This window comes from Helianthus annuus, chromosome 8 (assembly GCF_002127325.2).
Source record: "Helianthus annuus cultivar XRQ/B chromosome 8, HanXRQr2.0-SUNRISE, whole genome shotgun sequence".
Lineage (NCBI taxonomy): Eukaryota > Viridiplantae > Streptophyta > Magnoliopsida > Asterales > Asteraceae > Helianthus > Helianthus annuus.
In genome coordinates, this window is record NC_035440.2 from 164,606,121 (window position 1) to 164,678,209 (window position 72,089).

At 41.2% G+C, this 72,089-nt stretch overlaps 2 protein-coding genes across 4 annotated transcripts; one reads left to right on the top strand and one right to left on the bottom strand.

Moving 5' to 3' along the window:
* Positions 1–14,423: 14,423 nt before the first annotated feature.
* On the top strand, positions 14,424–16,298 carry LOC110942387 (probable serine/threonine-protein kinase PBL11). Of its 3 annotated transcripts, none has more exons than XM_022184141.2 (6): positions 14,424–14,630; positions 14,737–15,047; positions 15,138–15,276; positions 15,350–15,483; positions 15,554–15,632; positions 15,723–16,298. In XM_022184141.2, exons 1-6 carry the CDS (start codon positions 14,447–14,449, stop codon positions 16,034–16,036), a joined length of 1,161 nt encoding a protein of 386 aa, XP_022039833.1. In that variant the 5' UTR covers positions 14,424–14,446; the 3' UTR covers positions 16,037–16,298. The 3 variants fall into 3 exon arrangements, with proteins under 3 accessions (XP_022039833.1, XP_035832120.1, XP_022039832.1); XM_035976227.1 differs by having other exon boundaries at positions 14,743–15,047; positions 15,347–15,483; XM_022184140.2 differs by having other exon boundaries at positions 14,425–14,630; positions 15,347–15,483.
* A 3,514-nt stretch (positions 16,299–19,812) lies between these two features.
* LOC110944226 (serine/threonine-protein kinase PBS1) lies at positions 19,813–30,024 on the bottom strand. The gene is made up of 6 exons (XM_022185939.1): positions 29,509–30,024; positions 29,007–29,091; positions 27,961–28,235; positions 20,681–20,796; positions 20,425–20,602; positions 19,813–20,286 (listed from the first exon to the last, which is right to left on the bottom strand). Exons 1-6 carry the CDS (start codon positions 30,022–30,024, stop codon positions 19,813–19,815), a joined length of 1,644 nt encoding a protein of 547 aa, XP_022041631.1.
* Between the last annotated feature and the right edge of the window lie 42,065 nt (positions 30,025–72,089).

Consider the following 72,089-nt stretch of genomic DNA (forward strand, 5'->3'; position numbering starts at 1 on the left):
CAACCACATGACAGGAGTGCGAAGTCACTTCAAGGAGTTAGATGAAACGGTGACAGGGCAAGTACGTTTCGGTGATGGGTCACACGTAGAAATTAAAGGCAAAGGTTCAATACTACTGGAATGTCTGAACCATGAACAGAAGATTGTTTCACAAGTATACTACATTCCAAGTCTGAAGACCAATATATTGAGCCTCGGACAACTTACAGAAATCGGTTGCAAAGTGGTTATGGACGGAGATTTACTTACTATCCGAGATCGAAATAGAAAGCTACTAATGCGAGTCAAGAGAATGAAGAACAGGCTGTACAAAGTCAAACTAAAAACGGGAAAACCAATCTGCTTACTATCAAAGACCGAAGACACAGCATGGTTATGGCACGCAAGGTTAGGCCATTTACACTTCGACGCTATTAAGGAAATGACTCGTAAGAACTTGGTACATGGAGTTCCACAAATAAGTCATGCTAGTCAAGTCTGTGACGCATGCTTATTAGGAAAGCATAGTAGGGCACCATTTCCAAATCAGGCAAAGTTCAGATCTTTAAAACCTCTGGACTTAGTCTATGGGGATTTGTGTGGTCCTATAACTCCACCAACACATGCTGGGAAGAAGTATATATTCTTACTTGTAGACGACTGTACTCGCTACATGTGGGCGTATTTACTAACTTCCAAGGATCAAGCGCTCGAAACATTTAAGGAGTTCAAAGAAAAGGTGGAAAAGGAAGCGCAGACCAAGTTAAAGATGTTAAGGACGGATAGGGGAGGTGAATTCACATCGGCTGAATTCAACAAGTATTGCAAAACCAACGGTATAGCAAGACAGCTTACAGCACCATATTCCCCACAGCAAAATGGAGTAGTGGAAAGAAGAAACAGGACGATGTTGTCAACTACTCGCAGTATGCTTAAGGCAATGAACATGCCACAGAACTTTTGGGGTGAAGCAATACGACACGCGATATACGTACTAAACAGGGTTCCGACAAAAGGCCTGGTGAACAAGACACCATATGAAGCATTAAAAGGAAGAAAGCCAAATCTCGAACACTTGAAGGTTTTTGGCTGCACTGCTTACGCTAAGGTACTACCACTTCAACAAAAGAAGTTAGATGACAGAAGTGAACCTATGGTTTACCTTGGAATAGAAGAAGGATCAAAGGCATACAAATTATATGATCCAGCAAAGAACAAGATATGTGTCAGTAGAGATGTAAAGTTCATGGAAGGTCAACCATGGAACTTGTGACAACTCGAAATTCCAAGATTTCTATTTCGCATTTAATGCACGTTCTTGTATTATTTAGTTGATTGATATCACGATTAGTTGTTATGGAATTTGTATATGTTTTGATTCAATGAAGTGTGTTGTGTGATTATGTGATTATGCATGACTATGTGTTAATTGTGATAAACTTGTCAAATGTGTAAACTTGGTGGTGAAACTGTGAAATTAATTGAGATAGTGCACTATTGTAAAATGTAATACTTGAGGATGTAGAGGACAATTAGTGGAATTCTAGTGATACTTAACCCTAATCTCTTTCACTAATCATTCTCTAATCATCACAAGAATCAAAGCACGTATACCCACATTCCCTAATCCTCTCTACAACCACTTCTCATCATTCTTGGATTCACAAGTTCTTTGCATCAAGTTTGTTTGCCAATCCATCTAGAATCGAATCAAGGTAATTGTTTAATCATTGTGTGATGTTAAATTGTTGATTGATTGATGGGTGTCAAAACCCTAGTTTCTCATATGATAATCTCTGCATGATTGATTGTTTCTGATTCATGAAAATGATTTGAGTTGTTGTGGAATCATTGCTTGATGATTTAGAAGCAAGATAGGTTGAATGATAGATTGATGATTGATCATTGCATTGTACAAACGTATGAATTTAGGGTTTTCATGTTCGTATGATAGCAAAACGTAACTGTTCTGATCATATTGATTCTGTGCAAATTGAAGTTCACGCATGTAACTATCTGAGTTTAATGTTATATCATATGTCTGAGTTTATTCGTGATTTGATAGTCGGAGTTTAAATGAATTACATATGGTTCGAACATAATTTACATATTGGTCCGAGTTTATTTAATCAAATGGTCCGAGTATGTGTTTGGGCCGAGTTTAATGAAATGTCTATTGTCCGAGTTTAATTGGGCCGAGTTTAATGAAATGTCTATTGTCCGAGTTTAATGGATTGGATGTTGTCCGAGTTTAATGAATATACTTGGTCCGAGTTTATTGATTAGTGGTGGACCGAGTTTATTGATTTGTGATGGACCGAGTTTATTAAGTCCCCTTTGGACCGAGTTTATTGAGTTCTATTGGACCGAGTTTAATGGGCTAACCATTGGACCGAGTTTAACATGATCATACATGTCCGAGTTTCAAACAGGGGAAACCCCCCCCCCCCCCACACACACTTGTCTGATATTGTGTAACTGTTTGATGCTGTGTAATTGTCAAATTGAAACAAGTAGCTACATGATATTATGTTAGTCCTGTTAAGCCTGTGTGACGTATGATTCTATGTGAATAATTGTGTGCAACAGCATGATTCTGCATGTGTGAACATTATATGTAATATCGTCGTGTACACAATAAACACACAAAGCACCGTTGTTTGAATATCGAGGATTTGTAAACCCTAATGGAACGAATCATGTGCAATATATCCTAGGTCGTGTGTAACGGACTTAGAGATTTATAAACCCTAGAAGCAATAACATACCGAGCAAACCAAGGTGAGTTCACACTCTTACCAAGGCATGGGATTCCCGGGGTGTTGGGAATGGGATTGAAAGGATAAGGATGAATAGATACACTACTGACACTATGACTGGCCTACTATATTACTATCCTCGGATGTGAAGGATACTTATACTGATCACTATCCTCGGTTGTGAAGGATACTTATACTGATCACTATCCTCGGATGTGAAGGATACCTATACTGATCACTATCCTCGGTTGTGAAGGATACTTATACTGATCACTATCCTCGGATGTGCCGGATACTTATACTGATCACTATCCTCGGTTGTGAAGGATACTTATAGATACGATTAGTCTAGTGATTACACAACGTGGGAAGCCCCACCAATAGAACGTACTAACGGCCCAGTAGAGCCACCTGTTACAAACGAACTTACTATTACACATTTACTTTCTGTGAACTCGCTCAACTAGTTGTTGACCCTCTGTTACATGCCTTGCAGGACGTTAGGTATATGGAGCTTGCACACGGAGGAGCTGGTCGTTGTGGGGCTTGGATCTTGATCATCTTGTTAAACACTTTTGATATTTGATACTTATTTGCTATGGGTTTTACAATAATACGCTTCCGCTAAACAATGACAACTTACTTATGTTTTGGAAACACCTTTCATATGGAATTGGTTTGGTTTATATTGCATTTACTTTTACTTTATACAATGTTCTGTATGATTGGTGGCTTGATCCTGGTCAGTCACGCTCCCAAGCGGTGATACCCCGCAGGTGGATTTTGGGGGTGTGACAGATTGGTATCAGAGCCATTGGTTATAGAGAACTTGGTTTTAATATGGGGAAAACGTTTTTATTAAAACCAGACTATAACCAGAACAGTGCTCTCAACGATCCACAACGACGCTTCGCTCCACGTGCAAGACTCGACATCCTAGGTAATAAGGTTTATGTTTATTACCTGCTTGCTAGAATTGCATAGAACTTTGCTCGTAGTATGTTTACATTACTTTGCTCACTACTTGTTATTGCTTAAGAACACTTACGTGCTTACACTCTTCTGTCATCGCACTATTCGCGAACTTTTCTCACTTATGATGCCTTTGATGTGAAGATCAATGGCCGGACGTATCAACATGACTCAAGCCCAGCTAGAGGCTCTTGTTCAGGCTCAAGTTGCTGCGGCAGTTGCAGCTGCTCAAGCAGGTAGTATACCCTGCAGTATAGACACTAGGATCTTTAGATCCTACATTAACTCTCGTATTTAACTTTGTCCTATTCGTACACAATAGGTCAACACGCGCAGCAGCCTGTGTGCACCTTCAAGAATTTCATGGATTGTCGTCCTAACACGTTCAGTGGCACGGAGGGAGCAGTTGGACTCCTTCACTGGTTTGAAAAGCTCGAGTCGGTTTTCGAGATGTGTGAATGCCCTGAGGCTCGCAGGGTGAAGTTCGCCACTGGCACACTTGAAGGGATTGCGCTCACTTGGTGGAACGCACAAGTGCAGATCTTAGGGTTGGCAGCTGCTAACGCCACACCCTGGAATGATTTCAAGGAACTGATTAAGAGGGAATACTGCACTAGAGAAGACATTCACAAGTTGGAAGACGAGCTGTATAACTTGAAAATGGTTGGGTCGGAAATCGAAGCTTACACCAAGAGATCAAATGAGTTGGCTGTGTTATGTCCAACTATGGTGGACCCTCCATACAAGCGTATTGAGTTGTATCTCAAGGGTTTGGCACCAGAAATCCAGAGCCATGTAACATCGGCAAATCTTGACGACCTTCAGGCCATCCAACGCCTCGCTCACCGCATCACAAATCAGGCAGTGGACCAGAACAGACTGCCAAAGCGTATCAGTGCTACTACTACCACTACTACTTCTACTACACTTGCTACTCCCAGTGAAAGTAAGCGAAAATGGGATGGGGATTCTAGCAAGGGGTCAGCTTCAGCGCAGTCGCAAGCCCAGCAACGAAAGACAGACAGTTACCAGAGTCCCAGTCAGCACTCCTCAGGCAGCCACAGACAGGGAGGGTATCGAGGAAACCTCCCAAAGTGTAACACCTGCAACAAACATCACAGTGGCCAGTGTAATAAGGTTCGTTGTCAAAGATGCCTCAAGATGGGTCATGAGGCCAAAGATTGTAGAAGCGCTCGACCTGCGAACCAGAATCAGCAGCAGCCACCAGCACAGCAGAATCAGCAGCAGGGTAACAAAGGGTGTTTTCAGTGCGGTGCAGAGGGTCACTTCAAAAGGCATTGCCCTCAGCTGAACAGAAATCAGAACAACAACAACCATAACAACAATCAGGGTAATGGTAACAACAACAACGGGGGAAACAACAACAACAATGGCAATGAAGCTCGTGGTCGTGCATTTGTGTTGGGTCGAGGAGATGCAGTGAATGATCCCAATGTGGTTATGGGTAAGTTCCTTCTCGACGATATTTATGTTACTGTCTTATTTGATTCGGGTGCTGATACAAGTTATATGTCCTTGAAAATGAGTAAATTATTAAAACGTACACCAACACCCCTAGACACCAAACACGTCGTAGAACTAGCCAATGGTAAAAGTGTAGAAGCCGCTCATGTAGTCAAGGGTTGTGGTATTGTTCTAGCGGGTCAGACTTTCTCGATTGATCTCATACCCATAGTATTGGGTAGCTTTGACGTCGTCATCGGTATGGATTGGTTATCCCAACATCACGCGGAGATCTTATGCAAGGAAAAAGTTATTCGTATTCCTCGCTCCAGTCAGGAACCTCTCGAAGTTCAAGGCGACAAGAGTGGTGTTGTGGTTGGCATCTAGGGCTGTAAACGAACCGAACGAACACGAACGAGGCCTTGTTCGTGTTCGTTCGTTAAGGAAATAAATGTGTTCACGAACGGTTCATGAACACTTACCGAACGAGATTTTATGTTCGTGTTCGTTCATTAAGGAAATGAGCGTGTTCACGAACGGTTCACGAACACAAGCGAACACAAATAAATTTGGCGAACGCGATGAAGGATAAAGGTGGATGGCCCAGAGAGTAGCACTAGAACTTGAATCCTTTATTGTGGAACGGAGGTAGATCATATTCGTCGATGTAACTAATGAGAAAAGAAAGGGAAATGGTGCATAAACAAGGTGAAAGAGGGTTTCCTAGTTTAATTGTTAGGGTAATGATATAAATAAAAGTTTAATAGTATAAAAAGTATAGATAAAATATATGAAAGTATAAAAATCTTTAATTAAAACACGAACATACGAACATAAACGAACGCAAATGAACGAATGTTCACGAACACCTTACCGAACGTTCACGAACACAATTGAACGAACGAGACCTTTGTTCATGTTCGTTCATTTAACTAATCGAACGAAATTTCTTGTTCGTGTTCGTTCATTTATTAAACGAACGAACATAAACGAACTTCCCGCCGAACGGTTCATGAACTGTTCGCTGAACGTTCGGTTCGTTTACAGCCCTATTGGCATCATCTCTTACTTGAAGGCGCAGAAATGTTTACGTAAAGGGCACACAGCCATTTTGGCTCTTGTTACTGATGCATCAGCAAAGGAAAAGAAGCTGGAGGATATTCCAGTTGTACGTGACTTCCCTCAGGTGTTTCCTGAAGATTTACCCGGTTTACCGCCTCATCGTCAAGTCGAGTTTCAGGTTGAGTTGGCTCCTGGAGCAGCACCTATAGCTCGTGCACCGTATCGTTTAGCTCCAACCGAACTGAAAGAACTGTCGAAGCAACTGCAAGAGCTCTTGGAAAAGGGATTTATTCGTCCAAGCTCTTCGCCTTGGGGAGCTCCAGTGTTATTTGTAAAGAAGAAAGACGGTACGTTCAGAATGTGCATCGACTACCGTGAACTCAACAAGGTGACGGTGAAGAACCATTATCCTCTTCCGCGCATAGATGACTTATTCGACCAGTTGCAAGGGTCGTGTTATTACTCCAAGATTGATTTAAGGTCAGGGTATCATCAGCTGAGAGTCCGGGATGAGGACGTCTCCAAAACCGCTTTCAGAACTCGTTACGGACATTACGAGTTTCTTGTCATGCCATTCGGGCTTACGAACGCGCCTGCAGTCTTCATGGATCTTATGAACAGGGTGTGTAAACCCTATCTAGACAAGTTCGTCATTGTTTTCATCGACGACATTCTAATCTACTCCAAGAGTCAGGAGGAGCACGAGCAGCACTTACGTCTTATCTTGGAACTTCTTCGAAAAGAGCAACTGTATGCAAAGTTTTCAAAATGCGACTTCTGGCTTCGTGAAGTCCACTTCCTAGGCCACGTGGTAAACAAGTATGGGATTCACGTCGATCCATCCAAGGTAGATTCGATCAGAAATTGGCCTGCACCGCGTACACCGACAGAAATACGCCAATTCTTGGGTTTGGCGGGTTACTACAGACGATTCATCAAAGACTTCTCCAAGATCGCGCAGCCGCTTACTATGCTAACACAGAAAGGTGTCGTTTACAGATGGGGTAATACGCAGGAGACCGCTTTTCAGTACTTAAAGGATAGGCTTTGCAGCGCACCTATTCTTTCGCTGCCCGAGGGCACGGATGACTTCGTAGTTTATTGTGACGCATCGATACAGGGGCTTGGTTGTGTATTGATGCAGCGGGATAAAGTTATTGCATACGCTTCGCGGCAACTCAAGATTCATGAACGAAACTACACGACGCACGATTTAGAGCTGGGAGCTGTTGTTTTCGCGCTTAAGATATGGCGACACTACCTGTACGGTACCAGGTGCACGATTTACACCGATCACAGGAGTCTCGAGCATATCCTTAAGCAGAAGGATTTGAACATGCGTCAACGACGATGGGTCGAGTTACTTAACGACTACGAATGCGCCATCAAGTACCATCCAGGCAAAGCCAATGTTGTGGCTGATGCCCTCAGTCGAAAAGACACTCTACCTAAGCGCGTGCGAGCGCTACAGCTTACCATTCAGTCTAGTCTTCCTGCACAGATACGAGCCGCTCAGATAGAAGCACTAAAACCAGAAAACGTCAAGGCTGAAGCCTTACGCGGTTCAAGGCAACGAATGGAACAAAAGGAAGACGGCGCCTACTATGTAACGGGGCGTATTTGGGTCCCACTTTATGGTGGTTTACGAGAGCTTGTGATGGACGAAGCGCACAAGTCTCGCTACTCGGTACACCCAGGGGCGGATAAAATGTACCACGATATCAAAACAACATACTGGTGGCCAAGTATGAAAGCCCACATCGCCACCTATGTTGGCAAGTGCTTGACCTGTGCGAGAGTCAAGGTCGAATATCAGAAACCCGCAGGTCTACTACAACAACCCAGGATACCACAGTGGAAATGGGAAGAAATTTCCATGGATTTCGTTACAGGCTTACCTAGATCCCAGCGTGGGAATGATACTATTTGGGTAATCGTTGATCGACTCACAAAGTCTGCTCACTTCTTGGCTATCAAAGAAACGGATAAGTTTTCTACCTTAGCAGACATCTACTTGAAAGAAGTCGTTTCGAGGCACGGAGTGCCAACCTCCATTATTTCGGATCGGGATGCACGATTCACGTCAGAGCTATGGCAAGCGATGCACAAATCCTTCGGCTCACGATTAGACGTGAGCACAGCTTATCACCCTCAGACAGATGGGCAGTCTGAGCGCACGATTCAAACTTTAGAAGACATGCTCCAAGCGTGTGTTATTGATTTCGGCAACGGCTGGGAAAAGCACCTCCCTTTAGTGGAGTTTTCATACAATAACAGTTATCATACCAGCATACAAGCCGCTCCGTTCGAGGCATTGTACGGACGTAAATGCCGGTCACCTCTCTGTTGGGCAGAGGTGGGGGATAGTCAAATTACGGGTCCAGAGATTGTAGTGGACGCCACAGAAAAGATAGCACAGATACGACAACGCATGGCGGCAGCACGCGACCGTCAGAAAGCCTACGCGGACAAGCGTAGAAAGCCTTTGGAATTTCAGGTCGGGGACCGGGTATTATTGAAAGTCTCACCCTGGAAGGGTGTGGTACGTTTTGGCAAAAGGGGCAAACTGAATCCGCGGTACGTCGGACCATTCGAAATCTTAGAAAAGATTGGCAAAGTAGCCTACAAGTTGAACTTACCAGCTGAACTCGGAGCAGTTCACAATGTCTTTCATGTGTCGAACTTAAAGAAGTGCTTATCAGATGAAACCCTCATCATTCCTTTTAAGGAACTCACTATCGACGAGCGGTTGCAGTTCGTCGAGGAACCAATTGAAATCACGGACCGGGATGTTAAGGTCCTCAAACACAAGAGAATCCCTCTTGTTCGAGTTCGTTGGAACTCCCAACGTGGCCCAGAGTACACCTGGGAACGCGAAGACCAAATGAAAGAAAAGTACCCCAGTTATTCGAAACCAATGCATCCACTACTGAGGCTGAAGCTACTACTACTGAATTTCGGGACGAAATTCCAAATCAACGGGGGGATGATGTGACACCCCAGGAAAACCAGTGAACACTACGACTTACCTAGCTTCCTCAGTGAGTGCGTACCAAATTTCGGGACGAAATTTCTTTTAAGTTGGGGATAATGTGACAACTCGAAATTCCAAGATTTCTATTTCGCATTTAATGCACGTTCTTGTATTATTTAGTTGATTGATATCACGATTAGTTGTTATGGAACTTGTATATGTTTTGATTCAATGAAGTGTGTTGTGTGATTATGTGATTATGCATGACTATGTGTTAATTGTGATAAACTTGTCAAATGTGTAAACTTGGTGGTGAAACTGTGAAATTAATTGAGATAGTGCACTATTGTAAAATGTAATACTTGAGGATGTAGAGGACAATTAGTGGAATTCTAGTGATACTTAACCCTAATCTCTTTCACTAATCATTCTCTAATCATCACAAGAATCAAAGCACGTATACCCACATTCCCTAATCCTCTCTACAACCACTTCTCATCATTCTTGGATTCACAAGTTCTTTGCATCAAGTTTGTTTGCCAATCCATCTAGAATCGAATCAAGGTAATTGTTTAATCATTGTGTGATGTTAAATTGTTGATTGATTGATGGGTGTCAAAACCCTAGTTTCTCATATGATAATCTCTGCATGATTGATTGTTTCTGATTCATGAAAATGATTTGAGTTGTTGTGGAATCATTGCTTGATGATTTAGAAGCAAGATAGGTTGAATGATAGATTGATGATTGATCATTGCATTGTACAAACGTATGAATTTAGGGTTTTCATGTTCGTATGATAGCAAAACGTAACTGTTCTGATCATATTGATTCTGTGCAAATTGAAGTTCACGCATGTAACTGTCTGAGTTTAATGTTATATCATATGTCTGAGTTTATTCGTGATTTGATAGTCGGAGTTTAAATGAATTACATATGGTCCGAACATAATTTACATATTGGTCCGAGTTTATTTAATCAAATGGTCCGAGTATGTGTTTGGGCCGAGTTTAATGAAATGTCTATTGTCCGAGTTTAATTGGGCCGAGTTTAATGAAATGTCTATTGTCCGAGTTTAATGGATTGGATGTTGTCCGAGTTTAATGAATATACTTGGTCCGAGTTTATTGATTAGTGGTGGACCGAGTTTATTGATTTGTGATGGACCGAGTTTATTAAGTCCCCTTTGGACCGAGTTTATTGAGTTCTATTGGACCGAGTTTAATGGGCTAACCATTGGACCGAGTTTAACATGATCATACATGTCCGAGTTTCAAACAGGGGAACCCCCCCCCCCCACACACACACACTTGTCTGATATTGTGTAACTGTTTGATGCTGTGTAATTGTCAAATTGAAACAAGTAGCTACATGATATTATGTTAGTCCTGTTAAGCCTGTGTGACGTATGATTCTATGTGAATAATTGTGTGCAACAGCATGATTCTGCATGTGTGAACATTATATGTAATATCGTCGTGTACACAATAAACACACAAAGCACCGTTGTTTGAATATCGAGGATTTATAAACCCTAATGGAACGAATCATGTGCAATATATCCTAGGTCGTGTGTAACGGACTTAGAGATTTATAAACCCTAGAAGCAATAACATACCGAGCAAACCAAGGTGAGTTCACACTCTTACCAAGGCATGGGATTCCCGGGGTGTTGGGAATGGGATTGAAAGGATAAGGATGAATAGATACACTACTGACACTATGACTAGATTACTATATTACTATCCTCGGATGTGAAGGATACTTATACTGATCACTATCCTCGGTTGTGAAGGATACTTATACTGATCACTATCCTCGGATGTGAAGGATACCTATACTGATCACTATCCTCGGTTGTGAAGGATACTTATACTGATCACTATCCTCGGATGTGCCGGATACTTATACTGATCACTATCCTCGGTTGTGAAGGATACTTATAGATACGATTAGTCTAGTGATTACACAACGTGGGAAGCCCCACCAATAGAACGTACTAACGGCCCAGTAGAGCCACCTGTTACAAACGAACTTACTATTACACATTTACTTTCTGTGAACTCGCTCAACTAGTTGTTGACCCTCTGTTACATGCCTTGCAGGACGTTAGGTATATGGAGCTTGCACACGGAGGAGCTGGTCGTTGTGGGGCTTGGATCTTGATCATCTTGTTAAACACTTTTGATATTTGATACTTATTTGCTATGGGTTTTACAATAATACGCTTCCGCTAAACAATGACAACTTACTTATGTTTTGGAAACACCTTTCATATGGAATTGGTTTGGTTTATATTGCATTTACTTTTACTTTATACAATGTTCTGTATGATTGGTGGCTTGATCCTGGTCAGTCACGCTCCCAAGCGGTGATACCCCGCAGGTGGATTTTGGGGGTGTGACAGAACTGGAATAGTTATATGGAAACGGTAGATTCAGGAAATCCCGAATGGACGAATTTTGTCATTCAAGAAGATGACATACCACCAGAATTAGAAGAAAATGAGCCAAGTAGTCCAGGCAGTAGCGGGCCACAACATGACGATTCAGGAGTAGATCAGACAGAAGAACCAGACTCCTATGTAACCCCGCCAGCATATTCATACAATCAGAACTCAGCAGGAAATGCAAGCAACTTATCAAGTGGAGGTCCATCCACTTCTGAAAGTACAACAGAGAGTATTAGTGACACTCCAGTAAGATTAAGAAGTCTCGAAGACCTGTATGAAGAAACTGAAGAAATTCAACTAGATCCAAATGAATTATTACTCGCTGAAGAAGAACCAAGGAATTACAAGGAAGCATCTAGTGACAGAAAGTGGATTGAAGCAATGAAGGCTGAATTAGACTCAATAAACAAGAATAACACTTGGAATTTGACGGAGTTGCCAAGAGATCACAAAGCAATAGGTTTAAAGTGGGTATTCAAGACTAAGAAAGATGCAAACGGAAATATTGTCAGACACAAAGCAAGGCTAGTTGCAAAAGGATATGTTCAGCAACACGGAATAGACTTTGACGAAGTCTTTGCACCAGTAGCACGTATGGAAACAGTACGACTAATGTTGGCTTTAGCAGCATATCAAGGTTGGGAGGTACATCATCTAGATGTGAAATCTGCATTCTTACACGGAGACCTCAAAGAGGAAGTATATGTATCACAACCAGAAGGTTTTATAAAGCCAGGAAATGAAGGAAAGGTTTACAGACTATCAAAAGCACTGTATGGATTGAGACAAGCACCAAGAGCTTGGAATACGAAGTTAGATCAAACCCTAAAGTCACTTAACTTCAAGAAGTGCACTTTAGAGAATGCAATCTATACAAGAACAAGGGAAGCCTCTACGCTAATAGTTGGAGTCTATGTTGATGACTTGATAGTCACTGGAACATCAAAGAAGGAGATAGACATCTTTAAATCTCAGATGAAGAACAAATTTGATATGAGCGATCTAGGATTGCTAGCATACTATCTGGGAATAGAAGTAATTCAAACAGGGGGTGAGATAGGCATCAAGCAGACAGGATATATAAACAAGATACTCAAAGACGCTGATATGTTATCCTGCAACGACACGAAGACACCCATGACTCCAGGAACTCAATTAACAAAGACTGAAGAAGGAGATCTAGTAGATGCAACACATTACAGAAGCCTGATAGGATCTCTCAGGTACTTATTGCATACAAGACCAGATCTATGTTACCCAGTCAGTCTACTTCGTAGATTCATGCAAGAACCAAAAGAACAACACCTGAAGGCAGTAAAGCAAATACTACGTTACATCAAAGGAACTAAAGAGCATGGAATCATCTACAGAAGACAAGGAGGATGTAAGATCACAGGTTATAGTGACAGTAGTTTTGGAGTTAATACAGACAAAGGAAAAGGAACAACTGGTCTGGTATTCTACTTTGGAGAATCACCTATAACCTGGTGTACACAGAAGCAACAAACAGTGGCACTATCATCATGCGAATCAGAATTCATGGCAGCCACTGCAGCAGCTTGTCAAGCACTATGGCTTAAAAGATTGTCAAGTGAAATCACAGGCTGGAAGGAAGAAAAGATAACACTCAGAGTAGATAATGTTTCAGCAATAGCACTCATGAAAAATCCAGTCTTTCATGGAAAAAGCAAGCACATCGACACATGCTATCACTTCATAAGAGAATGCGTGGAAAACGAAGATATCACTGTGGAACACATAAGTGGAGAACTACAACGGGCAGATATACTAACAAAGGCATTAGCAAGGATCAAGTTTGCTACAATGAGGGAACTGCTCGGAATTCAAGATTTGAAGCAACTCATGGATGTTCGAGATTAAGGGGGTGAATGAAACCGGTTAATCTCTTAACATCATGTACATAGTTTAGTTAGATAGTTATATAATTAGAAATAATATTAGATATGGCGGTTATGAACTACAAGGGTTGAAGTTGACAAAGTGGAAGTTTGAAACTACCCTCACTAACCGAATGGGTATGTCTCCTACACACACCATTCGGAATCGACACCAAAGAAAGGGAAAGGACGCGACTGTTGATCATGCGGACGAGAATCAACACACCTCTTCAAGATCCAATCTCAACCACACATCCAAGAGACATGACTTTTCACGAAGAGACGCAACCATTCACTCGTACCCGTAGGAAACTATAAATAGGGATAGTTAGATTCATTTGTACTTGTTCATTACATTCGAAATCAATTGTATATACTCTCAATTCGATATTGTATACATTCGGTTATTATCAAGTTATTCAAGTTGTTGTTATTCAAGTTATTCACGCTTATTAGAGATCAAGATCCAAGTTTGGGCCAACAAATCAATAACTCAAATTAAACCAATTTAGAAAACATGATGCCTCCTTAGAGGATGATACCGCTTTAAGCGATTTAAGCCTCAAACTTATGATGTTTAAAAAGGAATCAAAAAGGCTGAAAGTGAAGGACAGAAATATACAGGTTATAGGTGTTCTGAAGACCTTACAATTATTAATAATAAATTAAGGAACTATAACTTATCAATGATAATCGCTACCATTCTTTTATTAATATAAATGACTCGGTCAATAACTCTTCTGAAATTCTTTTTGTACGATACGCCACTTGAATTGACGTTGTTGTTAAATTATTATTGCTTCTTATGTTAGCCATCGAACATAATGTTTATAAACTGTTGCGTGTATATATGTTTGGACAATTATCGCAAAGTCAATTCGTGTAGATGCCAGGCAACTTCAAGGGGTTGACCTGGGTAGGTTTTTATTGGTTTATGTTTCTTATCAGAGAAGAAACATCTGATAGGCCTCTTATGGGAAACTACAGTTCAGCATCAAAAGAGGATAGTGTTGACCGCGATGAAGCGGCTCCTTATCGGAAACTACAGGATTATTTGAATCATGTTGCAGGTAGTTAGTGTATGTGGTTTGTTTTCCCTTTGGGTTTTTGGTTTTGAGGAACTTTTTTTCTTAATATGTTAATTTATTTTTTCTTTGTTATGCTTCTTTCATCAAGCTAAAGCCAAGTCTCATGACAAATACAGCATTAGTTTTGCCTCGTCGAAAGATAAGGGTAAAATACAAATATTGGCTCATGGTTTGAACAAGTTTTCTTTAAATGGTCTAAAAAGGGCCACAGGAAATTTCAAGTATAACGTGAGGTCGAGGCTAGGTGGAGGAGAATTTGGGGAGGTTTTTGAAGGAGAATTTGGGACAAAGCAGTACGCATCTTCCTGGTTTGCTTTTGATGGTATATCAAGGATTGCCATCAAGAGGTTTCGTCACTACAAGATTCAGCATCGCCTGAAAGAGAATGACGTTATAGAGGTGAAATGTGTTTTCTTTATCTATGCCTTTCTTATAACGAATATTGGTAACTAACTTATGGACCTAATGAACATATATTTATGGTTGCAGTTTGTTGATTTGACATTCTTAAGCAAATTTAATCATCCGAACCTTGTTAAGGTTCTAGGCTACTGCTTTGAAGACGAAACACTGTTCCTTATCTATGAATTCATGGAGAATGGAAGCTTAGATTCTCACCTGTTCACAAGTAAGTAGATCCTTAGAAACATATAAGAAACTAAACGATTTGATGTTCCTTATCTCTGCGTCTTTTTTAGCAGGCAAGATACCACTTCCATGGAAGACAAGAGTTAAAATAGCACTAGGAATAGCGGAAGGCCTTTTGTTCTTGCACACTACAGAAAATAAGGTTGATGATTTCTCCATTAAGATACACCAGATATTGCTGGACAAGGTAACTTTCATTATATGGTGCAACTCTATATGACCTCGAGTGATTTTATTCCTTATTTTATTTCGCGTAGAACTTCAACGCAAAGATTTCTGATTTTGAATCTGCAAAAATAGTATATGGAGGTTCATTCAAGGAGATTGAACACTGGAGTAAGTTCCTTCTATGTCTCTCCTAGCTTTCTATTATTGCTCCTACTTTCCGTACATGTTGAAATCTGACAAAATGATAAATGATTTCAGATAACTCTGAATACGAGGGCATCATCCATTCTTTTGGAGTATTATTGATTCAAATAATAACTGGTGAACGTATTAGTAACATTGATATTGCGAATCTACGACAAAATATGTGGAATCCGAATGGAGAAATTAGGAAAGGGAGTTTGAGGAGAGTACTGGATCCGCGCCTGCCCAACAAAGATGATACTACAATTATGGAGGCAATGAAGTTAGCACTCGACTGTGTTTCTATTCCTTATTTTCCTCTGAAGAAAGCAGCGGATGTGTTGACACAAATTTATACTCATATCATAAAAAGTGATGTGTATAAGTAGCCAAGTGAGCCATCCTCAGAATTTTGTGTTTAGCAGGGTAGGGTTTGCTATTCAGAAGGGGGTAGCGGCACAGCTTGTTGCTCGTCTACCTGTCATTAGTCAGAATTATTGGATCCAAAGAAATCTTAGTTTAGTTAAATGGTGATGAATGATTGTGTGTGAAGTACTGAAGTTCCCAAATATGAGAAACTGTTTGGATGCAGAAAACAATTGTGTGTGCAGAAAGATTTTATATATTGTGAAAATAAGCTTAGAGCAAATACATACAAATCATCCATACGTTTTTGACAAAATGAATGACACTACTTGTAGGATGTCAACCGGTACCAAGTGAAGAGACAAACCCCAACTTTAGTTGGTAGTTACATACAACCGGCCATAACTGACTATAACTACCCTAACTGCCGAATCTTATGTTATCTAAATAATGTGACACAGTTACATTATAACTAAATAATAAGAATAATACAAAGTATAGTTTAATATACTGACATAACCCCCTAAACTAGACTTATGTAGTATCTAATTAGGATATGCTATCATAATCTTCATCTTCAAGTGAAACTTTTTTTTTTTGGCATAAATCCTTTTGATGTGATGATCCACCTTTTTTGGGTCAATAGATTTGTGCTTGTTTGGATTACATTACCCACTACCTCTTCTAATTAGATGAATTCGTTTCTATTCTCCGTCATATGATCCTTGAAGGACCGGATTTATAAACCATATTCAATCGATGTCTTTTTTGTTGGTATCATCGTCATCGGAAACCCAGGACCAGTCGGAACGGATCGAGTTGTGACCGCAAACACAATCATTCTCAAACAAACCACAATAATCACAATACTTCATGATGAATCAAAACTACCGAAACTTTCTGAATGATAATGAACTAACCGAAACTTGTATTAATGCAGAATTTACACAAACTGATCTTCTATAAACGAAACTTGCAGTACATGAAATCTGGAATTGAAGCCGTGAATTTATATGAAACGAGCAGGTGCGTCTTCAACGGTTGTGACTTTCGCTGAAGAGACACGTCGCTTCCCAAATAACCGTATGTGCGGTTACATGTATACTCGCACCGTTCCATCATATTCACAGCCCAAACCCAATACCTTAAACCTAATGGACTTCTAGAGTTCGACCCAATACATAACGTGGCCTCCGGCCCAAAGTTGTAACATTAAACATAAAACAAATAAACAGTTTTGACCCATTAACAAACTAAAACGAATAAATAAAGCTACCGGCCCGAGACCCATTAACCATTCGGATGGACTTGATTATATGATCTTCATTTTTATTGTTTCTTTTGTAGTGAGGTGTGTTGATGATCTTGTTTTCTGATCATATTGTTTTGATGATCTGGTCATGGTGAACATGACGTGAAACGAACATGCTACCTTCTTCAGTTTCCGCCGGATTTGATCGAGATTTCTCTATATCTTTTCTGCTCTGATACTGTTAAAATTAATATTCAACTTATGATATTTTATTTTCAATTTGCAAATCCTGTATTTGGGTCTTTTGTTTGTTGGGCTTTTTGGACTCTTGCTCCTTCTCCTGTTGGGCTAGTGATCTCTTATGGGCTTCCTATATGGGTTGATTGGGCTTCAAACATATTATTTCCTTGTCTTTCACGCAGCTATTCAAGGATGATTGAAGGCTTTCCTTTTATCTCAATTCCAGCTGGTTCCTTCTGTTACTTAGCTGCCTTGGTTCGCTATAAAAGGGCATAAGGGTGTTGGTCTCAATCATCTGTGTTCCCGAATTTCATTTAAGGAGAGAAGATGACATTGTTTCTGGCTCTCCAAATACACCAACAACCACAGCATGGATAGCTTTACGTTTGGCTGGACCTGCTTGCACCGAATTATGAAGATCCAAAAGATCTCGGATGGAGAAGACATATATCGTAAAGAGATTGCACCACTGTTTTATCATAAAGGGTAACTTGCATAGCAACCAACATCTTCTCAAATCTGAGATACTTGGCATACACCAACCTGATTTGTACTAATACTATTTGAAAGGGATTCAAAGGTATAAGCATACATACTACACAGTTTGTTTTGAAGCAATTTGCGACCGGTTTTCTTTATAAACTTGACGCGGGGGCAGACCCAATGGTTTAGCAGCCATAGCATGGGCTACGGCTCAAGTGCGTATTCATAGTGTATTATTTTCCGGTTTTATACCAAAGATACCCCTAAAATAATACAAGGATACCCCTAACCAACCCAAACTTGTAGAATAAGGGAGCCCGATTGAAACAATGGCCCAATTACCCATACTAAATTAATATGATTGAAATTATAGCCAAATTAGTTAGGGGCTGTTTGGCAACTTTTGAATTGTTAAGTGTTGAACCAATAAGAGATCTGAACCATTAAGTGTTGAATCAATAAGAGGTCTGAACCATTGAGAGCTAGTATCATGTTTAACCGTTCAGAGGCAAATGTCTGACAAATTCATATTAGAGGTCTTAACTCTTAACCATTCAGATTCAGTATAATGTTTAACCATTCAGAGGAAAATGTTTGAATCATTCAAACATTTGCTCGCGAAACAAACAGTCTGAACCATTAAGTGCTAAACCAGTAAGAGATCTGAACCATTAAAAGCCTCATTAAGAGCTAAACAAACAGCCCCTTAGGTATTTGTTTTACTTGATTTATTTATTGTCGTTTTTTTTATATTGTATGATTGCATGGTAAAAAAAACTATCATAGTTTGTGCATCAGATGTTACAAAATGTAAATGTTGAAATAAAACAAACCTGAAGGAAAAGGTCAAAACTTTCATGTGGGTTTGATCTTGTATTAGACTGGACCTTGTTAGTAAGTATTCTCAGTCTGCAGCCAACATCCGAACCGTCACAATCACATCTGCCACCAGATCTCGACCGTTGGATTCGCGATGAAGGTTCAGGTGGGTTTGATCTTGTATTAGATTGGAAATTGTTAGTAAGTGTTCTCAATCTGCAGCCAACATCCCAATTGTCACAGTTATATCTGCCACAAGGTCTCCACCGTTGGATTAGCGGTGAAGGTTCTCCTTTTCTTGGTACACAATGATGACCGCCAGGTAGAATAACCATCATGCTAAAACAATCTTGATTCTCTTTAGCATCCTCCTTTCTTGGAAACCTTACAACAATATCTACCAGCTCATATTTATGTTGGACATCCAAGATTCGGTGGTTAGGTTGGCCTGAGACAACAGAGGATAAAACAAACTCCCTAGTGGTACAATTAGTAATTTAAGGACTTGAAACCTTCATTTGGGCTGTTACATTAGGGAGATAACCATGGCCTTTACCTTTAGGGCCATAATATAACAAACCACGTTTCTTTCTCTTAACTTCACGAACTTTGAAAAATGTATAAATCCAACTGTTTGTCGTTTGTATCATCAACAACAAATTTAAATAAAGGATGGCCATCTGAAAAAGAGCTCGTTTTCTTGATGACGATGACGATGATGATAGATTCATTTCATTCTTACTCCTACATGAATTATCATCTCCGAATTCCTCACAATTTCCCAGACCCATCTTCACTTTTTTTTTTTAATTTTGAATCTTCAGGTTTATTTTGAGAAATTGGATCTGATTCCACTGTTTTTGTAGCAGATTTAGCAGCTTCAGGAGACATGTTTAAAATGAGATTGGAGAGATGATCTACCGCTTACAATTCTGCCAGATGGCAAATGGTTTTTGGTTCCAACAACAACCTGTTTGTGTTGATGATGAGGATATTGCCATTTAATCATTCTACCAATTGACAATATATGCCTGCAGTTGGCTTTACAGGGGTGTCGAATTTATTTTGTAATCTCAGACAAAGCTCAAGAGCGAACAGAATCTCTGCCATTTCAGGGCGTTTTATTGACTTGCTACTAAGACAACGATCTGCAATTTGCACAAATTTCTTCAAACACTTTGGAGATATCTGGTTCTTGATATTAAGATCAATGATACTATACACTTTATCCTTCTTTATAGATTCATAAGCCCACTTTACCAAACTACACTCATCATCGAGACTGTTATCCAATGCGGCCCTCCCACACAACAACTCGAATAATACCACCCCAAAGGAAAACACATCTGATTTCCTTGTCAACCGTCCAGTCAAAAAATACTCTGGATCGAGATAGCCAAATGTACCGCTAACAAGTGTATTGACATATGCACCTGATGCATTTGTTGGGCCAATTTTGGATAATCCAAAATCCGATATCTAAGCAGCATAATCTTCATCCAACAGAATATTTGAGCTTTTAACATCTCGGTGTATGACTCCATGTTGGGTGCCTGTTCCGGTATGAAGGTAATGCAATCCTCTAGCGGCACCTATGCTTATCTTTAGTCGTTGTACCCAACTCAGAACGGTCCCATATTTGTGCAAATGACCGTCAAGGGTTCCATTCGGCATAAAGTCATAGACAAGGATCATCTCTGAGTTATCGTTACAATTACCAATCAAAGACACAAGATTGCAGTGCCTCAACTTGGTAAGCATCTCGATTTCAGCCCAAAACTCGGTTGCTCCTTGGCTGGAATATGATAAATGCAATCACTTAATGGCAACCATAAAAGTTGCATCATTTTCAATAGTGATGGTAGCTTTATACACCTTACCAAAACCACCCTTCCCTTCAACCAATGAATCATCGAAATTCTGGGTGGCTGAGAGAATCTCATCAAGTGAAAATTGGCGACATAATTGTGGGAAAGGCAATGATCGCATCTGAGTTTCCATTTCACAAAAAAAAAAAAAAAAAAACAATGACCTTTTCGAGAAGTATTTCTGCTATAACAAAATAGAAACCAATAAAAACCTACCCTGGTCAACAAACAACACCTTCAAAAAATACTTGACGCCTGCACTAAATGACTTTTTTGTTGAAGAAACAAGTGTCCATTGAAGTGGCTGTCCAAATAACTTCAGACAACTAACAAAGGACAATAACATTTTAACAAAAAAGGGATCTAGAAGAATGTTTGGTGGACCGAGTCATTGAACTGAGACCTATATTGATGATATTAATCAGTGTTCCTCAGTTTACAGTAGTAATAATGTAAGGATCAAAATGTAATTGTTGTAGGTCCCTCTATGGAGGATGACGAACCTAAACCTTGTTATACAAACCCACTAGCGAGTGCGGAATCCAAGCTAGCAAGCAAACCGGGATGAAGCAAGTATAAACACAAACACACAAGGGTTCACCGATTAACACCACTGTATTAATACGTATGAAGGTTCCGGTTACAAGCACAATGTTTACAAATCTAACTTGCAAACTCTCAAAGTGTGTGTGTGTGTTTTGGCAGAATGCTCTCAACAATTCTCTCTATGTGTGCACCCTGCTTCTCACATACACTACATGGGTATTTATATACCCAGCCCAGGTTGTCATGTCCGAAGGATTCGATAGATGGTCGAAGGATCATCTATCGACTACAATGCTTTCGAAGGATCAGAATTCACCTCGAAGGATGATCTATCGATCATCCATTCGAAGGATATCTTTCGAGTTCATCGAAGGTTCAGCATTATCCTTCGATGTGCATCCTTCGAGCCAGACAAATGACAACCAATAACTAACTGTTTGACCAAGTCAATCCGGAGGATGGTTGACTCGGTCAACTTACAGACTAACTAGGACATCGTTTTCATATAGACCGAATACAGACAAAGTAAAGACACAAGTGCATCAACAAACTCCCCCTTGGCTGTAGCTTTGTCTTTATCTTCTATAGTTGTAGACTCGTCTCGAACTTCGATGGTCTTTGGTCTTCGAGTTCTCAAAACTCTGATGTCCTTCAAGTCTTCAATGCCGGAGGATCTTCAAAATCTTCACGTATTGAAAGCAGAGAGTGTATCAACAAACTACCCGTATCATGTAGGAAGTGTGTTGACAAACTCCCCCTTAACATAAGCTCCCCCTTGAGTTATGCTCGTGAAAAAAACTTGATCTTTATGAAGTGAGATCCTTATGGTGTTGATGATGGCCAGCGGCAACTCGATCATCTTCATCATTTGAGCGCCTTCACGTTGTGTCTTCATTCCAAAGCTTTGTCATCGACCATGTTCTCCTTGCCTTTAGAATCTGCACATGCAAGAAATCTAAACGCGTAATGAGAACAACTGCTTGGAATATAGTTAACATAAACCAATGACACACAGATGACCATGTCACAAATCAAACACCGTCCGACAGTTTGAAAGTTTTTCAAATTTATCAACTTCAAATTTCAACTTTCAAAAAGCTTGCAAATTTCGACCGTTTATGAAGATTTAGTCAATTCGGTTTTTCGTTCAGGTTTCAGGCAACGAAGACTCGAGTTCCAACATCGTACGATCGAAAATAAAATAGAAACAAAATCTTTTTGGCTTTTTGAATTTTTCAAATGTAAAAACTGAAAGCAGTAAATAAATATATACAGACATTCTTTTTGTGAGTTTCGAGGGTAAGAGAATCATATCAGTGTAAGGTCATGCCAAAACCCTCTTGTTGTTCAGTTAGTTAACATTAAGATAAGCATCCTATAACAATTATCGGTATTGTTGTCCACTTAAGCTCAACTTATCAGATGTAATCATGTTTAGGAGATACGTTAAGGTATGATTTATACTTACCGACCGGTGTTCATCCACATCACGACACATTCCCGTATCAAGATATGCACGAGGGTTCATCTTACCGGTGAGTATACCGATTATCATCTGTTTGACCGTATATGATGTGAGATTCTCACTTATTTTGATTTGAAAACAAGCCCTTTGTGATATAATCACTTATTGATGAGGAACTTGATTTTCATATGCATGAGGGCACAGGAGCAAGTCCGTGAACAGGTCAGTACTTCCGTACAGCAGAGAGACGAACTTGACTCCCGGATAAATGTGATATTTTATCACTTATTTGATTTGGACATGTGATTGTTTATCACTTATTGAGGTCGAATGCAATATGTATTATGTACACGTATGTATAGTATCATGGAAGATCTTAGACTTAGTCTATTTATAGAAGCAACCATGATACCCAGATGATAAGCAGCATAAAGACCGAATATCTCAGAACCTCGGCAATCTATCAAACGAAATTTCGGTACTAAGACCATATGCCAATGAATGGTTCCCACCTGGTCTTCAGTCGGTTTAAGATTTATATCACCCTGCACACTTTAAAATGATTGTGAGCCTACCGATACATCTTATATAGAGCTGCTCATCGTTTTTCATTTAAGGTTTAAAGAGGCTTGGATAGACCACTGATGTACTATCATTTTCTCTTTTGCTCGCCAGGAAACTCATTTTTGCTTTTCTATTGTTTTTGTGTTTTTGAAATTTTTCGATGTTTTTGGATTTTCAGATTTTTGGATTTACTCCCCCTAAAATCAACAAACTAAGAGAAATTTAAAACACAAAGATATTTACAAAAATGATTTTCCGATGTTGGTTTTACTCTTGCTTGACCTTAATGCCGTTTACCAATAATAAAAAGTCAAATCTTGATTTGTCAAACGCTTTGGTAAATAAGTCGGCACGTTGGTCATCGGTGTGGACCTTAACAACATCGATTAATCTTTTCTCAAAGCAATCACGTATGAAGTGATATTTGATTTCGATGTGTTTGGTCTTTGAATGCTGCACAGGATTCCTTGTGATCTGTAATGCAGCAGAATTATCAACGTAAATAGGAGTAGTTAGGAATCCAAAACCGTAGTCCCGCAATTGTTGCTGGATCCACAGAACTTGGGAGCAACAACTTGAGGCAGCAATGTATTCAGCTTCGCATGTTGATGTTGCGACACACGTCTGTTTCTTGCACTGCCATGTGACTAGGCGATTTCCTAAAAACTGACATCCAGCCGTTGTGGATTTGCCGTCGATTTTACATCCGCCAAAATCAGAATCACTGAACGCGACCAATTCAAAGTTATTATCCCTAGGGTACCACAGACCAGTGTCTGGGTAAGCCTTCAAATAACGAAAGATCCTTTTTACAGCTGCAAGATGAGAGTCCTTTGGATTGACTTGATATCTGGCAAGCAGGCACGTTGGGTACATTATGTCTGGTCTTGATGCTGTGAGGTACATTAGAGATCCGATCATGGCGCGGTAATATGAAGGGCTAACAGCTTCTCCCTTCAAATCTGGAGTAATTCCGTGATTTACTGCCAATGGGGTACCAATGGGCGTTGCATCAGATATCTGGAACCGGCTCAAGATGTCGCCAACATATTTAGTCTGATGGATGAATATCCCAGACTCCGTTTGTTGCACCTGTAGGCCCAAGAAGAAGTTCATTTCCCCCATAGCACTCATCTCGAATTTATCCTGCATTATGCGCTCGAAATTCCTGCACAAGACATCATTAGTAGAACCAAAAATAATATCGTCAACGTATACCTGTACCAGAAGAAGATCTCCATCTTGTTCTTTGATGAAGAGAGTACAGTCGATAAGATCCCGTCGAAAACCATTCTCCAGCAGATAGTTTGATAAGGTTGCGTACCAAGCTCGCGGTGCTTGATGAAGACCATAGAGAGCTTTGTTGAGCAACCAAACCCGATCGGGATGGATAGGATCTTCAAAACCTGGAGGCTGTTCGACATATACCTCTTCTTCTACCACACCATGTAAGAATGCACTCTTCACGTCCATCTGATAAACCTTGAATCCTTTGAAGGACGCATAGGCTAGAAAAATCCGAATCGCTTCAAGACGTGCCACTGGTGCATACACTTCGTTGTAGTCGATGCCTTCTATCTGACGAAAACCTTGAACGACTAAACGTGCCTTGTTTCGAATAACCACTCCACGGTCGTCCTTCTTACATTTGAATACCCATCGAGTACCAATCTTCTTGTAGTTCTCAGGCTTCTCGACAAGCTTCCAAACACCAAGCTTTTGAAATTGCACCAATTCTTCCTGCATGGCTTCAACCCATGAGCTGTCTTTCATCGCTTCTTTCCACGATTTTGGTTCTTCTTGTGACACGTAACACGCGAAGGACCAGTCATTCTGTTGACCAGACTCTCTTATAGCTGAATACAAACCAGCATTCCGGTTGTTTCTCAGCTGATTACGCGTCTGCACACCGCGATGGACATCTCCTATTATGTTCTGCTGGGGATGGGTATCATGAATCCTCATTTCAGGATTATCTGGCACACGAGCATTGATACCTAAATTGTTAAAATTAAGATCAACAACCAACTCCACACCAGGGATGTGTGTAGAGGTGGATGCATTCCCTTCAGCAGTATCCACATTCTGCACATGAGGTGTATCAACAGAAGCACCTTGAACAGGAGCAACTGGAGCAGAAGATCCTTCAGCTGCATCATGATATTCATCATCTTCAGAAGACTCATTATAGTCAGCAGCATCTTCATAAACCTCATTTTGAGCCATATTGTTGATAGACGAAGAACCTTGAGGATCAACAACAATAGGTCTAACCAAAGGCGAGACAGCAGCGTTGTCACTTTCCAACAACATTCTGGCCGCTGCTGATTCTTCGTCAAAGGTTGGCAGATTGAAGGAGTCAAAGAGTCCATCATAATCGAACATCCACGGATCACCCGGAGCCCTAACAGGACTCGTATACCTTTGAACCCTCACCTCACTCCATAGCTCTACCTTTTTGGTAGCTAGATTCCAGACACGAAAGTTTGGAGTTTGGTATCCAAGGAAGTAGCCCTCGATAGCCTTAGCTCCAAATTTTCCATCTGGTTCAATCATGGTACAAGGACCACCAAAGGGTTCTAGGTAAGAAAGATCCGGTTTCCTTTTCTGAAGGAGTTCGAAGCAAGTCTTGCCATGTCTCTTTACTGTAAGAACTCTGTTTAATGTGTAGCACGCAGTCGACACAGCCTCCCCCCAGAATTGTATAGGGAGTTCCGACTCAACTAACATTGTTCTCGCAGTTTCTATAATTGTTCGATTCTTCCTCTCCGCGACACCGTTTTGTTGTGGAGTATAACGAGAACTGTACTCATGAAGAATGCCTTTAGAAGTACAAAACTCATCCATAACTTGAATCTTGAATTCAGTTCCATTGTCGCTTCGGATTCTTTTCACTTTCAACGAATAGAGATTCTCCAACATAGTGATAAGATCCTTGAGGATGCCAGGAGTTTCACTTTTGTGTGCCATGAAGGATACCCAAGAAAATCTAGAGTAGTCATCAGTAACTACTAGACAATATGCATCACCGAACATTGTCTTGTGCTTCATAGGTCCAAAGAGGTCCATATGAAGACGTTCGAGCGGCATACTAACCGTGTTGATTTTCTTCAAGGGATGGGATTTCTTCGTTTGATTCCCCTTTTGGCACGAGACACAGATATCTTGTAAATGAAAACTTCTTACAGGCACACCATTCACAAGATTGTTTTTCACCAAATGGTTCATTTTCCTCAAGTGAATGTGCCCCATTCTTCTGTGCCATGAAATTGACTCCTTTTCTGTGGCTTTAGAGACAAAGCAAGTGACTTGTGCAGATGTTGTAATCGCCTGGCTCATATCGAGAATATAAAGATCATTAACTCTCGGAGCCGATAAGAGAATCCATTCTTGTGGAATTTTGAATCCGGGTTTCAGCACATAACAGCCGGCATCATCAAAATGCACGGTGAACTTTTTATCGCAGATTTGCGACACGCTCAGAAGATTATGATCAATTTGCTTCACATAGTTGATCTTGTCGAAACATACAATACCATTGGTGACACTTCCCTCTCCAGTGATATATCCACCTTTATCTCCTGCAAATGCGACATAGCCTCCTCTAATATTTCTCACATCGTATAGAAGCCGTAGGTTGCCAGTCATGTGCCTAGATGCCCCACTATCAACAATCCAATGACTGTTAATAGTTCCTCCTGGAACACCCTGCACATGTCAAGTAAAACATCAGTTGAGAATAGGGACCCAAGCCTTAGTGGTCTTGGGTCATCCCTGAGCATCACGAAACGTGATATCAATCTCTTGATGGTTTTTAAGAACAACCGCTCCCCCTGAATTGTCACCCTTCTTAGGTGACCAAGGTTGTTTTTGCCTACCAGTTTTTGAAGATTCTGGTTTTGCAGGTTGTGACACACTTGGTTCCTTTTGAACTGTTTTAACTTCAGATTTTAAAGCTTTTTCAACAGTTTTCATGTTCTTACGTCGTTGTTTAGTTTCTTGTTCTTTCACAGTTCGTTTATCATTTTTAGGTGAAACTGATCGACGTTGAGGATGAATTGTTTCAGGTGGAGCTTTCTCAACAAATTTTTGCTTTGGAGCATTTGGGCAGTTTCTGATGATATGCCCAATTTCTCCACATTTAAAACATGTTCTCCTTTCAACAAGCTTAGGAGAACTTGATCGACCACAAGATGTCGAAGTCGTGGACCCTGAGGTACTAGCCTTTTCATCACACCCATTTGTATGTTGAGTGTAATTGTTATCACTGTTTCGTTTTAAGATTGTGACTTGCTTTACAAAATCTGTGTTAGATTTGTTCTCAAAGGTTTCAATCTTATCAGTACCCTTGGATGACACGAACTTGACATCTTTTGCTTTCTTTTGAAACCGAGCTCCTTTTGTTTCAGATTTCATTCGAGAGACATTCGGCTTTTGAGCTCGTTTGACTGGTTGTTTACCATTAGAAGCACTAGATTGTTGAGTGGTTGGAGATTTTGGATTCCTAAACTGTTTTCTAATCTCAGCCTTAGGAATTGGATCACATTGTGTTACCATAATTCCTGGAAGTGTTTTTCCCAAAAACTTGTTTGTGTTGTCTTCAAAGACTTTATCAATCAAAGATTGATTTACATTTTTAATTGGAAAAACGTGATCTGAGTAAATTTGATTATCTCCAACCAATGTATACAACACATTACTGCTTTTAACAGTAGACACCGACTTCTTTTCAACCTTAATAGGATCAATCACTTGTTTCTCGACAGATGAGACATCAGGAGTATCAGGATCACACAAGATGTGATTCTCAACAGGAATGACTACTCCTTTCATCTTGCCAAGTGATTTATCCTGATCAACTACATCCAGTTCTGGTTCATCATCCGATGACTCATAATCCTCAATAATTGGAGGAATTTGATTCATGGATGGTGAAGTTTCTCGCTGCTTTGTGGATGTGTTTGAGGAATTGTCCGGTTTGAACCCTAGACCAGTAGCAAATTCCTCAACATCCAGAGGCACACTGTGTTCATACCGAGGCATTTCCTCCTCATCAGGCATCTTGGTATAATTGTTCATCAAAGGGGGCGGACATTTCTTATACCCTATGCCTTTCTGATTTCCCTTCAGTTGTTGAACATCAATGATGTGATCAAGCACAAATCGGGAGTTAGAATAACTTTCCAACTTCTGTTTGATCGCATCGTGCTCAGACTTGGCAATGGCTAATTGTTTTTTAGTTTCTTCCACAATGTTAATATATTCATTTATACTTACTTGCTTGTGGTAAACTACTTTGTTTACTTCGGACATGTTTTTCTTTAAAGTTTCAATTACTGATTTAAAATCTTTTTCGTTCCGAGTTAAAGCCATATTTGCCTCTTTGCTTTTCGATAGTTCAATGACCAAACTTTGATTATGACTATGAAGCTTTTCTGATTCAAGCTTCATGTCAGCGCATGATTTACAAACACTAGGAGCAGGAGGTTCAGAAGTTACCTGACTCGAAGAGGCTGAGACATTAGCCATAAGGGCAGTTTGAAAAGAAAAAGCTCCATCTTCAGAGAAGAACTTCTCCATTTCCTTTGATGCAGTAGCAGCCCTCCTAATCAGAATTGATTTCTGACATTTCAGCTCATCAGCTTCATTCAATAACTCCTGAATATCAGAACTTGCTTCCTCCTTCACATCTGACTTAGACTCTGATTGATTATCCCCAGAAACAGAGCTTTCTTCATCAGAACTCCCAGAATAACCAGAACTGTCATCACTTTCAGATGACTTTTGATTGATGATCTTTGCATAAAGAGCTATTCCACTTCTTTGATCACCGTCACCAAACTGCACAGACCAGTCACATCCCTCATCACCTTGAACTGTCAAAGCCCGATTGGTATTTGATGGTCCAGACTGGTTCTGATTGTTGTTGACTGCCACCATCCTCCTGTCTTGGTTTCTGAATGGGTTGTGATTGCCTTGTTTTGTTGGCCGAGTGCACTCACGTTTGAAGTGCCCTTTCTCGCCACAATTAAAGCACGTGACAGCATTAATATCAAACCCATACTTCGTATCTTTCTTCCCTTCCAACGGAGTCCTACCAGTACGAGCCATGAAGTCTTTGGCCCTTCTAACCGCACTAGCAAACGCCCACTTAATATCCATCAACTCCATTTCATCTTTGTCGATCTGTTGATAATCTTCATGTGTCATGTTGATGTTTCCAATCTGACCCGCAACTAAACCGCAGTAGGCACTGACCATAGTATTGATCAGTTCTACATGCTCCTTTGCAACTTCTATACTAACTTGGGAAAGATTTGAAGTGTCAACACGAACAGTGTTAGGGTTTGGAGGTTGAGGAGTGCTTGTGAAATGAGCTTGCTGTTGTGGTTGAACTGGTGGCTGTGATGGAACTGGAATGTAAGATCTTGGATCAAAACCCGGAGCAGGATTGGTCTGAGGAAAAGGAAGAGAGCTTGTGTTCGACACGAAAGCAGTTTGCAGTTTCGGTTGCTGAGCAGCAGCGGATTTTGCTAAGATGTCGAAGCCTGGAAGATACATTTCCGTATTTTGAGGAACTGGAGCTCGCTTAGCTTTCCTGATTTCTTCCTCATTCTTATGTTCCAGTTTCTGAATGAACTCATAGATATTAACCGTATCTAGAGTTCCAGTGTGCTTCAACAACTCAATGAAAGAACTCCACTTTGGAGGTAACGCGTCAGCAAACTTGTTCACCGTGTCTTGTTGAGTGGCAATAACCCCGTAAGCACACATTTCACTGATCAGATGATAGAAACGCGTTGTCATATCATTTAGAGTCTCGTTTTCCAAAAACTGAAACGAGTCAAACTCTTTCTTCAACAAATCATGACGAGACTTTCGCGTAGCTGCATTGCCTTCTCCTCTAGCAACTAAGGCATCCCACAATGTTTTCGTGTTCTTGCAGTAGGAGAACTGATGATAAATATCCTTATTGAGCGCTTGTGTAAGTGTTGCAAAGGCCTTTTTCTCCAATTCATAAGATTTCTTGTCAGGTTCAAGCATGTTGGCATAACCTTCTGAAGTCGACGCAGCAACCTCAAGAGCTGCATTGAACGGATTGATGAAACACGTCCATAGATCGGTGCTTTGCCCTTGAACATACGTGTGAAAGCGGTTTTTCCATGATGGAAAATCGTTCATGTGATTCAACTTTGGTGGACGATTGTTGCTGCCCGTTTCACTTTCGCTAATAAGAAGATTTTGAATGCTTTGACTTTGATTGGAAACCAAGGCCCATTGACTTGGACTGATTGATGGCGATGGAAACATACTCTTCGCCCAAGCATCAGCAGAAGTTAGTTCTTGACTAGATTGGGAATTCAAACTCCAATCCCAAGGACTTGTACAACTCATTTTGATGAGATAATAATGGAGAACCTACACAAACACAAACTGTTAAGTTTAAACAGACAAGAATTGAAAGATACTGACCTGTTCGAAAGATCAAGACTTGTTCGAAAGATCAACAGTGATCGAAAGATTACTGTTGAGTTTCGAGCAAAGTCTTCGAAAGATTCACAATGAAAGATCCTTATCTTTCGAGCAATTATCACGAAAGACTCACAGTTCGAAAGATCTTTATCTTTCGAATACTGATCTCGAAAGATTCTCAATGAAAGATCCTTATCTTTCGAGATAAATCCTTATCTTTCGGACAACTAACTTTCGAAAAGATTCCAGAAACGAAAGATAATGCTTAGACTTCGAAAGACGACTCGAAAGATGTTAATCTATCGAGCTGTGTCTGATCGAAAGATGATCTTTCGAAGTCGAAGGATATCTTTCGGAAGCTTCTGACACAATTGACACAAAGTTGACGGGTAGGTTGAAAAGGTGATGGGTTGGTGCACAACTTTCGGCAGAAGGTATGTGCAGACTCAACTTTTCACCAACTTTGAAAAGTTTACCCAAAATGGACACCACCTTATCCAGAACCAGTCACCGGAAATACAACCGGAGATATGGCCGGAAATTATCAAGTTTCTCAAAAACAAGTTTTCAAGTTACCCAACCCAACCTTGAACACTCCCGAAGGTTTAGAAACCGTTTTTCAGTTTAGAGATACAAGAAAAACCACCAAAACGGGTGCTAAACCAAGTGTCCAAACACACCAAGAACTCGAACAACCCGGTTTTAAACAAGGTAAAGAGCCAAGCTCTGATACCACTTGTAGGTCCCTCTATGGAGGATGACGAACCTAAACCTTGTTATACAAACCCACTAGCGAGTGCGGAATCCAAGCTAGCAAGCAAACCGGGATGAAGCAAGTATAAACACAAACACACAAGGGTTCACCGATTAACACCACTGTATTAATACGTATGAAGGTTCCGGTTACAAGCACAATGTTTACAAATCTAACTTGCAAACTCTCAAAGTGTGTGTGTGTGTTTTGGCAGAATGCTCTCAACAATTCTCTCTATGTGTGCACCCTGCTTCTCACATACACTGCATAGGTATTTATATACCCAGCCCAGGTTGTCATGTCCGAAGGATTCGATAGATGGTCGAAGGATCATCTATCGACTACAATGCTTTCGAAGGATCAGAATTCACCTCGAAGGATGATCTATCGATCATCCATTCGAAGGATATCTTTCGAGTTCATCGAAGGTTCAGCATTATCCTTCGATGTGCATCCTTCGAGCCAGACAAATGACAACCAATAACTAACTGTTTGACCAAGTCAATCCGGAGGATGGTTGACTCGGTCAACTTACAGACTAACTAGGACATCGTTTTCATATAGACCGAATACAGACAAAGTAAAGACACAAGTGCATCAACAATTGTTGAAGGCTCAATCTATTTGGACACCCGGCTGGCCTATTTGGACACCTTTGGTGCCCTCGTCTAGGGCTATATGGGGCGTCTAGGCACTGAATTCAAGAGGCTTTGAGTGGGATGTCAGGCACAAAGTTTGAGGGGTCTAGACACCCCCGTCTAGGCCTAGACGGGGCGTATAGGAGTTGGGTGTTTTTTTGAGTTGAAAAAATAGGTGTTTTGGTGGTGTAATTTGATGGTTTTTAGAGGGTGATGTTTTTTTGAGTGAAAAAATGTGTGTTTTTAAAGAAAATTTTTATTTTTTGTATAAAAATATTTTACCGTTTTCAAGATTGGCCGTTTAAATATATTCGATCGTTTAAATATTAAATTGTTTTTGACATTTTATTTTTTTCAAATATTACCCTACCATTAAATATTATATTGTTTAAATGTTATACTGTTTTCAACATTTTAATAACCTTATTCAAATATTATATCGTTTAAATATTATCTAACATTTAGAAAATTATATTGTTTTTGTATTATATTTCAATTTCATGGTTTTATCATTTATTACGAAATATCAATTTAAGACAAACAATCATTAAGTAGCCGAATAACTGAAAACAAACTTAAATATGACATATATAAGATAAGTTTGTACATCCATAACAAAATACAAACTACAACTTAACACTAAATACCAAAATATGTACATGCGGCTGGTCTATGTCTTAGCGTCCGAGTCCGATTCTGGATCTGGCTGCTGCGGCTGCTGCTGATGATGTGGTGCTCGAGGTGGTGGGAGCGGTATGGCAGGTAACCCCCCCTCTCTCTCTCTCGTCTATCCTGCGCCTCCCGAATCAACCAACCCACCAAATTCATAAGCATGTTAACGTCGGCTCGTAAACACGGATCTGCAGCTCCCAAGGCATGACCTGGAATAACATGCCGCGGAAACTAGGGCGCCCCGAGAGGTGGTGGTGGCTGTGGCATCGCTGGTACGTCTAAATCCACCGGAGGGTCTTGCACGACCGCTGTGGCAGTATCTGGCAGAGGATAGACTGGATCGAACTGCTCCGGTAGGTCCTGCGGAACCCATACGAGACCTCCACGGGTTTTAAACCTCTCGCCGAGGACGTCGAACCTCTTAATCAGCTTCATCCTCCACAACGTCTGAAAACCCATCCGCGTTGGTGCTATGGGCGGAAGTAACTATGGGTCCGCCTCCGGTAAATGGCACAATGAACGAGCAATGACGGTACGTACACCCCGCCATACAAAAATCCGCGCTCATGCCGGTGATAGGCGGAGGCGAAGTACTGGGCTAGACCGTATGCAAGTGCGCACGGCCTCCTATACAACAAACAATAAAAGAAAAAGACGTCGGTGCTCATATACCACTCACGGCTGTGGCCACGAGCTGTAATAGAAGTAGAGAGCATCCTATGTAGATACCTGCAAATAGTGTTAGCGAAATACGGAAATTAATAAATAATAATAATCACAATAATTACTGTAGTAAACACGCGTACCTGTACAATGGGTCATCAACATGTGAAATACTCCCCTTCGCCTTGTCGTGCTCCCAAGTATCTGCCCCCCGCCACCACCTGCCAAAACCCTAAAAAAGTGGGTCTATCAACCATTACTAGCCCCTCCGTATAGACGTCTGTAGCGACCTCCTCCTGCAAGTATAAACCGCTATGAACCGCAAACTCAGCTAGCGTCATCGAACGCCATACACCAGCAAGCCTGAAAGAAACCTAGGGCGGAGGGGGATGAGCATGTGGCTGTGCAGGCGGCTGGTCGGCCCGAGGAGGGTGAAATGTGAATGTCGATAAAAACTCGACCAGCAGCTCCCTGAAGCTCGACATGTGCGCTAACTCAAAAAGAAGATGCCACGACGAATCCACGGGATTGAAATAACGGAGTCTAGGTATAACAACCCTCAAAAATGTCCTAAAACATCCTGTAATCGCAAAACCAAACTCGCGTATCGTTATTTAATTTGAAAAATGAAAAAAAAAATAAGATTTATATGTCTGTCGTGGCCCGTGACAGACTAAGAGAAATCTTCCACGGGTCGCAGAGACCCCATAACTTGCCGGACACTCCTAGGGACATGTGTCGTATACGTGTCAAGTCTACACCGATGATTGGTCAGCCCCAAACCCTAGCTAGAGGGTATGGCGACCCGTAGCGAGCTTAGTCTTGAGCTCCACGTGGCGCGACGGGGTCTCAGAACACTTATAAATAGAACGTTTCAGCCACAGTTTCAATCGTTCAACTTTCTTTTCTTTCTCTCAACATATAGAACGAAAATAATACCCCAAAATCACAAAGCTTTTCCCCGTTGTAAGTGTTTTAACCCCTGATCACTGATTCGATACCCTGTCCGATCGATCTTGAACCCAGCAACAGATGTCAAGGCGCTGCCTGATAAAGGCTATGCTTTGTAAACTATGTTGGGGTTCTGATCTCGTGACGTATTGATAAAGTTGAATTGGGTTATGTGACAACTCGAATTTCCAAGATTCTATTTCGCATTTATTGCACGTTATTGTCTTGTTTAGTTGATTAATTGCACAATTAGTTGCTATGGAATTGTATACGTTTTGTTACAATAAAGTGTTTTGTGGTTGTGCATGGTTATGTGTTACTTGTGAAAGATTTGACAAATAATGGAATGTGGTGTTGAAACTGTAATAAATAATACTTAAGGGTGTTTAGGGTTAATAGTAAAACCTTAACAACTCATAACCCTAATCCCCTTCCCTAATCATTCACTAATCATTCACAAAGAATCAAAACACGTACTTTCACCTCCTCTAATCCTCTCTACAACCATCTCCTCATCCTTCTTGGTTTCACAAGTCTTTTGCATCAAGTTTGATTGCCAATCCATCTAGAATCGAATCAAGGTAATTGTTTAATCATTGTTTATGATAAATTGTTGATTGGTTGATTGATGTTAAAACCCTAGTTCTTCATGTGATAGGCTGTGATTATTGATTTGATTCGGAATTACTGTGATGACGATGATGATTAATTGTATGCTTGATGGATCGTTCGTTTTGTGATAGTTATTGTAATCATCGATTGACTGCCTATGATTTCTGTAATGTGAATTAGGATTTTGATTGTATGTAAACGTAACTGGTTGAATATAAGAACGTAACTGATATAATCATGTCGAACTTGATCATTTGTATGTATGTTGCTGTTAGTCAGAGTTTTATTGGATGCTCTTGTCTGAGTTTTGGGTAATGCATAAAGGTCCGAAGTTTATAAACATATGTTTTGTCTGAGTTTGCAATGAAAACATTTAGATCCGAGTTCCTTTATAAACATATGGTCCGAACTTTTAAAACAAAAGCATGTCCGACCTTTAAGCTTGTAGAGGTCCGAGTTTCAAACAAAGCTAAGGGGGTCCGAGATTCTTTTCACAAGGGGATATCCGACTTTTTTTTTTATCAAGGCATGTGGTGTCCGAGTTTTGCTTAAAAAGGAGGTGGTCCGACTTTGTTTGGACTCAAGGAGGTGGTCCGAGTTTTAACCCCTCCTCACTTGGTCCGAATTTTTTATAGGGATTTCCCTTGTCCGACTTTTAACCCTCCCACACCTCAAGTCCGAGTTTTGAACCTCTCTTCCCCCTCTCTTTGTCCGAGTTTTGTAAGGAGACTCCCCTGTCCGAGTTTAAAGGGGGGGAGCTCCTTAGTCCGACTTTTTGGTGGTGTTGGGAACATCTTGTCTGACCTTTACAACAACTCTTGGTCCGAGGTTCATAATTTAGTATTGATGTATTGCATTTAGAATGATGATTTGATTGTTCTGATGATCGAATACTGAATGATATATATATGGTTTCATGATATGCATGCAGAAAATGATTATATTAAACTGCTAATAATCAATAACGAATTTGATGATGATGAGCACACGATTTGAATGATGTTGTCTGAACTTTATAAGTGATGGGTAGCCTGAGTTTAGGACAAACAGTTAAAGCTTACTGCATGCACTATATGTGACTATATGCTATTGAATGGTACTACATGATCTTATATGTGCGAACAATTCTTATCATCTCATTCTGTACACAACCCTCACACAGATCACAACTGTTTAGACATAAGTAACATGTAAACCCTACTTGAATGTAACACTTACATCGAATCACGTGCAATGCATCCTAGGTCGTGTGTAGCGGACCTATACATTTAACTAACCTTAGAAGCAATAACATACCGAGCAAACCAAGGTAAGTTCACACAGCCAAGGCATGGGATTCCCAGGGTGGGAATGGGATTGGATTACTTTATTGTACATACTCAGTTGATAGAACCTAACGATAAGAATACGACTAGACTAGTAACACTTATTGAACTGATCTTCGCACACCTGCCAAGGGTTGGCCGCGATATTATGACTGACTTCGCACACCTGCCTTTGGAAGGCCGCGAACTGAAATTTGCTAATCTTCGCACACCTGCCTGGTAGGCCGCGATACAGGTAAACCTAGTCTAGAATACTCGGGATGAACATCCCTTAATATCTTCGCATACCTGCCTGGGAGGCCGCGATGGAAACTAATACGATACATGACATAACGAACGAACATACTACTACTCACACTATACTATTACTGAACTGTTAACTGTGAACTCGCTCAACTAGTTGTTGACTCGTTGCTGCATGCCTTGCAGGACCTTAGGTACTTATGGAGCTTGCACTGGAGGCGCGGTCGTTGTGGACAAGGATCGTGATTACTACGTTGAACCGTTCTGACATTTAAAACTATTAACTATGTTGGGTTACTTACTATGCTTCCGCTATACTTTGAAACTATGATTATGTTTTGAACACCTATCGTATTGGATGTTTGGTTTACATTTATCTTACTTGATATTAATTACATGTTCAATATGATTGGTGGCTTGATCCTGGTCAGTCACGCTCCCAAGCGGTGATACTCCGCAGGTGGATTTTGGGGGTGTGACAGATTGGTATCAGAGCCATTGGTTATAGAGAACTTGGTTTTAATATGGGAAACGTTTTTATTAAAACCAGACTATAACCAGAACAGTGCTCTCAACGATCCACAACGACGCTTCGCTCCACGTGCAAGACTCGACATCCTAGGTAATAAGGTTTATGTTTATTACCTGCTTGCTAGAATTGCATAGAACTTTGCTCGAAGTATGCTTACATTATTTTTGCTCACTACTTGTTATTGCTTAAGAACACCTATGTGCTTACACTCTTCTGTCATCGCACTATTCGCGAACCTCTCTCACCTATGTTGCTTTTGATGTGAAGATCAATGGCCGGACGAATTAACATGACTCAAGCCCAGCTAGAGGCTCTCGTTCAAGCTCAAGTTGCTGCGGCACTTGCAGCTGCTCAAGCAGGTAGTATACCCTGCAGTATAGACACACACTAGGATCCTTAGATCCTACATTAACTCTCGTATTTAACCTTGTCCTATTCGTACACAATAGGTCAACACGCGCAGCAGCCTGTCTGCACTTTCAAGAACTTCATGGACTGTCGTCCAAGCTCATTCAGTGGCACCGAGGGGGCAGTGGGACTCCTCCATTGGTTCGAGAAGCTAGAATCTGTGTTTGAAATGTGTGAATGCCCTGAGGCTCGCAGGGTCAAGTACGCCACTGGCACTTTGGAAGGAATCGCGTTGACTTGGTGGAACGCGCAAGTACAGATCCTAGGGTTGGCAGCTGCTAACGCCACCCCTTGGAATGATTTCAAGGAATTGATCAAAAGGGAATACTGCACTCGTGAAGACATTCACAAGTTGGAAGATGAACTGTATCACTTGAAAATGGTTGGGTCAGAGATCGAAGCCTATACCAAACGGTCGAATGAACTGGCCGTGCTATGCCCAACTATGGTGGACCCTCCAGTGAAACGTATTGAGTTGTACCTCAAGGGTTTGGCGCCAGAGATCCAGAGCCATGTGACATCGGCTAATCTTGATAATATCCAGGCTATTCAGCGCCTTGCCCATCGTATTACAGATCAGGCAGTGGATCAGAACAGGCTGCCAAAACGTGTCAAGGCTACCACTACTGCTGTCACTACTTCTGCTACTCCTAGTGACAACAAGAGAAAATGGGAGGGGGATTCCAGCAAGGGATCAGTTTCTGTTCAGTCTCAGCAGCGCAAGACAAATGACTACCAGAATCCGAGTCAGCAATCATCTGGCAGTCAGGGGCAGGGTGTGTATCGGGGAATTCACCCACTGTGTAATAAGTGCAACAGACACCACAGCGGAAGATGTCGCAGGGAACGTTGTCAAAGATGCCTCAAGATGGGTCATGAGGCTAAGGATTGTAGAAGCTCACGGCCAGCAAATCAGAACCAGCAACTCCCACCGCCAGCTCCACAGAACCAGCACCAGCAGCCACAGCGTGGAAACCGGGGATGTTTCCAGTGTGGGGCTGAAGGCCACTACAAACGTGATTGCCCTCAACTGAACCAGAATCAGAATCGCAACAACAACAACCAGGGCAACGAGAACAACAACAACAACAACGGGGGAAACAACAACAATGGCAACGAAGCTCGGGGTCGTGTTTTTGTGCTGGGTCGGGGTGACGCCATGATTGATCCCAACGTGGTTATGGGTAAGTTCCTTCTCGACGATATCTATGTTACTGTCTTATTTGATTCGGGTGCTGATACAAGTTATATGTCCTTAAAAATGAGTAAATTGTTAAAACGAACACCAACACCCCTAAACACCAAACATGTCGTAGAACTAGCAAATGGTAAGAGTGCAGAAGCCACGCATGTAATCAAGGGTTGTAGCATCGTTTTAGCTGGCCAGACCTTCTCGATTGATCTTATACCCATAGTTTTGGGTAGCTTCGACGTTGTCATCGGTATGGATTGGTTATCCCAACATCACGCAGAGATTTTATGCAAGGAAAAGGTCATTCGTCTTCCTCGTTCTAGCCAAGAACCTCTCGAAGTTCAAGACGACAAGAGTGGTGCTATGGTTGGCATCATCTCTTTCTTGAAGGCGCAGAAATGTTTACGAAAGGGGCACGCTGCAATTCTGGCACTTGTCACTGACGCATCAGCAAAGGAAAAGAAGCTGGAGGATATTCCAGTTGTACGTGACTTTCCTCAGGTGTTTCCTGAAGATTTACCCGGTTTACCGCCTCATCGTCAAGTCGAATTCCAGATTGAGTTAGCTCCTGGAGCAGCACCAATAGCCCGTGCACCGTATCGTTTAGCTCCAACCGAACTGGAAGAATTGTCGAAGCAGCTACAAGAGCTCTTGGAAAAGGGCTTTATTCGTCCAAGCTCTTCGCCTTGGGGAGCTCCAGTGTTATTTGTGAAAAAGAAAGACGGTACGTTCAGAATGTGCATCGACTACCGCGAACTGAACAAGGTGACGGTGAAGAACCGTTATCCTCTTCCGCGCATAGACGACTTATTCGACTAGTTGCAAGGGTCGTGTTATTACTCCAAGATAGACTTGAGGTCAGGTTACCATCAGCTGAGAGTCCGGGATGAGGACGTCTCCAAGACAGCATTCAGAACTCGCTACGGCCATTACGAGTTTCTAGTCATGCCTTTCAGGCTTACGAACGCGCCTGCAGTCTTCATGGATCTTATGAACAGGGTGTGCAAACCCTATCTTGACAAGTTCGTCATTGTCTTCATCGACGACATTCTGATCTACTCCAAGAGTCAGGAGGAACACGAGCAGCACTTACGTCTTATCTTGGAACTTCTTCGAAAGGAGCAACTGTACGCAAAGTTTTCAAAATGCGACTTCTGGCTTCGTGAAGTCCACTTCTTAGGCCATGTGGTGAACAGGGATGGGATTCACGTCGATCCATCCAAGGTGGATTCGATCAAGAACTGGCCTGCACCGCGTACACCGACGGAAATACGCCAATTCTTGGGTTTGGCGGGATATTACAGACGATTCATTAAAGACTTTTCGAAGATCGCGCAGCCGCTTACTATGCTGACACAGAAAGGTGTCACCTACCGTTGGGGAGATTCACAAGAGACCGCTTTTCAGTACCTAAAGGATAGGCTTTGCAGTGCACCTATTCTCTCATTGTCGGAGGGCACAGATGACTTCGTGGTTTATTGTGACGCATCGATACAGGGTCTTGGTTGCGTATTGATGCAACGGGATAAGGTTATTGCTTACGCTTCGCGACAACTCAAGATTCATGAACGGAACTACACGACGCACGATTTAGAGCTGGGAGCTGTTGTTTTCGCGCTTAAGATATGGCGGCACTACCTGTACGGTACCAGGTGCACGATTTACACCGATCACAGGAGTCTCGAGCATATTCTTAAGCAAAAGGATTTGAACATGCGTCAACGGAGATGGGTTGAACTACTGAACGACTACGAATGCGTCATCAAGTATCATCCAGGCAAGGCCAATGTTGTGGCCGACGCCCTCAGTCGAAAGGACACCCTACCTAAGCGCGTGCGAGCGCTACAGCTTACTATTCAGTCCAGTCTTCCTGCACAGATACGAGCTGCTCAGATAGAAGCATTGAAACCCGAAAACGTCATGGCTGAAGCCTTACGCGGTTCAAGGCAACGAATGGAACAAAAGGAAGACGGCGCCTACTATGTAACGGGGCGTATTTGGGTCCCACTTTATGGCGGTTTACGAGAGCTTGTAATGGACGAAGCTCACAAGTCTCGCTACTCGGTACATCCAGGGTCGGATAAAATGTACCACGACATCAAAACAACATATTGGTGGCCTAGCATGAAAGCCCACATCGCTACTTACGTCGGCAAGTGTTTGACATGTGCCAAGGTCAAAGTGGAGTATCAGAAACCAGCGGGCCTACTTCAACAACCCAGGATACCACAGTGGAAATGGGAAGAGATTTCCATGGATTTTGTTACAGGCCTACCCAGATCCCAGCGTGGGAATGATACTATATGGGTGATCGTGGATCGACTCACCAAGTCTGCACACTACCTGGCTATAAAGGAAACGGATAAGTTCTCCACTCTCGCAGACATCTATCTTAAAGAAGTTGTTTCGAGGCACGGGGTGCCCACCTCCATCATTTCGGATCGGGACGCACGATTCACGTCAGAGCTATGGCAAGCGATGCACAAATCTTTTGGCTCACGTTTAGACATGAGCACAGCGTATCACCCTCAGACGGATGGGCAGTCTGAGCGAACGATTCAAACTCTAGAAGACATGCTTCGAGCATGTGTTATCGATTTCGGCAACGGCTGGGAAAAGCATCTCCCGTTAGTGGAGTTTTCGTATAATAACAGTTATCATACCAGCATACAAGCCGCTCCATTCGAGGCATTGTACGGACGTAAATGCCGGTCACCTCTCTGTTGGGCAGAGGTGGGGGATAGTCAGATTACGGGTCCAGAAATTGTAGTGGACGCCACAGAAAAGATTACACAGATACGACAACGCATGGCGGCAGCACGCGACCGTCAGAAAGCCTACGCGGATAAGCGTAAGAAGCCATTGGAATTTCAGGTCGGGGACCGGGTTTTACTAAAAGTCTCACCCTGGAAGGGTGTGGTTCGTTTTGGTAAACGAGGCAAACTCAATCCACGGTATGTTGGACCGTTCGAAATCACTGAAAGAATAGGCCCAGTAGCCTACAGACTGAACCTACCAGCTGAACTCGGTGCAGTTCACAATGTATTTCACGTGTCGAATCTGAAGAAGTGCCTGTCAGATGAGACCCTCATAGTTCCTTTTAAGGAACTCACTATCGATGAGCGGTTGCAGTTCGTCGAGGAACCAGTTGAAATCACGGACCGGGATGTTAAGGTCCTCAAACACAAGAGAATCCCTCCTGTTCGAGTTCGTTGGAACTCCCGACGTGGCCCAGAGTACACATGGGAACGCGAAGACCAAATGAAAGAAAAGTACCCCCAGTTATTCGGAACCAATGCATCCACTACTGAGACTGAAGCTACTACTGCGGAATTTCGGGATGAAATTCCAAATCAACGGGGGGATGATGTGACACCCCAGGAAAACCAGTGAACAATACAGCTTACCTAGCTTCCTCAGTGAGTGCGTACCAAATTTCAGGACGAAATTTCTTTTAAGTTGGGGATAATGTGACAACTCGAATTTCCAAGATTCTATTTCGCATTTATTGCACGTTATTGTCTTGTTTAGTTGATTAATTGCATAATTAGTTGCTATGGAATTGTATACGTTTTGTTACAATAAAGTGTTTTGTGGTTGTGCATGGTTATGTGTTACTTGTGAAAGATTTGACAAATAATGGAATGTGGTGTTGAAACTGTAATAAATAATACTTAAGGGTGTTTAGGGTTAATAGTAAAACCTTAACAACTCATAACCCTAATCCCCTTCCCTAATCATTCACTAATCATTCACAAAGAATCAAAACACGTACTTTCACCTCCTCTAATCCTCTCTACAACCATCTCCTCATCCTTCTTGGTTTCACAAGTCTTTTGCATCAAGTTTGATTGCCAATCCATCTAGAATCGAATCAAGGTAATTGTTTAATCATTGTTTATGATAAATTGTTGATTGGTTGATTGATGTTAAAACCCTAGTTCTTCATGTGATAGGCTGTGATTATTGATTTGATTCGGAATTACTGTGATGACGATGATGATTAATTGTATGCTTGATGGATCGTTCGTTTTGTGATAGTTATTGTAATCATCGATTGACTGCCTATGATTTCTGTAATGTGAATTAGGGTTTTGATTGTATGTGAACGTAACTGGATGAATATAAGAACGTAACTGATATAATCATGTCGAACTTGATCATTTGTATGTATGTTGCTGTTAGTCAGAGTTTTATTGGATGCTCTTGTCTGAGTTTTGGGTAATGCATAAAGGTCCAAAGTTTATAAACATATGTTTTGTCTGAGTTTGCAATGAAAACATTTAGATCCGAGTTCCTGTTATAAACATATGGCTCGAATTTTTAAAACAAAAGCATGTCCGACCTCTAAGCTTGTAGAGGTCCGAGTTTCAAACAAAGCTAAGGGGGTCCGAGATTCTTTACAGAAGGGGATATCCGACTTTTTTTTATCAAGGCATGTGGTGTCCGAGTTTTGCTTAAAAAGGAGGTGGTCCGACTTTGTTTGGACTCAAGGAGGTGGTCCGAGTTTTAACCCCTCCTCACTTGGTCCGAATTTTTGATAGGAATTTCCCTTGTCCGACTTTTAACCCTCCCACACCTCAAGTCCGAGTTTTGAACCTCTCTTCCCCCTCTCTTTGTTCGAGTTTTGTAAGGAGACTCCCCTGTCCGAGTTTAAAGGGGGGGAGCTCCTTAGTCCGACTTTTTGGTGGTGTTGGGAACATCTTGTCTGACCTTTACAACAACTCTTGGTCCGAGGTTCATAATTTATTATTGATGTATTGCATTTAGAATGATGATTTGATTGTTCTGATGATCGAATACTGAATGATATATATATGGTTTCATGATATGCATGCAGAAAATGATTATATTAAACTGCTAATAATCAATAACGAATTTGATGATGATGAGCACACGATTTGAATGATGTTGTCTGAACTTTATAATTGATGGGTAGTCTGAGTTTAGGACAAACAGTTAAAGCTTACTGCATGCACTATATGTGACTATATGCTATTGAATGGTACTACATGATCTTATATGTGCGAACAATTCTTATCATCTCATTCTGTACACAACCCTCACACAGATCACAACTGTTTAGACATAAGTAACATGTAAACCCTACTTGAATGTAACACTTACATCGAATCACGTGCAATGCATCCTAGGTCGTGTGTAGCAGACCTATACATTTAACTAACCTTAGAAGCAATAACATACCGAGCAAACCAAGGTGAGTTCACACAGCCAAGGCATGGGATTCCCAGGGTGGGAATGGGATTGGATTACTTTATTGTACGTACTCAGTTGATAGAACCTAACGATAAGAATACGACTAGACTAGTAACACTTATTGAACTGATCTTCGCACACCTGCCAAGGGTTGGCCGCGATATTATGACTGACTTCGCACACCTGCCTTTGGAAGGCCGCGAACTGAAATTTGCTAATCTTCGCACACCTGCCTGGTAGGCCGCGATACAGGTAAACCTAGTCTAGAATACTCGGGATGAACATCCCCTAATATCTTTGCATACCTGCCTGGGAGGCCGCGATGGAAACTAATACGATACATGACATAACGAACGAACATACTACTACTCACACTATACTATTACTGAACTGTTAACTGTGAACTCGCTCAACTAGTTGTTGACTCGTTGCTGCATGCCTTGCAGGACCTTAGGTACTTATGGAGCTTGCACTGGAGGCGCGGTCGTTGTGGACAAGGATCGTGATTACTACGTTGAACCGTTATGACATTTAAAACTATTAACTATGTTGGGTTACTTACTATGCTTCCGCTATACTTTGAAACTATGATTATGTTTTGAACACCTATCGTATTGGATGTTTGGTTTACATTTATTTTACTTGATATTAATTACATGTTCAATATGATTGGTGGCTTGATCCTAGTCAGTCACGCTCCCAAGCGGTGATACTCCGCAGGTGGATCTTGGGGGTGTGACAGGTTAGTATACTAACACGCGTGCATTGTATGTTTTTAATAGGAACTCAAGAAAATCATCAGAAAATATTACCAGGAAGCTTATAGTAAAACCTAAGTTTACAAAGTGAGTCATTCTCTCTTTTTACCAAATTGCTTTGCAAAACCTTAAATGTTTTTCAGTTTTACTTACATTGATCGAGCCTTTGTATTCTACAATTACTGCCGGTATTATGGGGTTTTATATACATTACTTGATATTACTTCACCATTGGACAAAGGGTTAGCCAATGGGTGATATGACCATAGTCACAGATCCGTCGAGTGACAAGTACTTTGGATGGCGGTAGTCGATGGCGGCGGTGGGTGGAGGCGGCGGTTGGTGGCAACGGTGGTGTTAGTGGCAGTAGTGATGCTGGTGTTCGGTGGCGGAGGGTGGCGATGGTCAAAAGTGGTGCCAATGTTGTGGCTAAGGGTGGTGGCGGCGGGTGGGCGGTGTGAGTGGTGCTGGTCGGTGGTGGCGCCGGTGTTCGGTGGCCGAGGGTGGCGACGGTGGTAGGTTGTGGTGATGGTGATCGGTGGTGTTTAGTGGTTGATGGTGGCGTTGGTGCCAATGTTCGGTGGCGGAGGGGGTGGTTGCGGCAGCGGGTGGTGGAGGTGGCGCCGATGTTTGATGGCGATGGGTGGCGGTGGTCGGCGGTGACACAACGGATGGCGGCCCCGGTGGTCGACGGCGTAAGGTGGCGACAGCGGGTGGTGGTGGCATTTGTGGGTGGCTAGTGGTGGAAGTGGAGATAGTGGGAGGTGTTGGTGATGAAGGTGGGAGAGGGAATGGAATGGAAAAAAAATAAGGGGTGCGGATGGAATGAGTTTGAGGGAACGGAATGCCATATGTAATGAGTGATTCCATTACCTTGACCAACCAAACATACTTTTTTCTATTCCCCCGTAATAGTCCATTCCATTCCCTCTCTCATTCCTACATACCAAACACTACCTAACGCTATATGTGTGTCATCAAATAAATTTTAAAATTAGTTATTTATAGGCTTGTAAACGAACCGAACGTTCATGAACTGTTCATGAACTTGTTCGGCGGGAAGTTCGTTTATGTTCGTTTATTTAATAAACAAACGAACACGAACAAGAAATTATGTTCGTTTAATTAAATGAACGAACATGAAAATACCTTGTGTTCGTTCGTTTATGTTCATGAACGTTCGTTTATGTTCCTTCATTTATGTTCGTGAATGTTCGTTTATTTACGTTCGTTTATGTTTGTTTATATTTTAGTAAATACATAAATAGTTATGTTTATATAAATATTAGGTTTTTTAACTACTTATATAAATATAACTAATTAGTAATTAAGTTTTCTAGTAATAAAAAAAGAAATTTTAAAATTTTTCTTAGATCGTAGCTGATCACTTACTTAATATTTATATAAAAAAAAACTACTTAAATTTAGTATCATGAACCCTAACTTAGATGTGTTTTCGGATGAACTATAATATATTAGACTTGTTTGTTTGTGTTCACTAATGTTAAATCGTGTTTGTTTATATTTATTCAATTACGTTCATTTGTGTTCGTTTATGTTTTTTTTATCATGTTAATTTATGCTTGTTAATGTTTATTCAAATATATTCAGTTAATTTTTTATCTGTTTATGTTCGTTTGTGTTCGTTTATGTTTGTGAACTGTTCGTTTAGACTTTAAACGAACAAACATATAAACGAACACGAACATGCCCGTTTTCTTAATGAACAAACATGAACAAAAAAATGTGTTCGATTATATGTTCGAGTTCGTGTTCGTGTTCGGTTAAATTAAATGAACGAACACGAACATGCCTATGTTTGTGTTCGTTCGGTTCATTTACATGCCTAGTTATTCAAATGGTCTATATAGAGAGTCGTAATGGATTAATGTTTTCCGGGAAACAACCGCTTATTGCAGGGATATTTGGAGAAATCAAATCAGTTGGTTTCTTATGGTTGTGGAGCGGATCCAACATGAAGAATCTGCAGTGGAGCTACCAGAGGCAATTCAACTTACCAAGCAAATAGGGAGCTAGCTTGAATTTACTTGGGTAAATATGTATCCTGTGTTGTATTGGGTCTTTCTTTTATCAAAAATCCGTTCAGAAAAGTTACTAGGATGGTTTATGTGGTATTTGCATATTTTGTCCTTAAGCTTTGAAAATTACATATATACTTCTGTTATAAGGATCCTTGGATTGGATGAGAATTAAAATTTTCTATTAAAGTGAATGTAAAATTGCTAATGAACTTGTGATGCATTAGCATTTTGGCAGCCTCAAAACCTCCTAATGTAGAGATCATAAGTTCGAGTTCGAGTCTCGAATGGTGATGGGCCGGATCACGCACTTTGCATTTGTGGGCATGGGTTGATTTTTGTCATTGGGTTTAGCCGGGTAACAGGGCTTTTGTTGGTTGTTTGAATAAAGTATATAGTGTTATATGGATTAAACAATACAGATAATTACAAAAACCCACCTTCATCATGAATTGCATCCACACAGATCTCCCCTCAACCGTCTGATCAAAAAACCCATCATCTTTCATTTATAACTATCTTAAAAGCAAAAGTGGGTGCATTTTCCTTAAATGACCCCTCCTTTATCTTGACTTCTACACAAGTGATCTTCGTCTACATTGTACATTGTGTCTGGTACTTCCTTTTGTGAGCATACACGTGGTTTTCCTTTACGCATGCGGCATGTCTCTTTTTAATGTCATCTCTTTCTATCATCTTTATCAAGGTGACAAGGTCACACTCTTTTATTTCTCACTGTAAAACAACAGAAGATCTTCTCTCTCTCTAAACATCAAAGGCTTTCTGTATTCTTTCCACTTTGAATTTTCTAAAGAGGGTAATGGATTTGAGCCTCCATGGCCGCAAACTACGTATGTTGATGATGATGATAGGTTTTGTGTTTAAGGATTTCTGGAAATTTTATACATGGCTTTAAAACCCACTTAAATCTGCTAAGAAAGAAAGAAGGTTGGACTTTGACCATGGGAAAGCTACCCAAATGTTATTCCCGTGTTCTCAACCAGTTGTAGAGGTTCTTTTTATGTATGTATACTTTACCTTTTTTTGCGCATCACTACACTATTGGATTTAGTTTGCTTCTTATGTCTTGCAAACACTGTTGGAAATATTAAAGAGGTAAACATACAAGTTGGTATGTTTCCTCCATCCCACATTGGTGGAGTGAATGAAGTTAGAGTGGTTTATAAGGGATTTCCCCTTATGGGCCTCCAAAGTGGTAAATGGGTTGAGAAGTGGGTGAAGCCCACACGCGCGCCGAGCCGAGCCGAGCCGCGAGCTCGCGAATGGGCGCGTTTGAGGCGCACTTTGCACTTCGCACGTAAGATCTGTAAACCGAATGATATGAGATAAGAAGGAGATAGGGATGGATTCGAAAACAGTGGGGGTTATCCCATAGTAAATCGAATTCGTATAAGGATAATTATCTAGTAACCAAATTCGTATGAGATAGGTAATTCGAATTGGTTATGGATAGTTATCTCTCTCCCTATTTTTCTCATTCTCTGGTATAACCCACACCTATAAATAAAAGCTTCCTGAAACCTATTCCACACACCTCAAATTCGCAGCTCTCTCTCTCTCAATTGTGTGATTCTGTTTTCGTTCCAGCTTCTGCGTTTTCTGGTTTCCATTGCTGTTGGAATACCAGATCTGTTCTGCATTAAATCCTGGGAGTTTACGCTGCAGCTCACAGCAATACGAGCGCGTAAAATCCTTTAAGGACAGGAATCATCCGTGCAGTTCAAGTTTCTCGTTTAAGGATCTTCGATCTCAATAGCCAGGTTGGTTTTAATTTACGTGTTCTTTTAATTCGTCCGAAAACGGGACAGTCTCCTTCTACCTTTCTTTAATCAGTTTGCTCAAGTTGGAACAAACTGGTTTGGCTGATAACTCGATAATTAATAAATTAATTGTTTGATTAAATTATTTTTTCAACAATCTTAAAGGATTTTATTTGTGTTTTAATCAACAGAATAAATGGACTCTGAACTACCAACAGCCAATCTGAGATTCATGAATCAAGAGTTTGTCAAGTTGGACAGATTCGATGGTCAGAACTATACCCGCTGGGCGGACAAGGTTAAGTTCATGCTAGTTGTGCTGAAACTTTACTATATCCTTGATCCTGACTTGCCTGCAATCCCTGATGATCCTCCTGGTGAAGCAGGAGAGCTCCCAAATGAAGATTTGGCAAGGCAAAGACTTATCCGTAAGGAAGCTGAAGATCTTTGCCTGGGTCACATCAAAAATTCCCTTTCGGATCGTCTCTATGACTTGTACGCGCCAATAAAAAGTGCTAGAGAATTGTGGAAAGCTTTGGAAGATAAGTACAAGGCTCATGAAGAAGGTACTAACAAATACCTTATTGCCAAGTACCTAGACTTCCAAATGGTCGATGACAAGTCAATCTTGGAGCAGGTGCATGAACTCCAAGTTCTTGTTAACAAATTGACTGCACTTTCTATTCCGCTACCAGAAATATTTCAAGTAGGGGTTATTATTGCAAAATTGCCTCCTGGTTGGAAGGATTTCTCAAAGAGAATGATGCACAAGTCTGAGGACTACTCTTTGGATGAACTGTTGAAGCACCTTCGAATTGAGGAGGAAACGCGCAACAGGGACAAAAGAGGTAAAGTCAGATCGAGTGTGAATCATGTTGCTGGTGGATCTGGTCAAAAGGGAAAAGGGGCATCATCAAGGAATAAGAAGTTTACAGCACCAAAGAAGAAAGAATTCAAGAAGTCACAACACACTAACAACCATCAACCAAAGAGGTCTGGTAAATGTCATGTTTGTGGAGAAACAGGGCATTATGCACGAGAGTGCTCTCAGAGGAAATCTGGATCTACGGTTGGTTCTACGAGTGCTATTGATGTTGAGAAAGTCACCAATCTAGTGGCCAATGTGGGTCTTGGTGAAGCTAACATGCTTTCTCAATATACACGCATTGTGGCATGTAGAGGATGGTTTTTGGATTCTGGAGCCACTGTTCATGTTTGTGGGAATCGTGGCTCATTTCTTACTTATGCTCCTGTTCCTCAAGGAACAGTGGTGGTATGTGCTGATGGACATCGTGTAGAGGTTCGTGGTAAAGGCACGGTGCGGCTAAACTTTAGAGATGGTCAAGTGGTTACTCTTCAGGACGTGTTGCATGTTCCTGGTATCACCAAGGGTCTTGTTTCTGCTGATAAGTTTGATCGGAATGGTTACAAGCTGGTTATCAAGAATCTCCGTGTGAAGTTTTCTCTAAATGACATCTATGTGGGTCAAGCAAAGAACACGGGTGGAATGTATCGTCTTGACTTAGCTGAAGATGGGATTGGTGAAGAAGAAGATTCGGATCAAGGGGGCGTTTCAGTGATTGACGGGTTTGGGAATGAAAGTGATAGTGATAGTGGTGGTAGTGTTAGTTCTAGTATTGGTGAATGTAATGCAATTGGTTTTGATTTGAATGAAATTATGTCTTCTGATTATATCGCTTGTTCAATTTCTTTATGGCATAAACGTTTAGCTCATACAAATATTAAAAACACTGAAAAAATGCAAACTAAAGGTTTATTAAAATTAAATGATAAAGACTTTGAAAAATGCGAAACTTGTGTTAAATCAAAATTCACAAAGAAACCTTTTCCAAGTGTTCCTAAACGCAATACATCACTACTAGAACTAATTCATTCAGATATTTGTGAACTGAATGGAGTTCTTACTCGTGGGGGTAAGAGATACTTTATCACTTTCTGTGACGACTCGAGCCGATACTTATATGTTTATTTGTTGCATTCAAAAGACGAAGCTTTTGAGGCATTCAAAATATATAAGGCTGAGGTTGAAAAACAAAAGGAGAAACGCATTAAAATTCTTCGCTCGGACAGAGGCGGAGAATACTTTAACCGAAAGTTTGATGCATTCTGCGAAGAAGAAGGCATCATACATGAGAGAACTGCACCATATACTCCCCAACAAAATGGTTTGGCTGAAAGAAAGAACCGAACCTTGGTAGAGATGGCTAACTGTATGTTAAACCAATCGGGTCTACCTCGTAATATGTGGGGGGAAGCTGTGTTAACCGCATGTTATGTTCATAATAGGATCACTAGTCGTGTGATACCTACGAGTCCATATGAGTTATGGAAAGGAAGAAAACCAAACCTAGAGCATTTGAGGGTTTGGGGTTGTCTTGCTTACTATCGCGTACCTGATCCAAAGACACTCAAACTGGGAGAACGAGCTTTCAAGAGTGTGTTCATTGGATATGCTTCGCATAGTAAATCTTACCGATTGTTGGATGACAAATCAGGTATAGTTGTAGAATCCAGAGATGTGGAATTCTTTGAGAACAAGTTTTCTAGAGATGATGAAAACTCAAATGGCACCACAACTTCTAGTACTTATGAGAAAAGGGTTCAACCCTCACCAATAGTTGAAGAACCAAGGAAAAGTACTAGAGTTAGAAAAGAGAAAAGTTATGGAGATGATTTCTTTTCTTACCTGGTTGAAGGAACTCAAAAGAAAGTGACGAGAGAGGTCATTTTTGCTGTAAATTTGGATGATGATCCTAAAACTTTCAACGAGGCAATGTCATCAAGAGATGCTCCTTTGTGGAAGGAGGCAGTCAATGATGAAATGGATTCCATTATGGGAAATGGAACTTGGGAGTTAGCTGATCTACCCAAGGGAAAGAAACCTATTGGATCCAAATGGATTTTCAAAAGGAAGTATCATCCAGATGGATCCATCTCTGCCTATAAAGCGAGATTAGTCGCTAAAGGGTATAGGCAGAGAGAAGGGATCGACTATTTTGATACCTATGCACCTGTGGCTAGAATAGGTTCTATTAGAACTCTGATAGCGGTGTCTGCTTTGAAAGGGCTTTACATCCATCAAATGGATGTAAAGACAGCATTTCTAAATGGGTATCTAAATGAGGAGATTTATTTGGAGCAACCAGAAGGGTTTGTGATGCCTGGACAAGAGAACAAAGTGTGTAGACTTATTAAATCTCTGTATGGTTTGAAGCAAGCTCCTAAACAGTGGCATGAGAGATTTGACACCACTGTGACTGCTTTCGGGTTTCGACACAACAGTGCTGACAGATGTATTTATACTAAATGCGAACCCGGTTATACAGTCGTGATTTGTCTCTATGTTGATGATATGTTGATCATCAGCACTCACCTTGAAGGTATTTCTGAAACAAAGAAATATTTGTCCTTGAACTTTAAGATGAAAGATCTAGGAGAAGTTGATACCATTCTTGGGATCAAGGTGAAGAGAACTGGAAGTCAGATTTCTCTTAGTCAATCTCATTACATAGAGAAAATTCTGACTAAGTTTCAACACTTAAATATTAAAGAGTTTAATACTCCGTTTGATCCAAGTGTGAAACTTAATGTGAACTCTGGAAGAGCAGTGGCTCAACTGGAGTATGCGAGTGCTATTGGAAGTATGATGTATGCAACGCACTGCACTCGTCCTGATATTGCTTTTGCTGTAAGCAAACTGAGTCAGTATACTGTTAATCCAGGGACAGAACACTGGAAGGCAGTGGGTAGAGTACTTGGATACCTGAAAAGGACCAGTAACTTAGAACTGACATACACGTCTTCTTCCAGAATACTTGAAGGTTATTCTGATGCAAGCTGGATTGATCGCACCAATGATTCAAAATCTACAAGTGGGTGGATTTTCACTCTAGCAGGAGGAGCAGTTTCTTGGGCGAGCAAGAAACAGACGTGTATTGCCCACTCGACTATGGAAGCTGAGCTCATAGCGCTAGCTGCGGCTGGTAAGGAAGCAGAGTGGATTAGAGATCTACTTACTGACATCCGTCTGTGGGATGTTCCAATGCCGTCTATTCCCATGTATTGTGATAGTGAGGCCACACTATCTAAAGTGTACAACGCAGTGTATAATGGGGGATCAAGACACATAGGTCTTCGGCACAATTATGTGAGACAACTGCTTGAAAGTGGTACCATCAAGGTTGTCTATGTCAAGACAAGTAAGAACATGGCAGATCCATTTACTAAACCTCTGACGAGAGATTTGGTTGTGAATACCGCGAGAGACATGGGTCTAAAACCACAATAGAATCGTTAGTGATGGAAACCCAACTTGAACTTAGTGCTCCTATTTCTCAAGTTTAATGGGTAACAACGAAGTCACTTAACGATAGAAGGTACTATCAAATTTGATAGATCCATGTGAGGTATGATAGTACGTCGTTGCCGAGAACAAGGGTGAGCTTATGCTCTTAACAAAGTTTTGGAGGCATCCAAGCAACGTGGATGATGTAAAACTTTGCCTATATGATCTAGGGGTGGTGCCGCCTCGAGTGAAGATTAGTGGTTTATCTTCTAAAGGGTCATGAAAAGGATTTATAGCGCATGGCCATATTCGCGCTCAGTGAGAACGCAAAGTCAGCTGGTGATGTGTGGGGGTAAACCGAAGGGGGCTATCAGGTTAATGGTTTAATTCCATAGGACACCATCTAATCTGTCTCTTCTTGTTTATCAACATAAACTGGGTTTAATCTTCGTGACACCTAGTGACATCATTAGTCTAAGTGAAAGGAAACATTCCAACTTGGTGGGGGATTGTTGGAAATATTAAAGAGGTAAACATACAAGTTGGTATGTTTCCTCCATCCCACATTGGTGGAGTGAATGAAGTTAGAGTGGTTTATAAGGGATTTCCCCTTATGGGCCTCCAAAGTGGTAAATGGGTTGAGAAGTGGGTGAAGCCCACACGCGCGCCGAGCCGAGCCGAGCCGCGAGCTCGCGAATGGTCGCGTTTGAGGCGCGAATGGGCGCGTTTGAGGCGCACTTTGCACTTCGCACGTACGCATCGTCGCTAGGAGCTGAGGAGCTTTTATTTTTAGCTAAGGTTCGGTTTCAGGTGGGTCAGATCTGTAAACCGAATGAGATGAGATAAGAAGGAGATAGGGATGGATTCGAAAACAGTGGGGGTTATCCCATAGTAAATCGAATTCGTATAAGGATAATTATCTAGTAACCGAATTCGTATGAGATAGGTAATTCGAATTGGTTATGGATAGTTATCTCTCTCCCTATTTTTCTCATTCTCTGGTATAACCCACACCTATAAATAAAAGCTTCCTGAAACCTATTCCACACACCTCAAATTCGCAGCTCTCTCTCTCTCAATTGTGTGATTCTGTTTTCGTTCCAGCTTCTGCGTTTTCTGGTTTCCATTGCTGTTGGAATACCAGATCTGTTCTGCATTAAATCCTGGGAGTTTACGCTGCAGCTCACAGCAATACGAGCGCGTAAAATCCTTTAAGGACAGGAATCATCCGTGCAGTTCAAGTTTCTCGTTTAAGGATCTTCGATCTCAATAGCCAGGTTGGTTTTAATTTACGTGTTCTTTTAATTCGTCCGAAAACGGGACAGTCTCCTTCTACCTTTCTTTAATCAGTTTGCTCAAGTTGGAACAAACTGGTTTGGCTGATAACTCGATAATTAATAAATTAATTGTTTGATTAAATTATTTTTTCAACAATCTTAAAGGATTTTATTTGTGTTTTAATCAACAGAATAAATGGACTCTGAACTACCAACAGCCAATCTGAGATTCATGAATCAAGAGTTTGTCAAGTTGGACAGATTCGATGGTCAGAACTATACCCGCTGGGCGGACAAGGTTAAGTTCATGCTAGTTGTGCTGAAACTTTACTATATCCTTGATCCTGACTTGCCTGCAATCCCTGATGATCCTCCTGGTGAAGCAGGAGAGCTCCCAAATGAAGATTTGGCAAGGCAAAGACTTATCCGTAAGGAAGCTGAAGATCTTTGCCTGGGTCACATCAAAAATTCCCTTTCGGATCGTCTCTATGACTTGTACGCGCCAATAAAAAGTGCTAGAGAATTGTGGAAAGCTTTGGAAGATAAGTACAAGGCTCATGAAGAAGGTACTAACAAATACCTTATTGCCAAGTACCTAGACTTCCAAATGGTCGATGACAAGTCAATCTTGGAGCAGGTGCATGAACTCCAAGTTCTTGTTAACAAATTGACTGCACTTTCTATTCCGCTACCAGAAATATTTCAAGTAGGGGTTATTATTGCAAAATTGCCTCCTGGTTGGAAGGATTTCTCAAAGAGAATGATGCACAAGTCTGAGGACTACTCTTTGGATGAACTGTTGAAGCACCTTCGAATTGAGGAGGAAACGCGCAACAGGGACAAAAGAGGTAAAGTCGGATCGAGTGTGAATCATGTTGCTGGTGGATCTGGTCAAAAGGGAAAAGGGGCATCATCAAGGAATAAGAAGTTTACAGCACCAAAGAAGAAAGAATTCAAGAAGTCACAACACACTAACAACCATCAACCAAAGAGGTCTGGTAAATGTCATGTTTGTGGAGAAACAGGGCATTATGCACGAGAGTGCTCTCAGAGGAAATCTGGATCTACGGTTGGTTCTACGAGTGCTATTGATGTTGAGAAAGTCACCAATCTAGTGGCCAATGTGGGTCTTGGTGAAGCTAACATGCTTTCTCAATATACACGCATTGTGGCATGTAGAGGATGGTTTTTGGATTCTGGAGCCACTGTTCATGTTTGTGGGAATCGTGGCTCGTTTCTTACTTATGCTCCTGTTCCTCAAGGAACAGTGGTGGTATGTGCTGATGGACATCGTGTAGAGGTTCGTGGTAAAGGCACGGTGCGGCTAAACTTTAGAGATGGTCAAGTGGTTACTCTTCAGGACGTGTTGCATGTTCCTGGTATCACCAAGGGTCTTGTTTCTGCTGATAAGTTTGATCGGAATGGTTACAAGCTGGTTATCAAGAATCTCCGTGTGAAGTTTTCTCTAAGTGACATCTATGTGGGTCAAGCAAAGAACACGGGTGGAATGTATCGTCTTGACTTAGCTGAAGATGGGATTGGTGAAGAAGAAGATTCGGATCAAGGGGGCGTTTCAGTGATTGACGGGTTTGGGAATGAAAGTGATAGTGATAGTGGTGGTAGTGTTAGTTCTAGTATTGGTGAATGTAATGCAATTGGTTTTGATTTGAATGAAATTATGTCTTCTGATTATATCGCTTGTTCAATTTCTTTATGGCATAAACGTTTAGCTCATACAAATATTAAAAACATTGAAAAAATGCAAACTAAAGGTTTATTAAAATTAAATGATAAAGACTTTGAAAAATGCGAAACTTGTGTTAAATCAAAATTCACAAAGAAACCTTTTCCAAGTGTTCCTAAACGCAATACATCACTACTAGAACTAATTCATTCAGATATTTGTGAACTGAATGGAGTTCTTACTCGTGGGGGTAAGAGATACTTTATCACTTTCTGTGACGACTCGAGCCGATACTTATATGTTTATTTGTTGCATTCAAAAGACGAAGCTTTTGAGGCATTCAAAATATATAAGGCTGAGGTTGAAAAACAAAAGGAGAAACGCATTAAAATTCTTCGCTCGGACAGAGGCGGAGAATACTTTAACCGAAAGTTTGATGCATTCTGCGAAGAAGAAGGCATCATACATGAGAGAACTGCACCATATACTCCCCAACAAAATGGTTTGGCTGAAAGAAAGAACCGAACCTTGGTAGAGATGGCTAACTGTATGTTAAACCAATCGGGTCTACCTCGTAATATGTGGGGGAAGCTGTGTTAACCGCATGTTATGTTCATAATAGGATCACTAGTCGTGTGATACCTACGAGTCCATATGAGTTATGGAAAGGAAGAAAACCAAACCTAGAGCATTTGAGGGTTTGGGGTTGTCTTGCTTACTATCGCGTACCTGATCCAAAGACACTCAAACTGGGAGAACGAGCTTTCAAGAGTGTGTTCATTGGATATGCTTCGCATAGTAAATCTTACCGATTGTTGGATGACGAATCAGGTATAGTTGTAGAATCCAGAGATGTGGAATTCTTTGAGAACAAGTTTTCTAGAGATGATGAAAACTCAAATGGCACCACAACTTCTAGTACTTATGAGAAAAGGGTTCAACCCTCACCAATAGTTGAAGAACCAAGGAAAAGTACTAGAGTTAGAAAAGAGAAAAGTTATGGAGATGATTTCTTTTCTTACCTGGTTGAAGGAACTCAAAAGAAAGTGACGAGAGAGGTCATTTTTGCTGTAAATTTGGATGATGATCCTAAAACTTTCAACGAGGCAATGTCATCAAGAGATGCTCCTTTGTGGAAGGAGGCAGTCAATGATGAAATGGATTCCATTATGGGAAATGGAACTTGGGAGTTAGCTGATCTACCCAAGGGAAAGAAACCTATTGGATCCAAATGGATTTTCAAAAGGAAGTATCATCCAGATGGATCCATCTCTGCCTATAAAGCGAGATTAGTCGCTAAAGGGTATAGGCAGAGAGAAGGGATCGACTATTTTGATACCTATGCACCTGTGGCTAGAATAGGTTCTATTAGAACTCTGATAGCGGTGTCTGCTTTGAAAGGGCTTTACATCCATCAAATGGATGTAAAGACAGCATTTCTAAATGGGTATCTAAATGAGGAGATTTATTTGGAGCAACCAGAAGGGTTTGTGATGCCTGGACAAGAGAACAAAGTGTGTAGACTTTTTAAATCTCTGTATGGTTTGAAGCAAGCTCCTAAACAGTGGCATGAGAGATTTGACACCACTGTGACTGCTTTCGGGTTTCGACACAACAGTGCTGACAGATGTATTTATACTAAATGCGAACCCGGTTATACAGTCGTGATTTGTCTCTATGTTGATGATATGTTGATCATCAGCACTCACCTTGAAGGTATTTCTGAAACAAAGAAATATTTGTCCTTGAACTTTAAGATGAAAGATCTAGGAGAAGTTGATACCATTCTTGGGATCAAGGTGAAGAGAACTGGAAGTCAGATTTCTCTTAGTCAATCTCATTACATAGAGAAAATTCTGACTAAGTTTCAACACTTAAATATTAAAGAGTTTAATACTCCGTTTGATCCAAGTGTGAAACTTAATGTGAACTCTGGAAGAGCAGTGGCTCAACTGGAGTATGCGAGTGCTATTGGAAGTATGATGTATGCAACGCACTGCACTCGTCCTGATATTGCTTTTGCTGTAAGCAAACTGAGTCAGTATACTGTTAATCCAGGGACAGAACACTGGAAGGCAGTGGGTAGAGTACTTGGATACCTGAAAAGGACCAATAACTTAGAACTGACATACACGTCTTCTTCCAGAATACTTGAAGGTTATTCTGATGCAAGCTGGATTGATCGCACCAATGATTCAAAATCTACAAGTGGGTGGATTTTCACTCTAGCAGGAGGAGCAGTTTCTTGGGCGAGCAAGAAACAGACGTGTATTGCCCACTCGACTATGGAAGCTGAGCTCATAGCGCTAGCTGCGGCTGGTAAGGAAGCAGAGTGGATTAGAGATCTACTTACTGACATCCGTCTGTGGGATGTTCCAATGCCGTCTATTCCCATGTATTGTGATAGTGAGGCCACACTATCTAAAGTGTACAACGCAGTGTATAATGGGGGATCAAGACACATAGGTCTTCGGCACAATTATGTGAGACAACTGCTTGAAAGTGGTACCATCAAGGTTGTCTATGTCAAGACAAGTAAGAACTTGGCAGATCCATTTACTAAACCTCTGACGAGAGATTTGGTTGTGAATACCGCGAGAGACATGGGTCTAAAACCACAATAGAATCGTTAGTGATGGAAACCCAACTTGAACTTAGTGCTCCTATTTCTCAAGTTTAATGGGTAACAACGAAGTCACTTAACGATAGAAGGTACTATCAAATTTGATAGATCCATGTGAGGTATGATAGTACGTCGTTGCCGAGAACAAGGGTGAGCTTATGCTCTTAACAAAGTTTTGGAGGCATCCAAGCAACGTGGATGATGTAAAACTTTGCCTATGTGATCTAGGGGTGGTGCCGCCTCGAGTGAAGATTAGTGGTTTATCTTCTAAAGGGTCATGAAAAGGATTTATAGCGCATGGCCATATTCGCGCTCAGTGAGAACGCAAAGTCAGCTGGTGATGTGTGGGGGTAAACCGAAGGGGGCTATCAGGTTAATGGTTTAATTCCATAGGACACCATCTAATCTGTCTCTTCTTGTTTATCAACATAAACTGGGTTTAATCTTCGTGACACCTAGTGACATCATTAGTCTAAGTGAAAGGAAACATTCCAACTTGGTGGGGGATTGTTGGAAATATTAAAGAGGTAAACATACAAGTTGGTATGTTTCCTCCATCCCACATTGGTGGAGTGAATGAAGTTAGAGTGGTTTATAAGGGATTTCCCCTTATGGGCCTCCAAAGTGGTAAATGGGTTGAGAAGTGGGTGAAGCCCACACGCGCGCCGAGCCGAGCCGAGCCGCGAGCTCGCGAATGGTCGCGTTTGAGGCGCGAATGGGCGCGTTTGAGGCGCACTTTGCACTTCGCACGTACGCATCGTCGCTAGGAGCTGAGGAGCTTTTATTTTTAGCTAAGGTTCGGTTTCAGGTGGGTCAGATCTGTAAACCGAATGAGATGAGATAAGAAGGAGATAGGGATGGATTCGAAAACAGTGGGGGTTATCCCATAGTAAATCGAATTCGTATAAGGATAATTATCTAGTAACCGAATTCGTATGAGATAGGTAATTCGAATTGGTTATGGATAGTTATCTCTCTCCCTATTTTTCTCATTCTATGGTATAACCCACACCTATAAATAAAAGCTTCCTGAAACCTATTCCACACACCTCAAATTCGCAGCTCTCTCTCTCTCAATTGTGTGATTCTGTTTTCGTTCCAGCTTCTGCGTTTTCTGGTTTCCATTGCTGTTGGAATACCAGATCTGTTCTGCATTAAATCCTGGGAGTTTACGCTGCAGCTCACAGCAATACGAGCGCGTAAAATCCTTTAAGGACAGGAATCATCCGTGCAGTTCAAGTTTCTCGTTTAAGGATCTTCGATCTCAATAGCCAGGTTGGTTTTAATTTACGTGTTCTTTTAATTCGTCCGACAACGGGACAGTCTCCTTCTACCTTTCTTTAATCAGTTTGCTCAATTTGGAACAAACTGGTTTGGCTGATAACTCGATAATTAATAAATTAATTGTTTGATTAAATTATTTTTTCAACAATCTTAAAGGATTTTATTTGTGTTTTAATCAACAGAATAAATGGACTCTGAACTACCAACAGCCAATCTGAGATTCATGAATCAAGAGTTTGTCAAGTTGGACAGATTCGATGGTCAGAACTATACCCGCTGGGCGGACAAGGTTAAGTTCATGCTAGTTGTGCTGAAACTTTACTATATCCTTGATCCTGACTTGCCTGCAATCCCTGATGATCCTCCTGGTGAAGCAGGAGAGCTCCCAAATGAAGATTTGGCAAGGCAAAGACTTATCCGTAAGGAAGCTGAAGATCTTTGCCTGGGTCACATCAAAAATTCCCTTTCGGATCGTCTCTATGACTTGTACGCGCCAATAAAAAGTGCTAGAGAATTGTGGAAAGCTTTGGAAGATAAGTACAAGGCTCATGAAGAAGGTACTAACAAATACCTTATTGCCAAGTACCTAGACTTCCAAATGGTCGATGACAAGTCAATCTTGGAGCAGGTGCATGAACTCCAAGTTCTTGTTAACAAATTGACTGCACTTTCTATTCCGCTGCCAGAAATATTTCAAGTAGGGGTTATTATTGCAAAATTGCCTCCTGGTTGGAAGGATTTCTCAAAGAGAATGATGCACAAGTCTGAGGACTACTCTTTGGATGAACTGTTGAAGCACCTTCGAATTGAGGAGGAAACGCGCAACAGGGACAAAAGAGGTAAAGTCGGATCGAGTGTGAATCATGTTGCTGGTGGATCTGGTCAAAAGGGAAAAGGGGCATCATCAAGGAATAAGAAGTTTACAGCACCAAAGAAGAAAGAATTCAAGAAGTCACAACACACTAACAACCATCAACCAAAGAGGTCTGGTAAATGTCATGTTTGTGGAGAAACAGGGCATTATGCACGAGAGTGCTCTCAGAGGAAATCTGGATCTACGGTTGGTTCTACGAGTGCTATTGATGTTGAGAAAGTCACCAATCTAGTGGCCAATGTGGGTCTTGGTGAAGCTAACATGCTTTCTCAATATACACGCATTGTGGCATGTAGAGGATGGTTTTTGGATTCTGGAGCCACTGTTCATGTTTGTGGGAATCGTGGCTCGTTTCTTACTTATGCTCCTGTTCCTCAAGGAACAGTGGTGGTATGTGCTGATGGACATCGTGTAGAGGTTCGTGGTAAAGGCACGGTGCGGCTAAACTTTAGAGATGGTCAAGTGGTTACTCTTCAGGACGTGTTGCATGTTCCTGGTATCACCAAGGGTCTTGTTTCTGCTGATAAGTTTGATCGGAATGGTTACAAGCTGGTTATCAAGAATCTCCGTGTGAAGTTTTCTCTAAATGACATCTATGTGGGTCAAGCAAAGAACACGGGTGGAATGTATCGTCTTGACTTAGCTGAAGATGGGATTGGTGAAGAAGAAGATTCGGATCAAGGGGGCGTTTCAGTGATTGACGGGTTTGGGAATGAAAGTGATAGTGATAGTGGTGGTAGTGTTAGTTCTAGTATTGGTGAATGTAATGCAATTGGTTTTGATTTGAATGAAATTATGTCTTCTGATTATATCGCTTGTTCAATTTCTTTATGGCATAAACGTTTAGCTCATACAAATATTAAAAACATTGAAAAAATGCAAACTAAAGGTTTATTAAAATTAAATGATAAAGACTTTGAAAAATGCGAAACTTGTGTTAAATCAAAATTCACAAAGAAACCTTTTCCAAGTGTTCCTAAACGCAATACATCACTACTAGAACTAATTCATTCAGATATTTGTGAACTGACTGGAGTTCTTACTCGTGGGGGTAAGAGATACTTTATCACTTTCTGTGACGACTCGAGCCGATACTTATATGTTTATTTGTTGCATTCAAAAGACGAAGCTTTTGAGGCATTCAAAATATATAAGGCTGAGGTTGAAAAACAAAAGGAGAAACGCATTAAAATTCTTCGCTCGGACAGAGGCGGAGAATACTTTAACCGAAAGTTTGATGCATTCTGCGAAGAAGAAGGCATCATACATGAGAGAACTGCACCATATACTCCCCAACAAAATGGTTTGGCTGAAAGAAAGAACTGAATCTTGGTAGAGATGGCTAACTGTATGTTAAACCAATCGGGTCTACCTCGTAATATGTGAGGGGAAGCTGTGTTAACCGCATGTTATGTTCATAATAGGATCACTAGTCGTGTGATACCTACGAGTCCATATGAGTTATGGAAAGGAAGAAAACCAAACCTAGAGCATTTGAGGGTTTGGGGTTGTCTTGCTTACTATCGCGTACCTGATCCAAAGACACTCAAACTGGGAGAACGAGCTTTCAAGAGTGTGTTCATTGGATATGCTTCGCATAGTAAATCTTACCGATTGTTGGATGACGAATCAGGTATAGTTGTAGAATCCAGAGATGTGGAATTCTTTGAGAACAAGTTTTCTAGAGATGATGAAAACTCAAATGGCACCACAACTTCTAGTACTTATGAGAAAAGGGTTCAACCCTCACCAATAGTTGAAGAACCAAGGAAAAGTACTAGAGTTAGAAAAGAGAAAAGTTATGGAGATGATTTCTTTTCTTACCTGGTTGAAGGAACTCAAAAGAAAGTGACGAGAGAGGTCATTTTTGCTGTAAATTTGGATGATGATCCTAAAACTTTCAACGAGGCAATGTCATCAAGAGATGTTCCTTTGTGGAAGGAGGCAGTCAATGATGAAATGGATTCCATTATGGGAAATGGAACTTGGGAGTTAGCTGATCTACCCAAGGGAAAGAAACCTATTGGATCCAAATGGATTTTCAAAAGGAAGTATCATCCAGATGGATCCATCTCTGCCTATAAAGCGAGATTAGTCGCTAAAGGGTATAGGCAGAGAGAAGGGATCGACTATTTTGATACCTATGCACCTGTGGCTAGAATAGGTTCTATTAGAACTCTGATAGCGGTGTCTGCTTTGAAAGGGCTTTACATCCATCAAATGGATGTAAAGACAGCATTTCTAAATGGGTATCTAAATGAGGAGATTTATTTGGAGCAACCAGAAGGGTTTGTTGTCACACCCCCAAATTACCACCTAGGGTATGTCCCTATTGGAAGTGTAACGATCCAACAAAGAGCCACCAATCATATCAAACACGAGTTATAATGTATTGAAATACCCAATTGAAATAAATGTATCGTTTGAAAAGTTTAACCAAAACCAAAATACTGAGCGGAAGCATAAGTGTATAAGTGTATCAATGTATGAAAATCAAATCAATATAATTGTTTGTTATGACCATAACCACTCCAGCAGCATCAGACGGCAAGCTCCCAAGTCCCTTCAATAATTACCTACAAGCATGTAAACAAGTGTGTCAGACTACGCTGGTGAGTTCAAGGTTTGTGTTTGTTTACCAAGTTGTGTTACCGATCATGTGAGTAAAATAGTTTACAAGACGATATGTTGTTTGTTGTTATGATGTTTGATGTTTCGATGTTGTTATTACTCGATTACCGAATGGCCATATGATATGTGATTGCCAACCCCAATGCCTCTATCAAAGCATTGGTCATGTTTTAAGGTAATTAGTTCACGCCCGTTCTCCTCGAACGTCGTGAGGGTGCCAAACCTAATAGCGCTATCAACTAATAACCCCCGTTGCCCTACAAGCAACGACCCGGTAGATGTAGTGGTCTTACAATGATAGAAAACTGAGTACAATAACCAACATCCCATTACCCATGCATTCCTCATCGGAACGTTACCCGTTATCCCTTCACTGGGATCCATGCTTGAGAAAAGAGCAATGGACTCACCTTAGGTTTGCTCGGTAAGACTAATTACGTGTTCAGTTGCTCAAATCAATCCTAACATAGTTACCGACTGTAATCAGATTTATGCACCAAAAATCCACTATTCTAACAAGTTGTAAGCACAAATTGATCATCCCATGGCACGTATGGTGTAACAGTTCACGTAGGTTCACAACACAGGCTCACATAATATACAATAATCATTTGGATCTCAAGTAATCTCGTATCACGGGTATTCCCGACTAAACAGTTCTTGACAGTTTATTATATCAACCAATTTAAGGTGCGGCTCACATGGTTTTAGGCCCGGCTAAGTGTGGCAATCCGTAGTGCGGCCCAGCACAACGAATACATTTAAAACACAAGCCCAATTACTCAGTCCATTTAACCAATACATCATAACAGGTTCTTAGTCATAAAATCTTGTTACTCCTTTACGGCCCACTCTAGTCATGAATTTGTTTTGTTAGATCATTCTTTTACAACCCAATTAAATGTGCCACACTAACCTTTCTGCAACAGAAATATGTACTAGACTTGGTTCACAACCCATTCCATTTATTCTCAATTAATTTATGCATAAAGTAGGCTTACACGTTTGTGGTGTACAACAGAAATCAGGTGGGATCCTTGTGACATGTGCACCGCCCACTTAGGGTCACATGATCAAATCATTAATCATCATTAATTGATTACATTGACATGCTTTGACAAACTCATCCCAATAAATAGTTTCATGTTATTTATTGATCATGCAACACATCCTATTTCATGTAGTTAACATACCTGACATCCTACCAGATTCAATCATACAGCCGTTTAAATTCACTAGATCAATATCATCAGTCATGTTTTTATAGCACATACACACCCACTTTTGTTAATCAAAAACACATATCAATACCATTTAATCATTCACTATTACACAAATATGACAACCAATAGGTGAGGACTACTAACCAGAAATCGGATTGACTAAGATATTATCTCGAACAGGGGGCTCTACTGACTTCGTGCGATCAGGGGGTTTATGAATTGTGATACATGTTTAGTTATCTATATATAATTGTGAGGTTGGGGCGGTGGATGTTTTAATTGATCTGGGCCAGGCCCATAAACAACAAACAACAAGTATTAACTGATGATTACGATGGGGGGGGTGGGGTTTCTTCAGTCGTAATCCACGGAAGAGATTGAATTTATGAGTTTGTTATTTTTTTGAGTTATTATTACCTAAACAATAGCCTAATATAATGCGTGAATTATATGCAATACAAGTTAAGGTCGGTCAAAACTATCCTAATTAGACTTAAGCCCACTCGCTTGGGTTAGCAAAACAACTAAAGACTATGCAGCTTCACATGGTTTGAAGGCAGCCCAAGCCTACACTTGACTCATTACAAGCCCATTATAATCCCGATCTAACTAGAGTTGGACTCTAGTAATTTGCGGCCCAAAGGTACAAGTGACCGATCCAATGTAATGACTAATGAAGGCAGCCCTAATCATAGGTGTAAACTAATAAACACAACCATTGCACGTTACGCTTAAGTTTAACAGAATTCTAAATGGCATAGATTAACGACACGGACCTCGAAAGTTTGGGTTGTCACATCATCCCCAACTTGAAAGAAATTTCGTCCCGAAATTTGACAAGTAAGCACGAACGAGTAAAACGAGAAATCAAGATTGTTGCGGATTTTGCTCAGGTGTCACATCATCCCCACCTTGAAGAGGAATCTCGTCCCGAGATTCACCAGCTTTGCCAGATTCAGGCTTGTCGTTAGGAAAAAGGTGTGGATATTTGAGTTTCATCTGATCCTCGCGCTCCCAAGTGAACTCCGGTCCACGTCTTGAGTTCCAACGAACCCTCACAATTGGAATGCGGCTATGTTTACGCACCTTGACCTCTCGATCCATAATCTCAACGGGCTCTTCAATAAACTGTAGCTTGTCATCGATTTTTAACTCTTGGAAAGGTACCGCTAATGGGTCGTCAACATAACACTTCTTTAACTGTGATACGTGGAATACGTCGTGAACATTACCCAGCTCAGTAGGTAACTCCAACCTATAAGCCACCTTACCGATACGTTCCATAATTTTAAACGGCCCAACATAACGTGGGTTCAGCTTGCCACGCTTCCCAAAGCGTACAACCCCTTTCCACGGTGAGATTTTCAGCATGACGCGGTCATTCACTTCGAACACTACCTCTTTGGCACGCTTGTCTGCATAGGCCTTCTGGCGGTCACGAGCAGCTGCCATACGTTCTCTGATTTTTACGATCATATCTGAAGTTTCGAGTACCATCTCAGGACCTGTGATCTGGCTATCACCCACCTCAGCCCAGTAGAGGGGTGAACGACACTTCCTCCCATACAGTGCCTCAAAGGGTGCCGCTTTGATACTGGTGTGGTAGCTGTTATTGTAGGAAAACTCTACCAACGGCAAGTGCTTTTCCCATCCTTTCCCGAAATCAATAACGCATGCTCGCAACATGTCTTCTAGTGTCTGAATCGTGCGCTCACTCTGACCATCTGTCTGTGGATGATAAGCCGTGCTCATATCGAGACGTGAGCCGAATGACTTATGCATGGCCTGCCATAACTCTGAAGTAAAACGAGGATCTCGATCAGAAATAATAGAAGTCGGCACAGGGTGCCGAGAAACCACCTCTTTAAGGTACACTGCTGCGAGCTGCGAATACTTATCTGTCTCCTTGATTGCTAGGAAATGTGCTGACTTTGTGAGACGGTCGACAATCACCCATATAGTATCGTTCCCATCCTGTGTTCTAGGTAACCCCGTAACAAAATCCATAGCGATCTGTTCCCATTTCCACATAGGTATCTCTGGCTGCTGAAGTGGTCCCGAAGGCTTCTGGTACTCTGCTTTGATCCTAGCACAGGTCAAACACTTACTCACGTAGGTGGCAATAATAGCTTTCATGTTCGGCCACCAATACAAAACCTTGAGGTCCTGGTACATCTTATCCGACCCTGGATGAATAGAATATCGTGACTTGTGAGCTTCGTCCATCACAAGTTCCCGAAGATCACCAAATGAAGGAACCCATATCCGTTCCATGAAGTAGTAGATATTGTCAGACCGTTGCTCGAACTTCTTCTTGTGTAGCCCTCGTAATCCCTTGGCTTCGATATTTTCTTCCTTTAACGCTTCAATCTGAGCTGAACAAATCCGGGCAGGTAAATCAGAGTGAATAGTAAGCTGTAGGGCACGAACACGCTTCTGTTTCGGTTCCTTGCGACTAAGGGCATCAGCCACAACATTAGCTTTACCCGGATGATACTTGATAGCACACTCATAATCATTAAAAAGCTCGACCCAACGACGTTGCCGCATATTCAATTCCTTCTGGTCGAAGATATGCTGAAGGCTTCTGTGATCGGTGTAGATGGTGCATTTGGTACCGTACAGATAGTGCCTCCAGATCTTCAACGCGAATACCACAGCTCCTAACTCCAAGTCGTGAGTCGTATAATTCCTCTCGTGTACCTTCAACTGTCGAGAAGCATATGCTATCACTTTGCCGCGCTGCATCAACACACAACCAAGACCCTGAATCGATGCATCACAATAAACCACAAAATCTTCCGTACCCTCTGGTAAAGAGAAGATCGGTGCGCTGCATAATTTCTGCTTCAAAAGTTGGAAAGCATCCTCCTGCTTCGCTCTCCAAGAATAAACTACGTTCTTTTGCGTCAAGGAGGTAAGAGGTTGAGCGATCTTTGAGAAATCCTGAATGAACCGACGATAGTATCCTGCAAGACCAAGAAATTGTCGCACCTCCGAAGGATTCTTCGGTGCCGCCCAATTCCTAATAGCATCGATCTTAGCAGGATCCACGTGTATCCCCTTTTCGTTAACAATATGCCCAAGAAAATGTACTTCTCGAATCCAGAAGTCACACTTAGAAAACTTCGCGTAAAGTTGCTCCTTCCTCAGGAGCTCCAAGATAAGCCGTAGATGTCGCTCATGGTCCTTCTCGCTCTTGGAGTAGATTAAGATGTCGTGGATGAAAACAATAACGAAATCGTCGAGGTACGGTTTGCACACGCGGTTCATGAGGTCCATGAAGACCGCTGGTGCATTAGTCATCCCAAACGGCATAACCAAAAACTCGTAGTGGCCATACCGCGTTCGAAAAGCCGTTTTTGGAACATCCTCCTCCCTGACTCGTACTTGATGATAGCCCGACCTTAAGTCGATCTTAGAATAAAAACTTGACCCTTGCAACTGGTCAAACAAGTCGTCAATGCGTGGTAAAGGGTAGCGGTTTTTGATTGTCACCTTGTTGAGCTCGCGATAGTCGATGCACATACGAAAAGACTCGTCCTTCTTCTTCACAAATAATACAGGGGCTCCCCAAGGAGAAGAGCTAGGACGAATGAAACCCCTGTCTAGTAACTCTTGAAGTTGATTCGATAATTCTTGCAACTCTCCTAGTGCAAGACGGTATGGAGCACGAGCAATCGGTGCTGCTCCTGGCTGGAGTTCAATCTGAAATTCCACCTGACGATGTGGAGGTAAACCAGGGAGCTCTTCAGGAAAAACATCAGGAAACTCTCGAACAACAGGAAGGTCTTCGAGTTTCCTCTCGTCAGTCTGAGAGTCAGTAATAAGGGCCAAGAGGGAAGGATAGCCCTTACGTAGACAACTTAGAGCCTTCATGGCTGAGATAATACCTACTGTAGCACCGCTACGATGACCCTGAACCGATAAAGATTCACCACTAGCAAGAGGAATACGAACGACTTTCTCCTTGCAGAGAATTTCCGCCTGATATTTGGATAACCAATCCATTCCAACAACTACATCGAAGCTTCCGAGAGTGACAGGGAGTAGGTCAATGTCAAATACTTGACCTAAGAGATCTAACTTGCAACCCATGAGGACATGAGACGCTTCAATAGTTTTACCATTTGCTATTTCCACTACATGCTTAACAACAAGAGGCGTAGGACTCAATCCTAGACGACTACTGAACCCCGTAGACACATAACTCCAATCGGCACCCGAATCAAATAAAATAGAAGCATAAACACCATACACAAACAGGGAAGAACCCCTCTTACACTCGTTAAGCCTCATTGGGATTTGCATGCACCACGCGTTATTATTATGTGTGCACCCATGATAATAAGGCGGTTTGCATGCTCCTCTCGATGCTTCTTAACTTATGTTTGAAGTTTCTCCCACCCCAATCAACACAAAATATGCACTACCAACAAGATTAGGATTTACTAGATGCGGGTGTTATGTTACACTATCAATGTGTCATGATGCCTACCATGTCGTATCGTGTATGCTATAAGTATAGTTATGTTTACTAGACATATAATGCATAAGCTAACGAGGAACGAACCTTGCAATCTGAAGCTGAGTGTCATGGTCATCGTTTGGATCAATTAGGTTATAGTCTGGTTTTATGAAAACATTTTAAAACCGAGTTCTCTATAACCAGTGGCTCTGATACCAAACTGTCACACCCCCAAATTACCACCTAGGGTATGTCCCTATTGGAAGTGTAACGATCCAACAAAGAGCCACCAATCATATCAAACACGAGTTATAATGTATTGAAATACCCAATTGAAATAAATGTATCGTTTGAAAAGTTTAACCAAAACCAAAATACTGAGCGGAAGCATAAGTGTATAAGTGTATCAATGTATGAAAATCAAATCAATATAATTGTTTGTTATGACCATAACCACTCCAGCAGCATCAGACGGCAAGCTCCCAAGTCCCTTCAATAATTACCTACAAGCATGTAAACAAGTGTGTCAGACTACGCTGGTGAGTTCAAGGTTTGTGTTTGTTTACCAAGTTGTGTTACCGATCATGTGAGTAAAACAGTTTACAAGACGGTATGTTGTTTGTTGTTATGGTGTTTGATGTTTCGATGTTGTTATTACTCGATTACCGAATGGCCATATGATATGTGATTGCCAACCCCAATGCCTCTATCAAAGCATTGGTCATGTTTTAAGGTAATTAGTTCACGCCCGTTCTCCTCGAACGTCGTGAGGGTGCCAAACCTAATAGCGCTATCAACTAATAACCCCCGTTGCCCTACAAGCAACGACCCGGTAGATGTAGTGGTCTTACAATGATAGAAAACTGAGTACAATAACCAACATCCCATTACCCATGCATTCCTCATCGGAACGTTACTCGTTATCCCTTCACTGGGATCCATGCTTGAGAAAAGAGCAATGAACTCACCTTAGGTTTGCTCGGTAAGACTAATTACGTGTTCAGTTGCTCAAATCAATCCTAACATAGTTACCGACTGTAATCAGATTTATGCACCAAAAATCCACTATTCTAACAAGTTGTAAGCACAAATTGATCATCCCATGGCACGTATGGTGTAACAGTTCACGTAGGTTCACAACACAGGCTCACATAATATACAATAATCATTTGGATCTCAAGTAATCTCGTATCACGGGTATTCCCGACTAAACAGTTCTTGACAGTTTATTATATCAACCAATTTAAGGTGCGGCTCACATGGTTTTAGGCCCGGTTAAGTGTGGCAATCCGTAGTGCGGCCCAGCACAACGAATACATTTAAAACACAAGCCCAATTACTCAGTCCATTTAACCAATACATCATAACAGGTTCTTAGTCATAAAATCTTGTTACTCCTTTACGGCCCACTCTAGTCATGAATTTGTTTTGTTAGATCATTCTTTTACAACCCAATTAAATGTGCCACACTAACCTTTGTGCAACAGAAATATGTACTAGACTTGGTTCACAACCCATTCCATTTATTCTCAATTAATTTATGCATAAAGTAGGCTTACACGTTTGTGGTGTACAACAGAAATCAGGTGGGATCCTTGTGACATGTGCACCGCCCACTTAGGGTCACATGATCAAATCATTAATCATCATTAATTGATTACATTGACATGCTTTGACAAACTCATCCCAATAAATAGTTTCATGTTATTTATTGATCATGCAACACATCCTATTTCATGTAGTTAACATACCTGACATCCTACCAGATTCAATCATACAGCCGTTTAAATTCACTAGATCAATATCATCAGTCATGTTTTTATAGCACATACACACCCACTTTTGTTAATCAAAAACACATATCAATACCATTTAATCATTCACTATTACACAAATATGACAACCAATAGGTGAGGACTACTAACCAGAAATCGGATTGACTAAGATATTATCTCGAACAGGGGGCTCTACTGACTTCGTGCGATCAGGGGGTTTATGAATTGTGATACATGTTTAGTTATCTATATATAATTGTGAGGTTGGGGCGGTGGATGTTTTAATTGATCTGGGCCAGGCCCATAAACAACAAACAACAAGTATTAACTGATGATTACGATGGGGGGGTGGGGTTTCTTCAGTCGTAATCCAAGGAAGAGATTGAATTTATGAGTTTGTTATTTTTTTGAGTTATTATTACCTAAACAATAGCCTAATATAATGCGTGAATTATATGCAATACAAGTTAAGGTCGGTCAAAACTATCCTAATTAGACTTAAGCCCACTCGCTTGGGTTAGCAAAACAACTAAAGACTATGCAGCTTCACATGGTTTGAAGGCAGCCCAAGCCTACACTTGACTCATTACAAGCCCATTATAATCCCGATCTAACTAGAGTTGGACTCTAGTAATTTGCGGCCCAAAGGTACAAGTGACCGATCCAATGTAATGACTAATGAAGGCAGCCCTAATCATAGGTGTAAACTAATAAACACAACCATTGCACGTTACGCTTAAGTTTAACAGAATTCTAAATGGCATAGATTAATTACACGGACCTCGAAAGTTTGGGTTGTCACATTTGTGATGCCTGGACAAGAGAACAAAGTGTGTAGACTTATTAAATCTCTGTATGGTTTGAAGCAAGCTCCTAAACAGTGGCATGAGAGATTTGACACCACTGTGACTGCTTTCGGGTTTCGACACAACAGTGCTGACAGATGTATTTATACTAAATGCGAACCCGGTTATACAGTCGTGATTTGTCTCTATGTTGATGATATGTTGATCATCAGCACTCACCTTGAAGGTATTTCTAAAACAAAGAAATATTTGTCCTTGAACTTTAAGATGAAAGATCTAGGAGAAGTTGATACCATTCTTGGGATCAAGGTGAAGAGAACTGGAAGTCAGATTTCTCTTAGTCAATCTCATTACATAGAGAAAATTCTGACTAAGTTTCAACACTTAAATATTAAAGAGTTTAATACTTCGTTTGATCCAAGTGTGAAACTTAATGTGAACTCTGGAAGAGCAGTGGCTCAACTGGAGTATGCGAGTGCTATTGGAAGTATGATGTATGCAACGCCTTGCACTCGTCCTGATATTGCTTTTGCTGTAAGCAAACTGAGTGAGTATACTGTTAATCCAGGGACAGAACACTGGAAGGCAGTGGGTAGAGTACTTGGATACCTGAAAAGGACCAGTAACTTA

Bases quoted from the DNA above. Each gene is read 5' to 3' on its own strand.
- LOC110942387 (XM_022184140.2), top strand. From the start codon at position 14,447: ATGCCAGGCAACTTCAAGGGGTTGACCTGGGTAGGTTTTTATTGGTTT. The intron at 15,277-15,346 runs GTAAGTAGATCC...CGTCTTTTTTAG, and splicing joins AGATTCTCACCTGTTCACAA to CAGGCAAGATACCACTTCCA. The intron at 15,484-15,553 runs GTAACTTTCATT...TATTTCGCGTAG, and splicing joins ACCAGATATTGCTGGACAAG to AACTTCAACGCAAAGATTTC.
- LOC110944226 (XM_022185939.1), bottom strand. From the start codon at position 30,024: ATGTGTGCTTACGGGGTTATTGCCACTCAACAAGACACGGTGAACAAG. The intron at 29,092-29,508 runs GTCAGTGCCTAC...TGGTCTGTGCAG, and splicing joins TAGAACTGATCAATACTATG to TTTGGTGACGGTGATCAAAG. The intron at 28,236-29,006 runs GTTATTCTGGGA...CTACTGGTCTAG, and splicing joins TGAAAGTGATGACAGTTCTG to GGTTCAAACCGGACAATTCC.